Source organism: Nycticebus coucang, chromosome 2 (genome assembly GCF_027406575.1).
Source record: "Nycticebus coucang isolate mNycCou1 chromosome 2, mNycCou1.pri, whole genome shotgun sequence".
NCBI classification, from domain to species: domain Eukaryota; kingdom Metazoa; phylum Chordata; class Mammalia; order Primates; family Lorisidae; genus Nycticebus; species Nycticebus coucang.
This window is the reverse complement of record NC_069781.1, coordinates 153,441,506-153,513,594: the sequence shown is the minus strand read 5'-3', so window position 1 is coordinate 153,513,594 and position 72,089 is coordinate 153,441,506. Positions and strand designations below refer to the sequence as shown.

General features: G+C 42.2%; 1 long non-coding RNA gene across 1 annotated transcript; it reads left to right on the top strand.

The window, feature by feature from the left end:
* Nucleotides 1-37,132: 37,132 nt before the first annotated feature.
* On the top strand, nt 37,133-48,357 carry LOC128568735 (uncharacterized). The gene is made up of 3 exons (XR_008375211.1): nt 37,133-38,291; nt 45,462-45,587; nt 46,962-48,357. It is a non-coding gene; the product is annotated as an uncharacterized LOC128568735 (long non-coding RNA).
* Nucleotides 48,358-72,089: the final 23,732 nt, after the last annotated feature.

The following is a 72,089-nucleotide window of genomic DNA, read 5'->3' as shown; positions in this document are numbered from 1 at the left end:
TGGTATGTGTCTAACATCTAATACAAAGGAAGGGGCAGAGGATAGTTAGCTCTTAATTTATGTGACCTCTTCAGTCATTTATCTTGCCCACTACCCCAGATTTAGAATTTTCCCCACAATTTGAGGGGAAGAGGTCATTTAAAAGGTAAGGTGAATGATTTAACTCTGAAATAAAGGCAAAGGCTTTATACTTTACTAAAATATCCAGCCAACTCCTTTTTTATTCCCTGAATTCTTTTTGTTTTATATTCAATAACTTCCTTTTTATGATTATAAAAATAGTGACTTTGTACCTTCGTATGTGGAAATATATAAAAAATGTCTGCGACATAACCTTCAACAGAAATGATTCCTTTGGGAAGTGAATAGGGACATAGGAAAAGAGGGGCTCCATAGAGTCACCCATTATCGAAATATTTTACAATGGTAAGGCACTTATCATTGTTCATTATTCTTATTCTTTATTAGTTCATTATTCTTTATTCTTCTTTTACACAACATCTTTAATAATCTTGCAATTTGATTTTCAGATGAATTTTTAAATTTCCCTGTCATTTAATATTTACTGTCTTAAAAAATTTTAAGGAAAAAAATTTTTAAATATCCTTCTTTCTTGATTACATATGCCTTTTCAAAAGTGTATTCAAATGCCTGCTGGTGCTCCATCATGTACATATAGGCACATGCATTTAGGCATTTTAAAACCTGCTTATTGTTTTAAATTTGTGGCTATAAGTAAAGGAAAATTGTAATAAAGATATCTCTCCTTGTATGTACACAAATATGTATGTATCTCTCTATATATATATCTACACACACAGATTTATACATCTGAGATCATTTTCTTAAGCATGGAGAAAATTCCTAAAAGTGAGATTTGCTAGTTCAAAGCAGAAAGCATACTCCGGACTATTGATTGATACATTTGGCAAAATTAAACTACAAGAAGAGTACAATCTATTTAATTCACGACCCGCAGAATTTCAAAGTGTCCATTACAATTTTTTCCTTTTTTGCTGACTCTTTGAATTTAACATGAAGAAAATTAGTGGTTAATTGTTTTAATTTGTATTTTTAATTTTTAGTGATGCTAAACATTTATCATTAGTTTGTTGGTTGTTGGTATTTCTTCTCTTGTGAATCAGCTTGGATTTTTTTTTTTTTTTTTGCCATTTGTTTAAGAGAGTTTCAATTTTGCTTACTGCTTTGCAAACACTCTTTATAGTTTAAAGTTGCTAACCCTTTAAAGATACTATATAAGGCATTTTATATTTTACCTAATTTGACATTTACCTTTTGTTTTTAATTATTTTACAAAATATGGTTATGTTTCTTCCATTTTTATGGATTCACACCTACCACTCAAGTCCTTCCTGGTATTTTCATTTGAATTTAGGCTTAGAAGTTGTCTTTTCCACCCTGAAAATATTCTGCTCAAGTATTTACCCTTTCATTTTTTTGCACATAATTTGTATTTATTGAGAATTTATTTTTATATAAGATAAAAATAAAATTTTATTTTTCCAAATAGCTAACTGAGTGTTCGAAAACTGCCATATTTTTCCAAGGATTTGAAATATATGTGCCCTGTGCCCCATTCCACTGATCTCTGGCCATTTTTGTGTCAGTGACACAGTGGTTTAATAACTGCAGTTTTATGTTTTCATATTTGTCAGTTTATTATTCCTTATTCTTCTTTTACACAACATCTTTAATAATCTTGCAATGTGATTTTCAGATGAATTTTTAAATTACCCTGTCATTTACTATTTACCGATAAGCTCTTAGTACTCAACCAATAACTTTTTTGATTATGCAAATTAATAAATTAGTTCAATTGAATTAAACCTATAATTAGGAAGTATTAACATCTAGGCAATACTAACTTTCTCATCCATGGACATGGTATGTCACGTTATTCATTTTTTAAAAATTACGTTCCTCTATAATGTCTATTGTTTTTTGCCATATTGTTCTTAAAATTTTCTTATTAAGTTAATCTCTATACTTCAAATTTATATTTTTATGGTAATTAAATGGTAACTCACTTTTAAGACAATGTGTATCAAAATGTATTTAGAAAAATTGGTTTTAAAAAATGTAATATTACTAGACAAAAACACACTCTCATTGTTGCCATGAGGAGTATACTTTGGAATACATTTTATGGAAAATATCTATGTCTATATCTCCTATATTCATTGATTCACTTCAATCATTGAAGTTTTTAATCAAAAAGTGTTTACTGAGTATCTGCTATGTGCCAGGCTGACAGCATAATGGTGATCAAAAGCAGACATGACTCTTTTTCTAAAGGATTTTATCCACTCGTGGAGAGACTTCCATAAATAGAAGTGAAAATATAGCTATACTGAGTCAGTCCTATGGGAATTACCTTTGTCAGAGAGGTTAGGAAACCTTCCCTGGGAAATTAGGATGGGCTGAAGGAGAAATGGGTGTTAACCATGGGTCTGCAGGGATGAGATGAACAAGACGTTCCAGGCAGAAGGAACAGTAGACTTAAAGGCCCTGCGGCAGGAGGCAGCATTGTGCGTCTGAGTGGCAGAAAGACTGACAACGTGACAAAGTTCAGAGAGCAAAAGACGGTCTGGAGGGAAGGGGACCAGCAAAGAGGCTGGCCAAGCCATCAAGGCCTGGGAGGCCATACCAGTGACCGTGACCTTTATCCCAAGAACAATGGGATGAGTTTAAGAACTCCTTTAAGAATTCCAAAATGATTGTTCTGTTTGCAATTATGGAGAAGCATTTGAAGCAAAGCAAGAAGGGATGGAAATAGATGAAGAGAAGGAGAGTAGAAAGGAAGATAGCTTTGATGAGAGAAATGCTGGTGGAGAAAGAGAGAAGTGGATGGATTTCAGGGGTAGTTAAGATACACAATTCATAGGACTACCTGAGAGTCCAGTCATGGCAGGCTAAGAAGGATTGACTCCCAGGATGTGGCTTGAATAACAGAACTGGTGGTGTCATTCACTAAGGCAAGAGCATCAGAAGAGAGCCAGGTTTGGGGAAGAGATCGTACTTTTGTTTTGGATGTGGGAATTTGGGGATGCGTTTGTGACATCTACTAGGACACATGCAGGTTGGCAGCTGGATATTTGGGTTTGGAGCTCTGGGGAAAGAATTGAGCTAGAAATCTACATTTATGAGCCACCTAAAACTAGGTGGTAATGAAAGCTAGACATTGCCTAGAGAGCAAGGATGAAATGATAAAAAAATATGCACAAGACTGAGCTTTAATGGATGGGTGAAAGATGTCGAGCCTGTGTAGGGAATAGAGAAAGTGGTGAGAGTCACCAAAACCAAGGCAAAAATCTATCTCAATTATACCTTTGGCCAACTGATTTTTGGCAAGTGTGCCAAGATCATTCAACGGGGAAAGAATTGTTTCTCCAACTAACGATGCTGGGAAAATTGGATATCTATCTGCACAAGAGTTAAGTTGAACCCCTACTTCAAACCATATAGGCAAATTAACTCAAAACTAACCAACATACATATAAGAGCTAAAACCCCAAAAGTCTTAGAAGAAAACACAGAAGTAAAATTTCATGAGCTTAGATTTAGGAATGGATTCTTACATATAACCCCCAAGTTAGAGGAAACAATATAAATTAGACTTCTTCAGAGTTAGAAACTTTTGTACATCAAAGGACATAATCAAACAAGTGAAAAGACAACCTTCAGAATGGAGGGAAAGATTTGCAGACCATATATCTAATTAGGGTCTCATATCCAGAATATGTAAAGAACTCTTATAACAAAAGAAAGAAAAATGACTTGTTTTCTTAAACTAGGAGAAGAACTTGATAGGTATTTCTGTAGAGAAGATAGGAAAATGAACAATAAGAACATGAAAAGATGTTCAGCATCAAATTAGAAAAATGAGTAGTTATGGGTGGCGCCTGTGGCTCAAAGGAGTAGGGTGCCGGCCCCATATACCAGAGGTGGTAGGTTCAAACCCAGCCCTGGCAAAAAAAAAAAAAAATGAGTAGTCATTAGTGAAATGCAAATTAAAACCACAATGAGATATAACTTCACATCTACTGAAGTAGTCATAGTTAAAAAAAAAAAAATCAGAAATGTTGACAAAGATGTGGAGAAACTGGAACTCATTGTACATTGCTGGTTAAATGTAAAATTGTTCAGCCCCTATGAAGAAGAGGCAGTTTTTCTAAAAATTAAACAGAAAATGATTATTTGGCTCCCAAATTCCACTTCTAGGTATATACCCTAAATAATTGAAATTGGGTATTTAACAAGTCCATGTAACACACATGTTCCTAGAGCCCCTGTTCATAATAGCTCAAAAAAAAGAAACAGCCCAAATGCTCATCAACAGCTGAATGGATAAACAAAGTATACCGTAACTGTACGGTGGAATAGTATTCAGCCATGAAAAGGGATGGCATACTAACACATGCTATAACATCGATGAACCTCCAAAACATTAGGCTGAGTAAAAGAAGATGACACAAGAGGTTACATATATAATTCCGTTCATATGAAATATCCAGAATAGATAAATTTTTAAAGACAGCACGAATTGGTAGTTGCCAGGGCTAGAAAGAGTGGGAAATGGGAAGAACTCTTTAATGGATAAAAGGCTTTACTCTGGAGTGAGTGATGGAATCTTCTGGAAAAAAGTATACATGGTAGTTGTACGATAATGTTAATGTACTAAATGCCACTGAGTCACTTTAAAATGTTACTGTGTAATTTTATGTTGTGTGAATTTCATCTCAATAAATTTGTTTTTAAAAAATTTGAACAAAGAAAAGAAAGCTTCTTAAGAGGGAGGAGGTTGGACCTCAGCGTGAAACACTCCACAGAGACCAAGAAAGGCAAGTTCTAGAAAAAGTCCAGGGTTTGTACGAACACAGAGGTCATTGGTAAGGATGTTGACAGTTACTTTGGTGGAATGACGGATGCAGAAGTTAGTGGCAGCCTGTTAGTCAGGGGTTTGGAGATGAAGAAGTGAACACAGTTAAGTCCAGACAGATCTTTTAATAAGTTTGGCCAGGGAAGGGAGGTGAGATGGGGAAATAGACAACAAAGTGGTGTGGAGGAAGGTGTTAAGATAAGCTGAAGTCTGTCAGAAAAGAGATACATCCAAGGAAGGCTCAAAGCTTGCAAGCAGGCGTGTTTTGGGGATGGTGTTGGTGGGAACTACAGACCGTTGATAGAGCTGAAAGAGGAAAGCTCTCCTACTGGAGAGGAGAAATCATTTTACCCATACTTTTCATAGTAATTTTTCAAAACGGGGGTCCATATTAGAGGCATGTTATAGGTTATTTACAATACTGAGTGATGATTAGAATAATGGGTTTGGAAACTACATATGAATCACTGACTATTCTTCAAATTCTGAAAGATTACTTAGAGGTTTATGTGGTAAGTTTTGGTTGCAATTACAGAAATGGACTCTAACTAGTTAAATGAAAAAGAGAAAATTCTTAGAAGAAGCTTTGAGAATCTGGTAAAAGTCAAGAGCTGGCCCAGGCACTGAAACCATCCTGGGGCAAGGAACCAAAGAAGTTTGTTGTCTAATCAGTTGCCTTCTCCTTCTCCTCCTCCTCCTCTCTAACATTTTTTGTCTTTTTATTTCAATCTCCTTTTCCTCTTCATTCTGGATTTCTGTTTCTCATTCTGAGCAGTGAAACACGACCAACTAAAGCTCTCAAATTCGTACATGTTCAGTTTCCAGTGCCCTAAGAGACACATTGGTTCCATTTCTAAAATCCCAGGGAAGAGTTCTGATTGGCCCACAGGGGGGCAGCTGCTCCAGCTTGGACCAATCATCTGTCACATTTTACTAAGGCCATGGTACCCACTAACAATGAGGATGGAGGGTGTCAGAGAGGATCAGTTTCCATAAATACATGTGAAACTGGGGGCCATACAAGCAAGTTTGGTTTCCTCTAGAAAGGCATAATCCAGAACTTTTTAAGGTAGAAGAAAGTGGCTGATTTTCAAATATTCAGACCACATCAAGTCACTATTAGTGTGATTTGATTCAAGCACCCTTTGATCAGGCCCTGGGCCTTGGGAAACTTGGGCTACTTCAGAACATCATCAATGATTACAGGGTTCTGTCATTTTCAGCATAAGCCCAGTATGGGTAATGACTCTTGTTCTTGAAACTTGGGTGCATTTGCTATAGCTCCATTGCAGCAGGATGGCCATGAAGTACGTGTATTATAATAATCAGGCACTTGGTGGAAAATGCTTCACAATCAGGTTAGCACTGTAAGTTTCTTGAATCCTGCATGGTCCACATCAAGTGTCCCAGGATGACCACTGAGTGCTCTAAGAAAGCAAAACTAGTGCCTTGGCGGTGTCCAACATTTGAATTAGAAATAGCCTTCAACTCCTAGTCCTGGAGACCCCAAATAACAGTAGCTTAGACCATCCAGGGGTTCATTTTTCTTTCATAAAATGACGTCCCAAGGAAGGCAGCCCATTGGTGACACAGTAGTGACACTTCACCCATAGGTCCCTCTATGCCCCTCTAACATCTCTGACATGCTGTGTCCACCCCCAAGGTTGCCTCCGCTTCACAGGGTGGCCCTGGCTGCGCCAACCATCATGTCTACGTTTTAGAAAAGAAAGATGAGGAAGGGGAGGGGGCAAAAGGGACCCCACTAGCTGAGTCAGTAATCTTTTTTTAGGCACTTTCTCAGAAAACGCCATTCAATAATATCCTTTTGTTCTAGAACTCACTCATGAGACTGCTCCTATCGGCAAGGGAAGGGTTCTATGGAAAAGGAGAGGAGGCGAGGGGGTAACAACATGGCACCTGGGAACATCCGTCTCACCAGCTGTGCTACTTTCTTCGATGAGCCTCAGTTTCCACCCTGACATTAGTGATTCTCCCACAGGTACATGCTACTCGGTTCTCTTTGGGAATTATCTATGTTTGCAATTTCATTTGTTAATTCGTTTAACTAATGTCTATCGAGCACCAACTATATGCCACCCCTGGAGAGATGGCACTGAACAAAATAAAACAAAAATCACTCCCCTCCTACATCCTTGTTTTAGTGGGAGGAAAAGAGAATAAAACATAAGTGAGTTAAATGGTGTGCATGATGGTCACAAGTGTTCAGGCAAAGAAACTGAGGCAGGGAAGTGGAATGTGTAGAGGTGGTAGTAGTTGACATTTTAGGTAAGGGAGCCAAAGAATAGCTCAATTTTGGAATCCAGGCATAAAGGAGTGACGGAGCTAAGTTTGGGAAGAGCATTCCCAAGGGGAGGGAACGGCAAGTGCAAAGGTCCTGTGGTAGCAATGTGCGTGGTGCATCTGAAGAACAGCAAGAAGGCCAGCAGGCTTACAGTAGTGGGTAGGAGATGAGGCCCCAGGGACAGCCCGGGACTCTGATCGCACAGGCTGCACAAACCGCAGGAGGGATGTTTGCTTTCATTCACTTGCCTGGCTCCTCAGCTAGACCTTCTATCAGCTGACAAAGCTCTCAAATTCAGTTTTCTCTCACTCTGATGAAACAGTAGGTCTGTGGTCTGTCAGCATTGGGTGAATATTCATCACTTATCTCTCATCAGTGCTAGGCTTATATTAATAGCATTAGAGTCATGCCTGTGCTATTACAAACACACACACAATGTTTGCAAATGCTTTTCATTCTGTTGTTTAAAGAAAATAGCATCGTGACACACCAGCTGGCTGTGCTGGGGCACATTTTAAGATTCTCAATTCTTTGTAGAAATAGAGCAACATGGCTTGATGTGGTTGACATGAGTGGGTGAGATGCTGATGATGTGTTAGAAACATATTAAATATAAAGATATCTTCAGCAGAATCCTGAAGGTGATCCTTGTACAAAGGGATGTCTACCACTGGGTTTTGGAATGGAATTACTTAGAAGCAGGTAGGGAAAGAATTTAAAAGGCATGCTGAAACCTCACAAATGTGAAGGAAATTTAATTATAAAGTTTGTTTTTCTTTTATTTTCTCTCTCTCCAAATTCCAGCCCCAAATTATATGCCTCAGATGAAGAGAGAGTAAGCATAATTGACGAAATAGAGCAGGAGAGGAGGATTATGGGATATGGAATAGAGCAGGAGAGGAGGATTATGGGATATGGAGAGCATTTAAATGGGATCCACGGGTTTGGAGAGATGGCAGGCATGTGATAGACGCTCAGAGGAGCCTATCCGAGAGATTGCACTGAGAGGTCAGTTGCAAAATGACTAAAACATGCCCTCGAATCCTGGCAATTCATACAATTAAAAGAGTAAATATTTTATAAAGATAAAAGCAAGTAAGATTTCACCAGCACCACACTCTTGTGCCAGAAGTAATTAAACAAACAGAAAATTCACGCAGGCTTTCTCCCTGGGAGGTTGGGGCAATGTGCTTACCTCATCACGGAGCCGGTGATTAGCAGCAAGAACAAGAAAGCAAGTGGTAACCAGGTCTTTGGCTATGTGGTGGATGGAACCAGGACAAGAGCAGGCATTCTAAAGGGGAAAAAATAGACACCCAAACCTTCAAATCACTCACCCAGCATCTCCAGGATATCTGCGGGGCCATACCCACAATGGGAAAGTTGAAGCCATAAGGCTTTTGTTTTTTGTTTTTTTGAGACAGAGTTTCTCTCTGTGCCCTGGGTAGAGCGCGCTGGCATCACAGCTCACAGCAACCTCAAACTCCTGGGCTCAAGCGATCCTCTTGTCTCAGTCTCCCAAATAGCTGGGACTACAGACATGCACCACTACTCCCAGCTAGTTTTTCCACTTTTAGTAGACACAGAGCCTCACTCTTGCACAGGCTGGTCTCAACTCCTAAGCTCAAGCAATCCACTCACCTGGGCCTCCCACAGTGTTAGGATTATAGGCGTGAGCCACCACACCTGGCCATAAGTCTTCTTAAAGAAAACATAAGAGAGTTTCTTTTTTATCTTGAGGAAGGCCAGGATTTGTTAGACAGAACACAGACAGAACTAACCACAGAAGAGAATTTTACTGATAAATTGAATTTCATCAAGATTAAAAACTCTTCTCATTAAAAAAAAAAATTGCTATGAAAGTAAAAAAAAAAAAGCTAATCACAGACTGGGAGAAAATAATTACAAAATATATATTCACACCTATAATATATAAGAGTTACTATGAATCAACAACCGAATATATATTTAAACAATGCAATTTTTTTTTAAATAGACAAAAGAAAACAAAAATGGAGCAAAATGTGGCCAAAAGATTTGAACTGGAACTTCGTGAGAGGAGACACACAGATGACCAAAGAGAATACGAAAGGGCACTCAATATTATCATTCATCAGGGCGATACAAATTAAAACCCCCAAATTAGCTGGGTGCAGAGGCCCACGCTGGTAAACCTAGCATTCTGGGAAGCCAAGGCAGGAGGATCCTTTGAGCTCAGAAGTTTAAGATCAGCCTGAGCAAGAGTGAAGAGCAAGACCCCATTTCTACTAAAAATAGAAAAAAATTAGCCAGGTATTGTGGCAGGTATCTGTAGTTCCAGCTATTCTGGAGGCTGAGATAGGAGGATTGCTTGAGCCCAGGAGGCTGAGGTTGCTGTGAGGTAGGCTGATGCCATGACACTCTAAGCTGGGCAACAGAATGAAACTCTGTCTAAAAAAAAAAAAAAAGAAAGAAAGAAAAAAGCCACCTCATCAAATTAAATCAGAACGGCTAACCTTAAAAAACGTTGCCAAGGTACCACTGTTGTCAGCCTGAGCCTCCACTTCCAGCTGGTGGCCATGTCTTGGCTCTTGTCTCTTTTCCTTACGCCACACCCTGAACCTCCCTCCATTGCAATGGCTTCCTCACCTGACTCCAGCCCCCTCCCCGATTCTTCTTCACTCTTGCAAAGCTGACCGAATCCCTCCCTGTTTCACACAACTTAAAATTCCCCGTGTCCACAGCGCACGGAGGACCTTCTCCCTCAGCATCTGCGGCCATTCTGGCCTCTCTTCGGGAACTCACTCTTGCAGGCTTGACAAACTGCCTCTGCAGATTGCCAGACACATTGGTCCTGGGTTGGTTTTTTGGTTCGTTTGTTTGCTTTTCTAGGAGCTCCTTCCAGCCCATCCCCGTTACCCTCAGGATAAAAGCCAGGGCTTTCCTGATCTCCAGGGCTCTGTGTGGCCCACCTCTGCAGGTACAGCCACAGAGGGGTCCTGCCCCCGCCTGCCACAGGGACTTTGGACATGCTATTCCTGTAACCTGCGCTACTCTGCTCAGACTTCTGACCTCTGCCCAGCTGTCGAACAGGGAAGCTGTCCCTGCTCTCTTGACCCCTGCCCTCTTCTGGACTGATCAGCTTCCCCTGTTCTTATCCACAGAGCACCGTGGACATTTCCTTTGTGTGTTCATCATAGCTATAATTTTACAGCAGTTTATAAACCCTCCCTTCCTTGATCATAGGCAGGGACAGCATCCGTTTTCCCACCATCACCCCCAGAGCTCACTGGCTCCCAGCAGGTGCTGCCCAAGTGTTTGCAGAGGGGCAGGACAGCTGGGTCATGTGCTCAGACCCTGCAGCTAGACTGCCTTGCCCCCCAAACCCCAGCTCTGCCACTTACTGACTGTGTGACCTTCAGCAAGTTACATGACATCTCAGTGCAGGCCAGGATTAGAGTGTGGGAAGATGCCAAGGACGCAGAACGCAAGATGAACTTACTCAAGGGCCTCCCCCAGCCCAGGCATGGCTCTGTGCCTCCGTCTCCTCACCTGGGATAGCAGCTGTGCCTGCCTCATGAACTGGTAAAGATGAAATGGGTTTGTGGATGCAAAGTGCTTGGGCCAGCACCTGGCATAGGATCAGTGCTGGTGTCATCATTTGTTAAGGGACTCAGGCCAGCTCACCGGCAGTGTCCAAGCCCAACTCAGGAACCCCAGCTCACCAGCAAACAAATCTGCGGCCTGTGTAAGAGCAGAAACACTCAGAGACACATATGCCTCTAGAGGAAGGATATATTTTTTTTTGTGGTACTGATGGGAAGTTTACACACATACACGGTGTACAGGTTCACCTAGACAGCCCACCTGTTTTATTTTTTTTGTGGTGGCTTGAACTACAGAGAAAGCATTGTACTTGGCGGTCCCCTCCGTCTGACTGGTACACAGGCCTCTTTCCCTTTATATTTTCCCGTCTGTCACTCCCGGACTCTATCCCTGTCCCTGCCCTCCCTGCTGTGGGTGGGGAGCACGGATGGGTCCTGGTGTCTGCTCCATTTGACTGTCTTGAAGAGGACCAGGATTATCGTGGCTTCTGTCCCTCCCGGCGCCAGTTACCCTCATCCTCAAATTCCACATGCCCAGCCCTGGCCAGACTTCTCACAGACCCATGTGATCGGTCATGAGGAGGCCACCGTTAGGCAAAACAGATTTTCCAGCCTGGGGATACACACCCAGCCTCGTGCCCTGCAATCGGTCCATCACCTCCAGAACTGTCCAACAGACAGGTCTTTGTTTCATGGAGGATGAATCCATGAGAAGGGCCTAGTCTGGGGCTGCTGGTGTGGTGACTCATGCCCGAGTGCTGTTTATCTCAAATCTTGTGGGAAACTGGGAAACTTAAATGTGCTTTGTACAGTTGGACTCTAGTTTTCCTCTCACTCCCTTTCTTTCACCCCTTTTCTCCATTGTAAGAGAAATTGAAGATAAGAACCATTCTAGCTTTCTCCCTGAATACACGAAAGAAACTATTTCAGGCCAGGCCCGATGGCTCACCCTGTAATCCTAGCATTTCGGAGGTCAAGGCAGGTGGATTGCTTGAGCTCAGGAATTCTAGACCACTCTGAGCCAGAGTGAGACACCGTCTCTACTAAAAATAGAAAAATTATCCAGGTGTTACAACAGGTGCCGATAGTCCCAGCTACTCAGGGGGCTGAGGCAAGAGTATCTCTTGAGCCCAAGAGTTTGAAGTTGCTGTGAGCTATGACAACACGGTACTCTACCCAGTGAGACTCTGTCTCGAAAAAAAAGAAAGAAAAGAAAAGAAAGAGAAAGAGGAAGGAAGGGAGGGAGGGAGGGAGGGAGGGAGGGAGGGAGGGAGGGAGGGAGGGAGGAAGGAAGGAAGGAAGGAAGGAAGGAAGGAAGGAAGGAAGGAAGGAAGGAAGGAAGGAAGGAAGGAAGGAAGGAAGGAAGGAAGGAAGGAAGGAAGGAAGGAGTTTCAAAAGGATTATAATTCAACAAGCAAACCTGGGCCTGACTCCACATGCAGCATAACCATCTCTCCAGCTGTAAACTTGACTATTCCTGACCTCTTAATCTGCATCATCCCATCTGGCATCTGTGAGGGGAGAAAGCAAAGCAATCCAGAACATCATCCGTCACCTGGCAAGGAGTTAAGAATATTCTAGAAAGACATAAAAATGGCACATCAGATACTGTGGGGTGCATTGCTTCCAGTTAAGTTACAAAGGCTTCTGTCGCAATTATGATTTTATTCAAATCACTACTGACAACGCCTGGAAATAGAGATGGAGAGGCAGGAAGCCAGCACGCGCCTGCCATGCAGAGCACCTTTCCAATAAATATGCCGCAGCGTCCCCGCCATGGCATCTATTGCTCCCATGAAGTCGGCATAAATATGTGAGGGGCGCCACAGTGCCTGCTGCATGCATATTGGCAATTTGTCAGCATGCTAGCAATAGGAATTGACTTCCAAAGTGCCCAGTGTTTGGCTGGTGTCATTTTTTAGTATACTAATCCTGGAAATTGCTGAATCTGGTTAATGCTTTGGAATTAAAATTACACACGTTTTCCTGAATAGACCACAGGAGCCCTAGAGACTTCCTCCCCACCCCATCGCCTCAACCCTACCGCCCACCCGGGGCTTCCCTGCAGTCTCAGCTTTCTCTCCAAAGTCTGGACTATTTCGGTGGGTTTCTTTTGTTCCTTTTATCTCTTCACCCATCTGACAATCACCTCAGTTTTCCTCCGTGGTTAATTATCCCTCTCATATTCCGAGCCAAAGGAATTTGGTTGTTATAGTCTCCACTTCCAGCCTCTGTTTGGATCTGGTCGATCAGATAATCATATTCCTCTGGTCGCAAGTATTGATTCAGAGGTGACTGTGTGACTCAGTCTGGGCCAAAGAGAGTCGGGCATAGAAATTTTGTGAAGTCTCCTGGAGAAGAGAAGCTCTCTCTTTCTGTGGAACGTGGTCCTATGCAGAGGGACTCTGGAGCCCCCAGTTACCAAGAAAGCCTGCCTGAGAGCAAAGGCCACTCAGAGAGAAGCAGAATCATGAGGTGGTAAGAAACTGAGTTCTGATGATACAGTTTGAGCTTCTGGATCAAGCCATGCCTGAAGGCAGACATCTTCAATTTTTTTTTTTAATTATAAAAATACACTTTGAAATGATTATTTTTTTGTTAAGAAGTTTGAATTGTATTTTCTGTCAATCACAACAGATAAACTTCTAAATGATATGCCCTAAACTGCAAGAACCTATATATTCTGTTCCTTTTTAGTATCTACGAGGTCAGATAATTAAGTTCACAAACTCATTCTAGAAAAAGTGCTACTACATACCTCATTGCTAAATGTCCCTGTGGTCACTTTCGAGGTCTTCCCCTGAGGAAGCTATGCACCAATGCCAACACCTCATCTACCTGTCACAGCAGTTTGGGAACTCGGTCTGGAAGGGCCATCAGAGCTGTCATTGTATGAGGTCAGACAATACAGTTCATGAACTCGTCCTACAAAAGGTGCGACATAACCTCATTGCGGAAAGGTTACTCCAACCACCTTCAAAGTACTCCCCTTGGTCATCTGGTGACTGTAGTGATATTCAGCAATGAGTTAGGTGGCATTTTTTTCTAGGATAAGTTCCCAAACGTAGTTGTCTGGCCTCTTATGTTAGATAGATTAGAAAATCTAACTGGTTCCTTAAGTAAAAATAATAATTATTTTAAAAGGATAATAGAATTTTGGTGCAAGCCGAGGGCACCAGATCTGTCATCAGCATCCCTGGAGAGAGTGTTACTCCCCTGTGTCCTCCGATCACCTTCTCCATCGCCCCACTCCAGGCGGTAAAAAAGCATCCTGCTACTTCAGGGACCCTGGTCTCGGCCATCCCCGGGTTCCACTACTCAGGGCACTGCTGGGTACAGAGGAGACACTGGACCGGTGGCTTTGGGGAAAGCACATGGCTTTCCTGGGCCTCTCCCCACTCATCTGTATAAAGAGCCTTAGTGGAGATGCCTCCTAAGCCTCTCCCTGTGGCATGAGCTCTCTTGGGATTCTGCAGAGAAATTGACACCAGGGCAGCCTTGTGGCCAGTGGGGAAGAAACCAGCATGGCGCGACTAGCAGTAAAACTACCTTCTGTTTATGTAGCTTAGATGGAGCTAAAACCTGAACCCCAGTCCCATGTCCATTTCTGGTATTGTCAGTGAGGAGGGAAGACAGGCTCTTAACCAGCACCTTACTGAATTACTTTTGGTAAGGACACACTTTTTGGCTCCCTATTCTATTCTATGTGTTCCTGCATGGTGTTATTTCTGCAAGGATAGTTTGTGGGGTGCGAGGAAGGCTCATTCTGAATGCAGAAATATGTCTTAGTTCTCTCAGCTGCAAAGCAGCTCAGAAACTCCTATGCTGTGTACGTGCACCTCTGGGGCAAAATGGGTGTCTGAGTCTCGTGTCAGGGTTACGATCATAATCACAGCCAATAACTGCTTTGCTATTTTGCTGTCTGCACATCCTTGTGTTTCAGCTCTGAGCTATCAGATTTCCTGTTACCCCTCATGCCACCTCGCCGGCACGCCAGGTTCAAAACAGCCCGGCGCAATGAGCTTTAAGGTTGTGTCTCCCCTGTTGTAGCAGATGTAACACTTGTCAAATAACACACCTGCCCCCTCAGTATCTCCCAGTGACTTCAGCCTGAAAGGACAGGTTAAGGGATGATCACTCTTTGAAGGGAGATGTTTAGTCTGCTAAATGGTTTTCACGGAAACAATCAAAGCTGTGTGTGCTGCTCCCAAGTGCAGGCGGGGATGAAGTGGGAAAAGTGCCAGGGTTTCTATTCAATCTAACTTAGGTTATAGCTCCATGTAGGCAAAAATGTGGTTCTAAAAATGACTATCAAGGTTCCAATTTTAATGCATCAGGGAACAGTGGGCTGTGCAGCTGGCAGAGCCAGGCCACGCTGCGCTCAGCACCAGGTGACATCAATCAGCCCTTTCCATTCAGCACCTGCCTCGAGTCCTACTGTCCCAGATGTGGTCATATTACCTTCCCTATTAAGAGCTAAGTTCTATGAAGGCAGGGAATTGGGGCCTTTTTGTTGACTGTCATTTCCCAGTGCCCAGAGAAGTGCCCAGCATGCTGTTTTCACTGAATGAAAAAATGACTGACCGACAGGCACCAAGACTCCATCGGGTGCTTACAGTATTGGGAAGGAAAATGTGATGCGTGAAATTAATGGACACTTCCAGGGAAAAGTACAATCCTTCTTCAATTATTGCCTCAGTTCTACATGTAGATTTCAAAACTTTAAGCTCTGCTGTCATGGATATGTGACAAGTTCATGTCCTTGAACAACGTGACGGTGAGATGTTCGCCCTGGCTCTGCTGAACACACGTCATGATCTGGTGGCCCAAGGCTGGGTCTCTGCTGCTCACACACCTTTGAATGTGGCCAGTGTTACATTAAAAATATAATGAGATTTTAGCTGCCAATGTTAAAAAAACTGGCAGATCTTATATTAAAACATGAATTTCTGACTTTCTTTCAAGAATGAAAAGGCACCCACTTTCCTGCAGGGTGACAGTTGGATGGGGCTAAGGAGCAGATGGCCCCAGGAGATGAGCCCTGTGACTGCAAATTTTTTCTAGTCCTCTCCTCACTTACTTTGCTTTCCCCTCAAAACCCACCTTCCCCTGAAGATGTTCCAGTGTACTAATGGGACACCTACCATGTTGCCCAAGGAGAAAAGCTCTGTTCAATTCTGTCCATGGATGTTCAGAATATGAGACAGTCCCCCAAACCGTATATTCTTAAGGACCTGCATCATTTGTGAAAAAGAGAAAACAAACATTTTGTTGAGGATAAGGAAAATAAAGAAACGTAGTATCAGATACAAAAAGCGTTAAATTTTCAAATCCGTGAGGCCAAGTCTGAAAACCTTCATATGGATCTATGGTACAGAGTTTGAGGACAAACATTCCTCAGAACATCTTGAGGTCACAGACAATGTTAACTTCCAGGACAACTTCTTAATGGCAATTAAGTTGATTTAAATCAGAAACAGAGGCCTTTTAAAAACTTTGACTTGAACGTATTTTTTAAAAATACGTGGGATTTTTTTTTTTTTTTTTTAGAGCAGGTTTGAGACAGAATCTGACTCTGTCCACCAGGCTAGAGTGCCGTGGTGTCAGCCTAGCTCACAGCAACCTCAGACTCCTGGGTTCCAGTGATCCTTTTGCCTCAGCCTCCCAAGGAGCCCACCATAGCTCCCAGCTAATTTTTCTATTGCTATTTTTCTTATTTTTGTGTGAGAATTTGATCTGCCCAGCTATGGTTTTACCTGCCATGTTTGCTGAGGGTCTCAGCCCTCAGTACTGTGACCTCTGTCAATGACAGATGACCAATCATGCAGAGTTCAGTGTCAGGTGGCAGAGTTCAGACCAAAGTTGCTGCAGAAATTCAGCAGAAGTTTGAGTCTGGAGTGGGCCAGCATCTAAGGGGAGGCTCGAAGGTCCACAGAAGTGTGGTTCTCAATAATCAAGATCATTCAGGACTCCACAAACACAGAGGGAAAACAACAGTGATGAGGGGAGAGCCAGGCGTTGGCACTGCATCTGGAAGGCCCTTGGAAATAGTTCTGTCTATGGCCGTGTTTTTCAACCGTTTTTAATCTCATGGCACACTTGAAGCTATAGTTAAACTTCCATGGCACACTTAAATTATGTTGATGAAAAAAAGAGTATACTTACTGTGCTTTGAACTTCTTTCAAAAATAATTTCATTAAATTAATGATCTTCAAAATTTTTCATGGCTTACCTAAGATCTTCCTCAGGGCACACCAGCTGAAAAATCACTGGTCTGTGGTTAAGGATCCAAGCCTTAGAATCAGACTGTTGAATCTGGAATTTGCCTCTGACTGTGTTACCTTGTGCAAATCACTTCACTTTGCTCAGCATCAATTGTAAGAATTGTAGGTGGTTGCAAGACTTCAATGAGTTTAAACGCATATGCACTATACTTAAAAGAGGGTGGACCGCCATCAGTGCTTGCAGCCCTCACCAGGTGGTGCAGAGTGGGGATAGATCTGCATGGAGGGCAGATTTGGCCTGTGAACAGGTGGAGAATCTAAGCTTCCTAGTCCTCCGGGACTCCAGGAGTTGGTCCTACCTCTTACTACAGATGAGATCTTGGTACAGCTTTGCTACAGGGAAAGGTCAGGCACTTCCCAGAAGCTAAGGACCTAGCCTTAGGGTCTTTTGTGCCTACATTGGGGTAAATACTTAGTAGATGTAATTTATTCACCAAATACATATTTGCCTAAAGACTCCAATTCTACTCCAGACTGAGGAGAAGGTTGTTGTTTTTTTGAGAGAGAGAGAGAGAATGCAGAAATCTCAATTCTTAAGTAAAACATTCCAATGTTTTTGTTTTTTTAAATAAGCTTTCTATGGGTCAAATAAAACACACCTGCAGGCTGCATTCAGGCCACGGACTAGTATTTTGCAACCTCCAGGCTAGAGTCTTGTGACAGTCTCTGTGGATGTCCCTGGACCTCATCACTTTGGGGCCCTCAGGGGAGCTCGGCACCTGCATCCCTTTGCCTGGGGTCTTTCTCAGGCTGCAGCCCTGCCTAGGCTCACACACAGGGAACCAGCCCTGGTTAGAAGCAGCCGCATGCACTAATGACAGATGTGAGGTGGTGGCTAAATACTCCAGCTCCCTCACCCTGGGCTGGGCTAACTCCAAGGAGTGTGGGCATCTGCGCTGACCCCCAGTGTTTCCCTGAAAGATGGAGCCCTGGACTGATTTGATTGATAACTTTCTCTTTCCTGGCTGCTCTCTTCCCCCCACTTCACTCCCCCATTCTAACACTCTCCCTCTGGGACCACTTCCCTCTACCTTGTACAAGAATCCTTATACGGAATCTACTTTTTGGCAAACCTAACCTAAAGTAATTCTCTTGGGCACCTGTCACTTGGGAACACTGGGTCTTCTAGAGTACCTTGCATTGTGCTTTTCGACCTTTTACATTTCATGGTGCACTTGAACCTATAGTTCAACTCCCATGCACACTTGAATTATGTTGATAAAAAAAAAGAGTAAAAAAAGAATATACTTACTGTGCTTTGAACTTCTTTCGAAAATAATTTAATGAATGATATTTAAAAAGTGTCACAGTACATCTAAGATCCTCTCATGCACATACACTGTTTGCAAATGACCTAGCAGGTGGCATTGGCCAGGCATTGCAAAATGGAATGGATTTAGGTCCTGATGACCTCTTTGATGTCAAAATGAGGCTTCTCCATCAGTTCAAGCTTTTCGACACTCCCTCATAATTTTGGAGAATGAGGGTGGAGGGTGGAGAACCTTTTGATTCCGGTGCATTCATTTGCATTTAAATTTGAAGTTAAGCCTTTTAGAAACTTTTAATTTCTATTTAATTATAAGAATTTCACTGCAGGGTATCTATCTGATTTAAAAGAATACTTAAAATTAAGTATAGCTGCAGTGATTCGCTACAGTGTATGGCTGGCCCTCAGGATGTTAAGCAATAGCAAATTATTTGTGGCTGGAGGTGTTCTATATGCAAATTCCCACAAGAATAGAATTTGGTGATGGAGAAATGTAGATTATGAAAATCACATCGCAAGTTTGAACATCAGCACCTCATAAATAAATGCTTTAGTTGTTACCATTACTTCTCTTAATATCCTCAATTAAATGATTTCAAATAGAACAATAGATAAGCAAGATCAATTAATTTTATAAGATGATCAAAGGAATGTGGTTCAGCATTGTAAAAGCTGTAAACGTGATAATGGTTTTATCAGACAGGAAAAAGAACTCGGAGTGGTTCAAACTTTATTCGTGTATGCTCAGAGGGGGGTTATTTGTGATTAATCAAGTTGTCTTTTGTAACAGGGAGAGTTTTAGAATGTTGCCCATTAATTTTAGAAAAAATAATTCACACATTAAAATAGATGCTATTCTCGGATGGTTATATGTCAATTGTAATAAGTGATAACAACTGTTAAAATATCTCCATCCTGTAACCTGTTGGAAGGAGGCTTGTGGAGAGGTTAGGGAGCTGCCAGGGGCAATAACAGAGATCCTCCAGAGCACTTAAGGAGGGGCCCTAACTTGGCTTCTGTGTCTGAGTTCTAGGCTGGAGGCCAAATGGAAGGTACAGAATCAGCCGATGATTCTCTGCTCAGATGAAGGATGTGCTGTCGGGAATTTGAGAGTGGCAGAGTGAAGGGAAGGATCATTTTTGAAAGGCTATGTTTATCTGCAGTGTGTATTGGGGTTAAGAATGATCAATTATTTATGCTGCTCTGTCTTTCAAACAGGAATTAAGGTAGCTTTCAAAAATAAAAATAAAAAAAAGACAGACACAGTGAAAGGACAGAAAAAGTAAAACGGAGTAATAATGAGTGGTGATTAGATTACGGTGGCTCAAGGTAAGCCAAGGGAAAAATGATCGTAAAAGACCAAGTTCGATTCTGAGCTTCCTAGCAATCAAAGCAAAAAGGGACCCAGGATGAGTTATTATCTCTTATTGTCTTACTCAGAATGAAAAAGAGATGATCTTTCATTTCTAAAAAATTTATTTTTTTATTTTTGCAAGAGTGAGAAGTGAGTACAACCATAGAGATCAAAGAAGTAAATAAAAAGGCAAGATAATAGAGTTTGAGACACACAAGTAGTGACTCTGTAAGTTACATTTGGCCCAGAAGCTCCTTACGTCTGATAGGAGCAAGTCAGCAAATTGGGAGAAGTGTTCTCTCCTTCTGACATCAGTCTCAAAGGAGAGAAATATTTTCATACATCTGGTTTTGCACAGGCAATGTTAAGTTGGTGTTGTGGCTCACGATGATTAAGCATGCTCTTGGCAGGGATGGAGTTAAATGAGCAAATACTGCCTTCACAACTCTCAGCGGGAATTCAGTGATCCCTGAGAAGACAGAGTGAGACCTGCTGGCAGGAAGGGGGCATTGCTGTAACCAACCAGCAATGTCTGCATGAGCCAGGGGTGGGTTTCTCTACACTAACAGGCTAAGGCTTGATTTGCTAAGTGGCTCGTGGGCTGTGGCCTTTCCTGCCTTAGCACAGCTCTGTGTGGCCACTATCTATCCAGGCTGCCACATTCTCTTCCACCTCCACTGAAATTCCTGAGGCTAATGCCTGGCTCTCAGGTCCGATGGCAGAGAGGTGGGGCTACAGATTAACAATGATGGGAAAATCAGTGGGGAGAAAGCTCCTGGACTCAGCTGTCTTTGAGATGCCTGGAGGGTAGATAAGCCCAGGCCTTTTCCTGGCCAGTGTGATCCCTTCCTCAAGTCTCATGATTCTTCAAGTATGATTCCTGCAGGAACTTGCCATTTTCCACCTCCCTTTCCATTATTTCTACATTATGATACAAAAAGCTTGGATCTGAGATTTTGAACAGATGCTCTAACTTTGTTGAATCTCTATTTTCTCATCTGAGAAACATGTCTCCAGCTAATCACCATAAGGCCTCAAGATCCCTGATGCCTTTGTACATATGGAGCCAGTACTCAGGTCAGAGTTCCATTTATGTGTATAAATATGGGCTGGTTGCTAGACCCTGTTCTGGGTGCTGAGGATGTGGAGAGAATAAAACACAATCCCTTGAAGAATTCCAAGGCTCCTGGGACAGCTGCCATGAGGGAAGCTTGTGTTGACTGTGCCCTAGAAGGAGGGTGCCCAGCTTGGTAGACTCCACTGGCAGAGTGTTGACGCAATGGTGAGGGCTGCAATCAGAAAAGAAAAGCCAGGCTCCCTTCTAGCTACCAAGTACCTGACCCATGGTTACAGACACTTATCTATGTTTTTAGTTGCTTTATTTATAAAAGGAAGACTAATCTAAAGGTCCTTCCTTCCCTTTGCAGATGATTAGCAATGGGGAGGCTGCAGGGTAGAGATGACAGCATTCTAGAGCTCCTGTGCATTCGAATTTAGGACAGTTCTCTAGTCTGAACCCACCCAGTATTCAACATAGAGCAATTCTTCAAGAGCCAGCATGTTGGCCAACATCCCTACCACCCAAAAAATATAAAGCAGAGTAACGGAAGACATCATGTATTTCTGTAAAACTAACTTTACATGTGGTCATGTTTACAAGGTGACTGAAATGCCATCAGGAGGAAGCCACTGTGATTCAAGGAAGGTGAGCTTCAAGGAAGGAGAAGTGTCCTGGGCTGCTCTGATGGTCAGAGTGAGTCTCCATCAAGCCACCGGCACGGTGGGCGTGTGCTAGAGCTGAAGCAGTAAACTTCATCAGCAGTGTAATTCCATTTATGCTGTTACATAATTAAATCGAGACTTGGACTGTGCTTTTTAAAAGATTATGTGACCATATGTAGCTTGAATAAGAGCCAACTTTGGAAAAAGGGGTCTTTTCACAATTACTTTCTATTAGGTTAGGGCTCCCCTCTTTGTCCTCCCCCAAATTGGAATCAAACCCAGCCAGTAGTTAATAAATTGATATTATTACAGCTTAAATATTTTTATTTTAAAATATGCTTTCAATAAACTTTAAAACAAAAATAAAATCTTCTGGAATTATGTATCAAATATGAAGTATCAGCGTTCCCACACTTGGAGAGAACAACGTGAACTAATGTTTCAAACTGCTTTTTATCAAAGCAGGTTTTAAACAGAGAGTTCTAGAATCAGTATTGAGTAATTTAATTAGCAAATGGTATACTTGATTCTTAAAATAAGTCAAGTAAAGAAAATAAAATCTTATGCCTGGCATAAAGCTATGACTTTCTGAGAAATTGTTTAACATTTGGGAGAATGCATCTTGAATACTCAGACATAGCAGGGAACTCAGTGCAGATCTATAAACTAAACCAGTAGAGAATTTTTATAGCAATTAATTTAATAAACAAAAAAGTACTAATAGCTTTCAATGAAAACCAGACATTAAAGTACAATCGTATTTGGAAAAAGTAATACAAAAAATAAGTGTACTTGAAGCCTTAGGAGAATGGTGGGCAGTTTTTATTTTTTTTTTTTAATCAACGTAAACTGTTCCTTATAAAATCTAGGCTAGTCTATGCATATTCATCAGCTCTTATTAAGATGCATTAGAAAACCCAAAGGCCATTAGGTAATGAAACTGACCGGAGGTATTCTTTTAGTGCTTCAATTAATACCCTGGTGGTTCAACTGTAATGACCAAACTCAACTGGAGTCAAATCCAGATGTGGAATGTACTTAAGGAGCTGGGAGTCACTTCTTAGTGGATTGGTTCTGTAACACTAAACACTAAATTATAATAATCGTTGTGTCTGAAAGTTTTTTTTCTTTTTCATTGATAACCAAAGCAGGTATTCCCCTAAACTCAAGCATTAGCACAGAGCACAGCAGGGCAGCAACACCTTCCAGCCTTGCCTTGTGCCTGGCACACAGTAAGTGCTCAGTAAATATGTGTTGAGGGAACTCACGAAGAATATGTTCAGAAAATGAATCTGTTCTGACTCAAAACTCTTTCTTTTGCGATCTTAAAGTCATCTGGCTTCCCTTAACGGGAGTCTGTTGTAAATTGATGTTGGTTTCAATTAAAGAATCTTGAGGCAGGGCAGGCATACAATAATACTTTTCATTTGTGAATTTCCAAAAACCATATATTCAGTTATTTAATCCTTATAACAACCCTATAATATATGATCCCAATTTTACATACTGAAATAAAATAACTTCCTGAAGTTTGCACATCTACCACGTGGTAGAACAGTTGAATCCAATCAGCCTAGATCCTGAAACTCCCCATTGCTTTTAGCCTAGATATCAGCCATCCACAAATGATGCCTCAAAGACCAAGTCCAACCCATTTTTGTAATTAAAGTTTTATTGGAACACAACCCCACTTATTTGTTTTCATATTATCCAAGGCTACTTTTGTTCTATAAGACCTGAGTTCAGCAGTTGCAACAGACACGAAGGCTAAGTGTTTACCCTCTGACCCTTTAAGAAAAGGTTTGTCAACCCTGGCTGTAAACCACTTGCTTAAAAGTAAAAACAAGTCAGGTTTATAGCTCAGATAAGGTTCATGTCCAAGACCTTCCCATGGAAGTCAGGCAGACAGTGTTTGTCAACTAATTCAAGGCAGCTTTGGATGGTAGAAAAAGCCATAGGTGTTAAGGCCAGGCTAGGTATAAATATCAACCCCACCAATTACTAGTTGTACAAACTTGAGGAAGTTGTATCTTATCCCTGAGTTTCAATTTTCCATCTGCAAAATTAGGCTATTTATACCTCCCATGTTGAGTTAGGAGATTGAATAAGATAACTTATGTTAAAAGTCTTAATGCAGTATCTGGCACATAGTAGAAGATCATTAAATAAATAGCAATGAATAAACAAGGATTTATCATTGCATATCTTTTGTGTATATCTATGTACATCATAGATTTATTAGCAAATGTACAAAGCCAGGGTCACTAAACTGCAGTTGTTCCAGTGTGTCAGTGGAAACTGGGAACTTTGGGAGGAGCCGTCAGCCACAGCACAAGACTCTTCTCACCAATAGCTCTGCAGGGCATTCCTGGCCTGGTCCTCTAGTGCTTGCACTGGGGAGGGGTCTCCTAGGGGTCATGTCCTGGGCCAAGGTCATGCTAACAGAATTTATTCCACACCCCTGGATGTGGCTTCCTCATGTGAATGCTGTCCCCATATGCTGCTAACAAAGGTGACTCTGAAATCATGTGTCTTTCCCCCAAGACAGCCTTGGGGCCGCAGAGGGCATCTGAGAGGCTCCAACCTCTAGGATTCTTTCTTTTCTTTTTCTTTTGAGACACAGTCTCAAGCTATAAACCCTGGGTAGAGAGCGGTGGCTTCATTGCTCACAGCAACCTCAAATTCTTGGGTTTAAGCGATTCTCTTGCCTCAGCCTCCCAAGTAGCTAGGACCAGAGGCGCCTGCCACAACACCTGGCTATTTTTGTTGTTATTGCAGTTTTCGTTGTTGTTTTAGCTGGCCTGGGCTGGGTTCGAACCTGCCAGCCTCGGTGTATGTGGCTGGCGCCCTACCCACGGAGCTATGGGCATCGCCACCTCTGGGATTCTTGATAAGACAACACCTTGGAAGCTTTGAGTTGTTCTCCTCTGCTGCCTCCGTGGTCCAAGCACCACCACCTGTGGGCAGGTCTCCCTGTAGTTTGCACCACGTCTGTGCACGACTCAGCAGCCAGAGAGAGCCTTTAACAATGTGTGCCAGGACTTGTTACTCTTCAGCTCCAAACCCTTCTGAAGCTCCGCATTGCTTTCCCAGCAAAAACCAATTCCCTGCAAGGGTGTATAAGGCCCAACATCAGTTGGGCTCCACCTCATTACTTCTCAAACCTCTTCTCTAACTGTGCCTGTGTGTTCACTTTGTTCTGGCCATAACAGCCTCTTTACCTCTCTTGAATGAACCAAGCACACTCTTACTTCAGACATTTTGTACATGCTGTTCCCTCTTTGCAGAACATCGTTCCCCTAGCTATTGATATGAGTCACTCCTTCATCTTTTTCAGGCCTTTACTCAAGTGTTACCTCGGCAAGGACCCCTGACCCCTGTCTTCCAGCAGCCCTCCTCTACCCGAAACCACTACCACCCACTTAATTTTTTTCCTAAGCATTAACTGCCGGGTAACATATTGTGTATTTTTGCTTAACCCTCTTGTTTATATTTGCTTTTCCTCACAAGAGTGTAAGCCCCTTGAGGGTAAGGGCTTTCTATCACTTTTGTTTGTTGCTCTATCTGTACTTTTTAGAACTTTGGCACATAGTAAATGCTCAATAAATAATTGTGAAGCAAGTGCACGTAGCAAAAATGATATACCTAAGTGGAGTGAAATACTACAGCCTTAGAAAGTCGATTCCAGAAAGACATGTGGAGTGCCAGATGTCACAACCAGAGAAATGGCGCTACGGTCTCTAAATTCCCCCAAAAATGTTAAGGTCATGTTTGATCTACATACATTGCTTCATTCTAAAGAGGCCTCTGTTCTCAATTTTTATTCCAAGGATGTTTTGTTGTTGTTGGGTTTTTTTGTTTGTTTTTTGTCTCCTGGCCTTGCCCTGTCAGGTGAGGGCAAGAATAAGAAATTGTCATTGGTCATAGTCTCATAGAGACTTAGAAGTTAACTAACACTTGGCATTTCCAGTACGTAAGTGCCTTTGTGCTGTAAAAGAAATGTCGTGAAATGTCATGAAACGTCGTGAAACTCGTCTTTCCAGTAGTTGGGGAAATGACCGCTGTGTTCTCTAAGTTCCTTTTCCTCCCCCAAAAAATCACAGTAGAAATTGGGTGTCACTAGAGACAGGTCACATTCTTGCTTTGTCAAACAAAGATGATGATGGTGGTGATGGCGATGATGATGGTTGTACCTAAGAGTTATTGAGTGCTCCCTTGAATATCTTAACCCATATTATACCATGTGAATTTTAGCATCAGCTTGTCACGTTCTGAGAAGGATCTGTTAGAATTTTGTGTTAAATTTGTAGATTTATCTAAGAGTGATTGCCTCATTTATATTAGTGAGAGTTCCTTCCACAAATATTTTGAATGTATTTAGCCACTGTTTTTTGACGTTCCAAAAAGTTTTATGACTTTCATTGTAAAGGCCTTACACATTTTTTAATATATTTAATCCTAAGTACTCCAAAATTTTTTTGGTATTATGAATAAGGGTTTTCGACTACATTTTTGATGATTTGTCACTGGTGTGTATGTATGTGTATGTACATCTACAGACATAGGGTAGACATAAAGTTCTTGTGCAACTTACCGTTATAAGTATTTTAAACTGCATATGAACTTTATGTCCACCCTGTGTATATAACTGCTTTTGGTATATTGATCTCATTTCTAGATGTCTTTGCATTTTCTTATAATTGATCGATTCTTTTGAATTTTCTTTTTTTTAATTAATTAATTATTTTATTTTATTTTATTTTAGAGACAGAGTCTCACTTTGTCACCCTTGGTAGAGTGCTGTGGCATCACAGCTCGCAGCAACCTCCAGCTCTGGGCTTAGGCAATTCTCTTGCCTCAGCCTCCTGAGCAGCTGGGACTACAGGAGCCTGCCAAAACGCCCAACTATTTTTTGATGCAGTTTGGCTGGGGCCAGGTTCGAACCCGCCACCCTCAGTATATGGGGCTGGCGCCCTACTCACTGAGCCACAGGCGCTTCCCTTTTTTATTTTTTTGAGACAGAGTCTCACTATGTCTCCCTTAGTAGAGTGCTATGGCATCACTGCTTACAGCAACCCCCAACTCTTGGGCTCAAGTGATTCTCTTGCCTCAGCCTCCCAAGTAGCTGGGACTACAGGCGCCCACCACATCGCCCGGCTTTTTTTGTTGTTGTTGCCATTGTTGTTTAGCTGGCCTGGGTTAGATTCGAACCTGCCAGCCTCAGTGTATGTGGCTGGCTCCATAACCACTGCACTATGGGCACTTCTACTATCTCTAATAGTTATACAGTATTCCTTTTTTTAGAGACAGAGTCTCACTTTATTGCCCTTGGTAGATTTCTGTGGCATCACAGTTCACAGCAACCTCCAACTCCTGGGCTTAGATAATTCTCTTGCCTCAGCCTCCCAAGTAGCTGGGACTACAGGCGCCCACCACAATGCTCTGCTATTTTTTGTTGCAGTTCGGCTGGGGCCAGTTTTGATTTTTTGTTTTTTGTTTTTTTTTTGTTTGTTTGTTTTGTTTTGTTTTGTAGAGACAGAGTCTCACTTTTTCACCCTCAATAGAGTGCAATGGCGTCACACAGCTCACAGCAACCTCCAACTCCTGGGCTTAGGCGATTCTCTTGCCTCCTCTTTTGTATTTTCTATGTGGGCAATTGTATTAAGAAACTAGTACAACCTTTCTGGAAGGAAGTATGGAGAAACCTCAAAGCACTCAAGCTAGACCTCCCATTTGATCCTGCAATCCCATTACTGGGCATCTACCCAGAAGGAAAAAAATCCTTTTATCATAAGGACACTTGTACTAGACTGTTTATTGCAGCTCAATTTACAATCGCCAAAATGTGGAAACACCTAAATGCCCACCAACCCAGGAATGGATTAACAAGCTGTGGTATATGTACACCATGGAATACTATTCAGCTATTAAAAAAATGGAGACTTTACATCCTTCGTATTAACCTGGATGGAAGTGGAAGACATTATTCTTAGTAAAACATCACAAGAACGGAGAAGCATGAATCCTATGTACTCAATTTTGATATGAGGACAATTAATGACAATTAAGGTTATGGGGGGGAGGAAAAGCAGAAAGAGGGATAGAGGGAGGGGAGTGGGGCCTTGGTGTGTGTCACACTTTATGGGGGCAAGACATGATTGCAAGAGGGACTTTGCCTAACAATTGCAATCAGTATAACCTGGCTTATTGTGCCCTCAATGAATCCCCAACAATAAAAAAAAAAGAAAAGAGAAAAAAAAGAATGCATATAAGTAATGTATTCTATTTCTGCCTTTAAAATTCTTTTGCTTTCTTTCTTTTCTTATTTTATTGTGCTTTCTAGGACTTCCAGAACAGTGCTAATTATCAGTGAGAATAGAGGTAATTTGCATCATTACTTACTTACATTTAATGCATGATGGATAGGTACTGTTTATCAAAGTAAGAAAGTTCTCTTCTATTTCCAGTTTATAATGGATTTTGCCAGGAAAAAGAATTTGGTTGATTGCAACTTTCTCATCACTTATTGTTATGATTATGCTTTTTTCTTCAATCTATTAATATGGTGAATTACATTAATGCCTTTTCTAATCTTCACCAGTTTCTGATGGTCTCCAACCTCTGGCCTCTACTGGTCCTCCTATTCCAACCTCCCAAAGTGTTGGGGGTGTGGATGTGAGCCACCTCACCCAGCCCTTTGATGGAATTAATACATGTACTACCTGTTTACAAATTTTTCCTTGCTATATTTTTTAAAAAGGATTTTTTTAAATCTATATTCACAAGTAATAGCTTCCCAAAGTTCTACTTTTCTACAGTGTTCTTGTCTTATTTTGATGTCAGTTGGAAAATTGTATGTCTTTCCATTCTAGAATATAGATTATATAAAAACTGAGGTTATCAGTTCTTTGGTGATGATAACACTTAAAAAAGCCCTCTGGACCTCCTGCTTCTGAAAATGGTTTCATGCTACTGATTACATTTATTGAATGTACTACTTAGGTTTTCTATTTCTTCTTGAGTCAATTTTGATTACTACACATTTCTAGAAATATTTCATTTCCTGTAAGTTTTTACATTTATTTGCATAAAACCATTCATGGTATTCTCATGATTTTCTCCTTTTTGTTCACATTGCTCACTGGACTTGCTCTCATTTTCTTGGATCTTGTCACAATTTTGCCTGTTTGTTCAGAGAGACAGCTTTTAATTTTGCTGATCAAACTATTTTACTTTCCACTTTATGAATTTCTGTTCTTTATTACATATTTTTCCTACTCTCTTTTAGACTTGCTCATTTCCTAGCTTCTCAAGTTGGATACTTAGCTCAAAAATTCTTCTATAATATGTGACTTCGGGGCCAGAATTATCTCACTTACTGTAGTTTTGTCTTTGAAGCACTTGAAAACTAATCTTTTTCACCCAGTTTTAAATATCCCGCTATTTTGATTATAATTTCTTTTCTGACCCACACCTATGTGGAAGATTTGATAGTTTTCATTGTTATTGTTTAATCTCCAAGTACATGCAACAGTTGGCTCCTTATAACTTAACTGTACTATGGGCATGGAATGCAGTCTGTATAAAGTTCGCCAATTTTGCACCCCTTCTTCTTGAATTCTACTTTCTCCTTTTAGATTCCTCCCCATTATCCCTTAGTACCAAGGTTCCTTAACTCTCTGGGTCTTTGAAAACATTTATTTGATCCTCTCTTTCAAATAATTAACTGTGTATACTTTGAATAATATTTTCCTTCAAAAATTGAACGTATTATTCCATTGTTTACTATTCTTGATTGCTTCTGGCACACTTATCATTTTAAGTGCAGGTCTTTTCCCTGGGTTTGCTATTTGGATTTTTCCTTCATCTTTTGGTATTCTACATTTTTTTAACCATATGTAGGAGCACAGATTTCTTTAATTTGTTTTTCCCACTATTTAATGTGCTTGTTTTATTTCAGAACTCATTACTCTTTAATTCTAGAAAATTTCAGCTTCACTTTACACAGGATATTCTCTCCCTCCCTTCCTATGCTCATCTCTGGAAATCCTGTTATAAATGGATTTGGCCTTTCTGATTTTGTCCTCTGTGTCTATTAATCCCTTTTCCTATGATCCATTTCTTTATGCTTCCCCACTCTGAGAAACTTTCTCAGATCTATTTTATGTTTCACTAGTTCCCTCCTCAGTTGTATTTAATTTGTTATTTAACTAGTCCTTTGAATTTTACATATTAATGGGTAAATTTGAATTATTCATCACAGGGTGATTGATAATAAGAAAATGTGGAAGCTACCTAATGTCAAACAATTATAAATTAAATGCATGATAAACTAAATTATAGTGTACCCATTAGATAATTTTGTAGCCATAAAATTAAAATTACAATAAGTATGAAGCAAACGGTAAATAAAATATATCAAAATAAAAATATACAAAATTATATATGTACTCAGGAACATATGTAAAAGTTAATACGTTTAAAAAAATAGCTCTAAGAGGACAATTTCATTGCATAAATTTTTCCTTTCCTAATCTTTCTATACGGATGTTGCATTATTTTTTACTATTAAACATAGTTCCTTAAAACATATTCATGTTCCGAATAAAGCATCTGGGTACAAACACTGAATATCAGGTCAGAATTAGCACTTGCTTAAATACATCCCTATTGTTGAGTATTTCTTATAAGCATAAATTCATTTCTAGATAATGGCTGATACCGAAAATCTTGTTAGTCAGTCTGAACCATAGGTGTTCTTTCTGTCCCAGAGTTGATTTGGAAAATTGAAATCCACATGCCTGCACGTTTCATGACTAAGATGCCATTGAACTTGTTTCTTGCTTTTCTTTTACACATAATTAATAGCTGGATTTGGCTATCTCATCAATTTAGGAAGTGAAAAATACTATTTCATTCTACAAACTGTACTTTAAAAAAAAAGAAAAAAGAAGTTCCAGGCTACACGGCATAGGCCACACTTACGTTAATGAAGAAATTTTTTAAAAGCACCAGCTGTTGCCAATTAAAAGATAATTTTACATTCCTAAGACCAGACTTCATGGCTATGCTTTTGTTAACCATAGTCTTTTTTGCCCTGGCAAAGTAAGGGTTTTCCTTACCTTATTTGGGGCTAGAGCTTTGTGTTCAGAAGAGCTACGTGGGGGCGACTCTGAGAATACCTGTGGCATGGTCATGTCCTTTGCTTTGGTGATTTCATTCCTTCCCTTCTCCTAGGGTTTCAGTGATGTTTTCTCTACAGATTCAAAGATGCCCCTTCCTGGCATTCCCTTGTCTTATTAAACAACAGGATACTGGGGACGGTCAAAATGAATGAAGAGAGAACCTCTTCAAAATTTCAGGACTTTTGACTCTCAGTTACTGGGTCTAGGTCCTTGTTTCCAACGTGTTCCTTTGGTTTTGTATAATTCTCTGGTGAGACTGTAATCCTTAAGCACAGTGATCATCATAAATGCTCTTCTGTTTCCATTTACTCTGCAGAGGTCAAAAGATGCAGCTGGTTTATGAGTTTATTCTGCCATGTATCACTATAGGCAGGTCAGCGGGCCAGCCGGATGGATGGGCAGCACTAACCTCCCCATTTATTACTCTTGTCAACTCAGGAGGCTCTTTTTTTATTTTTTTACCTTGTGAAAGGCCCATCAGCAATGAATCAGTGAAGTGAAGACGACAGTTGATTTGTGAATTTAGATTCTATAAAGTGACTCCGCTTTGGTGGGCTGTGTAGATAAAGCAACCGTCATGATAAGGTGGCAAGTGCAATTCCGCAAAACCAAATTTATTGCACATTTGAGGAAATCATCCTATTTTCAAATGCCATAAATTCTAAATTGAATATTACTTATTCCCATGAATTTTGATTTATATTTTGAATATTTTTAATGGGATGCTAAATAGCCTCGGCTAGAAGTTATGAGTTTATGCATTACTTTTCTCGGGCTATTGTGACTTTCCACAGAATATATTGGCCATTCTCAGATTTTATTTGTGTGGACTGCAGTGGGGGTGGGGGGGTGGATTCATGCACCTGCTAAGGGTGCTCCATGGGGAATGATATGGATGCTGGTTATAAAGAAAGGGGAATGGCTGGCTGCAACCTTCCTTCCTCCAGCAAGTGATCTTACAAAGCTGCCCCAAAGCTCAGAGGAGTCTTTTGCACCCACTCAGACAAGTTTGAAATAGCAGTGCAAGGGAACATGGAACCCTGACTTCCATCACACACCCTCCAAGTGCCCTGTAACACTTATTGCCTCAGTAATTAACAATTTCAGTGATTACTTATTTACAGCCTGTCTCCCCCACCACACATCTCATTCCCTGTTCACAGCCTGGAAGCAGGATGCCCTCCCATAATAAAGACAAAAACAAGAAACGAAAATAACAAACAAAACCCTCCATGTCCCAGAATGTTTTAAGCCACCCCCCTTTTCCAGTAATTCAATTTTCTCTTTAACAGATACTTGAAAAGAAAGTCCATTTAATTTCGATCCTAGCTGTAGAAGTACTGAAGAAAAAGGGATACCTAATTACCTTTTACCAGCAAGAAAGATCAGGAAAGATTCTTCCAACTTGTAATTGAAAATTGACAGCTTTGCAGTGTCCCTACCAGGCGGAGGCCTCCAGAGGCATTTACCCCAAAGGTGGTAGAAATATAGCTGGTGGAAAGACAGCCAGGTGGGAAGACCACCCAGGTTGGACGTTTATGAAGTGCAGAGCAAATGGGTCCCCCATCCCGGGTCTAAACCTCTACTAGCACCTGGCTTTGAGTATGCAGTGGGTTCTGAGACTGGAGGGTGGAATCTTAAGGGTTTCTCCAGCACAGACCAGACCCATCTTATCTTTAGTCCTTGAGAGAAGCAGCTGGTTTTTGAGTCCAGGAAAATTCTTGCCCATTTAGAAAGTTCAGCAGAGCAGGTTTTACGTGCAGGTGGGTGCCTGGTGCGTCCATGGAGGACTCCAGCCTTCTTTTGATTACTTATAATCTCATGGTATTTTGAGCACCAGTGCTTTTTAGACAGTGGAGTTGACATGGTACCTACTAGAAAGGGTTTAGAAATTTCCAGAAAGTGGAACTGCATAATTTCTAAGACCTGACCCGTCTTAAGCCCTAAAGCCCCCCAGTAAATTGTGCTGTTCTCTGCATTTTTACGATGCAGGTTAAATGTACAAATAACATGACTTCACACGCGACTTTATTGGCTAAGACCTTAGCTGAGCCATCTGCTGAAACCTTCTAAGTGGCCATTCCAGGTAGCCTGGGCTTCCCACAGCAGGTGGGTTCCAAAAGTGAATGTTGGGGGCTGGGAATGGAGGTAAGAGAGGGTAAGAAGAAGTGAGAAAGAGATAGAAAAAGAGAAGACAGGGAAGGACGGAGGGACAGAAAGAAAGAAAAAAAACACAAGAAAGAGAGGAACAGGGAGAGAGAGAAAACACTGTAGGCAGAAGTTATGTTCTTTATAAGACCTAGAAGTCAGAAAGTCACGGCTGTCACCTCTTTCATTAAAAGCAAGTCACTGAGTCTGACCTATATTCAAGAGGAGAGAGGTTAGACTCTATCTTTCGAATGGAGGGAGGTCAAAGAATTAGTAGACCTTTTAAATCCACCACACAGGGTCATTGTGGGGAGCAATTTTGCCTGTTGGCAATGAGATCTGCTCCTGAGTGCTGCCCACGACCCTGCCAGACTTCACTGGCAGTTTGTGGAAGCAGCCTAGTCTCTGTGCACCTGTCCCACGGAGACAGGGACTCACAGCATCTCCTGTAATGCCATTTGCTTGTTCTAGAGGCTTTGGGAGGAAACTTCACAAGCAAATCCAAGGCTGCCTGTGGATGGCACTTGGCATACCAAGTGCCATTTAATTATTTCTGGAATAAATGATGGCAGGGGAAGTAAAAGGGACTCTTAACCCTCCTGCTCGCAGGACCCTGACCTTTTGTTTTGTGCTTTAAGGCCCACATTTCAAACCCATCTCCTCTTTAAAATATTCCAGGGTGCCCCCAAGTGGAGTTGGTTTGCCCATAGTCTATTATTTTTATGCCCATCACAGCACCAAAAGAATCTACCATCTCGTCTTCTAGATAGTAAATTCGTAAATTCCCCTGGGGCATGGATCCAGCCCTATCCATTGCCTCAAACACAACATCTAAAATGTGCCGAGTATTTTTATATTCCATAAATTTTGGCTCAGAGGAACTTTAAAAAGTGAACAGTTGTTTTAAGCTGGCATTTTCCAACATGGGACATATGCAAGCTTATCTCCATGAGATGCTATAAAAGAAGGGTTTTGTGTCAAATAGGTTTGAAAGAAGCCCACCTTTTCTCCTTTCAGTCTTGGAGATGCACGATGCTTACTAACACCGGGTCAATGGTGACTCGAATTATGGCCACACCCTTGTGCAAATCACTAAACATGTGTGTCTTATTTTCTTTGATAATAACATAGCAATGGCATTCTGACTTCTTATCTCATAGATGTTAATGTGAGAGGATAAACTAATGCATGACAGGCCTTTAGAAGTGTTAGGAATTCCGTAACTATTGAGTAAAAAGATTATCATTAAAGGCTCTGAGAAGTCCTGCAACAATGACACAGCATTTTCTCCACTTATTTGATGGTGAAATTACTTTTTTTTTTTTTTTAAAGATCACACTTAGTAACTTATACTCACATTGGGGGAAATAGGGCTGAAGAAGACTTGATAGTACTGGAAATTATTCTGTGCCAATTAGATGATGCTTTAAATCTAGAAATATATAAAGCTAATATAATTCTTCAGTTGTTCAAGGGCGGAAGCTAGAATTAATGGCTAATGAATGAGTAGATGGCACACTTTTTCATTGCAGTCTCATTAACTGATGACTGCTGGCTTTCTGAGGAATTCTTAACCTTAATGAAAGTATTTCAGATGTATTTAACTGAATTTTTTCAGTAGGCAGCAGTGAGAAAGAGGAAACACAAGCATGGCAGGTGATCCTGCTGAGTTCAGCAGATACCTTCCTCAATCCTTATGTGTGTGTCTGGAAAGAGATGCAATGTTCCTTACAGAAAGGGCCCTTTTGTTTGCCATGGGGAGAAGAGGCTTCTGTTTACAGAAACTTGGCTATCTGTTGATAGCTCGCCAGGCTGGTTATGAGTTTGCTCAGCTCCTCCTGGAGACTTGAGGGTGTCAGGGGTAATCCCTGTGTAGGTCTGAGCCCAAGTAAGTGGCTGCTTACACAACTGTGGCTGTCTGCGGCCTGAGTGGAGTCAAGTGATGTGGTTTGAATTACCTCACAACCTTTCTCCTTTTTCATAATACACCATCTTGATCTTTCCTTGAGAAATCTCTCCTTCTCCATGCCCGGGCCAGGTAGGTAGGTTTAAGGGGGCCAACTCTACACCTGGCAACAGAGGGCAGCCCCATGACCCAGGTCTGGCCAATCAAAACATCCCATTCCCCTACGTCAGAAATGGACAAGCGACCTAAGCAGGGTCAGGGAGGGCCTGAGGTTGAATGGTAGAAGAAAGCCTCAGCAGACAGAGTGTAGGGCCCTTTGTCCAGGGAAACTCAGATGTCAAAACTTATTAAACTCCCATTCGATGAAAGTAGGGAAAGAGAAATTTGCAATGATGCACATTACAATCCCTCTCAGGAATGACAATTAGTACGGTAACAACTATCTATCTTTTACTGAGTATTGATCATGTGCCAAATTTCAGTGTTTCTTTAGTTCTAACACATACCTTTCCCCATTTGAACATTTCTGGAGTCAGAATGCATCTTTCAGGGGAGGTATTCTTAAAATTGCTTCCAGCAAATCAGGGATTATGACCAGGCTGTCATTGCCTTAACCAATATGTCTTGCTTTTATTGTCTATGACTCTGAGGGTGATGTATGGTTAAAATCTGTGTCTAAATAAATCTTTAAAAGATATTTTCAACAAAAATTCCAAATGACAACCCAAGGGTAATACACATATAACTAAAATCTATGTTTCAATATTAAAACATACATATTCTTTTACCCAAAATGGTAAGAAATCTTAGGAATGTGGTTTAATCATAAATGTTTTCTCCTTTCTTGATGGGACACAAAATAATCTTGCATCCTGCAAAGATGGCATGTCAATTTCTACAAAATATGGGATGAGTTTATTCAGTGTTGAGGTCACTACTGTGTGAAATGTGAAATTACAGGACACCACAGTTTGGGAAGTTAGCTAATTTCTCAGATTTACCACCAAGCACCAAGCACTTAGCCAAATAAATCAGTTCAAGACCCACATCAGAAACGACTTTTACAAGGGTCTCCCAAAAGTCTCCCATAAAGCCATCATACGTAGGAGAAAATGGGAAATTGTAACTAGATGTACCTTCATTTACAAAATATTAGTTATAAAATTTTAAACAGAGGTGGCCAAGGAGTAGAGAATATTTTGTAAATATTTTGTAGAATTATTTACAGTTTTTGGCCAGGGCTGGGTTTGAACCCGCCACCTCCGGTATATGGGGCAGTGCCGTACTCCTTTGAGCCACAGGCGCCGCCCATGTAAAATTATTTACAATGATAGACAGCGATCATCTTATTTCTTGATCGAAATAAACAAAATCATCAACTTTTCCTCCGTTTTCCAAATGAAAACCTCCCCTAGCGTCACCAACTTAGGTTAGGTTACGCCATCACAGTGAAGCAGCTTTATGAAAAAGTTACTTGTAATCTGCAGGATTAGAGGAAAGCCGAGTTCCCAAGTCTGCTGTTTCTCTACCAGAAAATTGATACCAGGACCTTCAGAGCTGAAAGAGAGCAGCAAGCTTGCTGGAAATAACCAAGGACCCAGTTGCAATGATGTGGCAACAATTAGGATATGATTTCCTTTGGGAAAACGTCACTCAGCTTATTTCAGCCAAGTGTCCTAGACGTTATGGACAATTTTTCTGCACAATGCCCTCCCTGCAATTTTTGTAAATTAGAACCATTCAATTTAGCTTCAGCGTTTGCTTTGGGGGCACAAATTTGACTCTGGAATAAATTTTACAGCAAAAAGAAGGGTCGTGGTGCAGACGCGGCTTCACTGGGGGCATGTAGGCAGAGGGGAACGGGGATGCTTTTCTTCAGAAGCTGCTTTGAAAACTAGCTTTCATGAGAATATCAGATGGCTTTATTGCCTTGACTCAGGTGACCTCATCTACTGGAATGAAGTCATCCATCCCGCCGGGGAAGACAAACCTTCGTTCCAGAGAATCAATCAGGCCCATCCAGGGTCCTCCTTACCCCCTTATCTCCAGCCAGTGAGCAAGGGAGCCGTTAAAAACCTGACAGGCCCCAGAGAGCTCCTGTAACTTTACGTGCCACTAAATGAAAGAAGAACTGGAGGCTGGGGAAGCACCAGCTCGCTTCTGGGTAAGCACAGCTGACATCATTTCTGATTGGAGGATTGCTTCATTTCCAATCAAGGGATTGCTTGAGAACGAAAAAAGAAAACGGTGGCATTCCAGTGAACTTCGGGGGTTTCTCCTTCTTGTTGTAAAACTATTAACTCCTGCCAGATAGGAATGCCAGGTACACAATTGCTCGCCCAGCCTTTTTATTCCAAGCTATTGCACAACCCATGAACAGTCCAGTTAGGAAACCAATTAAAATGAGAAAGGGCTTCCCTGAATTATCCAGCAGTTGGAGGCAGCGCTGCCTTTCCCTTGTCAGCTAGTGAAAGGTTTTGATTGCATCTGCTGCAGAAGTGAAGGGACTAAGGGCAGGGGGTGCTGCCAGGCCCCCACCAGGTAGAGCCTCTCCCCAGCCCGTGGCAAGCTCTGGGGTGCTCGGGACGTCACAAGGTGGGAGCTCTGGCTTGCTTACCGCAACCAAGAAAAGAAGAACAGATACAAGTTCAAAGTTTATTCTATGATGGCCGCGCTCTGGTGAATGACTCTGTAACTTTTTTGGAAAGCTGGGGCTTTGGGCCTAGCGGCGGGCCGCGGCACCTCGCGTTCTCTGAGGCCTGGTCTTGCGCATGCGTTCTAGGAAGCTCCTTCGGCAAAGCTCTCAGTGGTGTCGGATCCTTCCATGGCAGGAGGAAGCTGACCTTGGGCAAGGTTACATCTCCTTTCTTTCTGTCTAATCGAGACTCTTCCTGTTGGCCGACTGTGTGCAGTGGACCCAGCTGGCCCAGGGATCTGCAAGGCTCCCGCGTCTGAAAGTTTCCCGCTTTCCCTGAACTTGCGGAGCAGACATACATCATTTCCGCCTGGGCTCTTGCACCGCCACCTCAGACGTGCCTGGAGCTTTAAACCTAATCCCTGTGTGGCTCACCACAGGTGCTCAGACATGGAGATGGTGGAGGTGTCCAGATTGATCCAAACTAATCATCAGGACGCCTTCCACAGTCCTTGAAGGAGAGGGAGTGCCGCTGATTCCTCTTCCCAAGTGGGCATGTGCGTGCGTGTGTGTGTGTGTGTGTGTGTGTGTGTGTGCGCGCGCGCGTGTATCTGTGCCTGTGTGCATGTATGCATGTATACTTGGGAGTGAGATATAGTTAATAAGCTGAGTAGTCCTTGCTCTCCAGGGTTTCATGGCTTCCACGCATTACTGTGGCCACTCAGAGCTCCACTGGTAGCTTTGACTGACTTTGTTCTTTGCTACTTTCAAAGTTAGAAGGAAAGCAAATCGGGCTGGCTGTGAACCTCTGAAACACCAAATGGCTTTGCCCTAGGAAAGCCCCACTGAACTCCATGATGGCATCGAAGACATTCTCCCTTCTCTTGGGGAGATTTTGCCAAGTCTTTCTTCTCTCTGGATGCTTACTCCTTTATAAAGCAAGCACAGAACCTCTTTGCTGCTGGAGCCCCCAGAATGCTGATACACACAGGACCTGGCCCAGGTGAGCACTCACTCCACCACTGACAGGTAAACGCACTTTTCTTGAAGTCTCTGATGCTCTCCACCAGAAAGAGTTGCTCTTTTGAACCTTCTGGCCCATATGATTTAAATTGTAAACTAGAACTGAAGTCGTGTTGCAGGACCAAGAGTCAAGTCTGTAGAGAGTTACTGTACAACCGTCTGGGTCTCAGGTCCAGATGAGTAACTTGGGAAGCAAGTTGCTTCATCTTCATAGAATCCATTTCTTCATCTGTGCACCATATATAATAATAGTACTTGAGCCACAGGTTGCTGGAGGATTTAATGGGCTAATGTATGCGACAGGCTCAGGTCAAGGCCTGGCTCATACCAAGTACTCTCACTGCTATGCTGTGGTCTCCTTCATATTGTTTTTCCTGGTGATCTAGACCTTGAGTGTGAGCCGGTACACGCCCTTTCTTGGGATGCTAATACCAATACCAGTTGGAAGGGATGTTGGGAGACTCTGGATGCCCCCTGTCTGTCCATACTGGACTCCCCTGAGAGTTGGTGGCTGTTGATTGAGCCTCTGGTATACAGTAAGTTCTGTCCTTTATGTTTTTACGTGTCCTAAAATGGCCAGCATTGACCTAAAGTGCCATTGGCTGGAAGTTCACTACATCACAAAGTAGGCTCTTTCTACTAAGAGCTGGCACAGTAGAGTGATTAAGAGTATGAACTAATCGCATTTGAATCCCAGCTCTGCAGCTTACAAGCTATATGATCTTAGATGAATTACTTTGATTCTATCTATCTCATTTTTCATCTGTAAAATGGAAATAATAATAGTCCCTACCATACACAGTTTTATGAGGAGTATGTGAGTGAATATTTATAATATTCCTTGAAGAATATCTCCTAGGTGTAAACCTCTGTAAGAGTTTGATTTTAAAATATTCCACTTTTGTGATGACTTAGTGTTAGAAAGTTGTTTGTCCTGTTGATTTAGAATCCATATTTTCCACTCGCAGGAGGCAAGCAAGGGCCCTGAGTTTGGAAAGCCCCACATTTTGTGCCCATTATCCCAAAGACCATTTCCCAGCCATGCTGTGCTCAGAAGGCATTTTGTTCTCGAAGTCTTTATTTCCTCATCTGTAAAATGGGTGCATGTGTCACAGTCCTCCTTAGTACCGAGAAACTTGTCTCAAAGCCAATAATAATGGATCTTCTCTGGGCCAGACTTATGCCAACTCATGCTAACTAGGATTTACGAGTCAGGCAGAATCCCGGCGGGTCAGGTCCTGAGGATCAAGGCCTTTGTCAAGAGGCCTGGAAACTTTAGAATGAGTCTCACACAGCCAGGATGATCTTCCCAAAGCCCAAATGTGACAGTATCTGTGCCGGGTCTAAACTGCTCATCCTGAGTTTCTCCCTCCACCTCCTGCCTCCTCTCTCTTCATTCCCTGCTCTCCACCCTCTGTCCTGACCCACTCACATTTGCTCCATTTTCCCTGTTCTGTCCAGAGCAAAGCTTCTCAGCTGGAGGGGGAGCCCCTCTTTCCCCAAGAGACATTTGGCAATGTCTAGAGACATTTTTTGGTTGTCATGACTTGGGAAGGTGGTGCCACTGATCTAATGGATACAGGCTAGGGTCGCTACTGAGAGCCCGACAATGCACAGGACAGCCCCCCACGACAAAGAATTATGAGGCCCCAAATGTCAATGAGCCTGTGAATCTGCTCCCTGGTGTTACTTTGCTCGTATTTTATTGACCAATAAATAATGAGGGGCAAGTCACACAGCCACAGCTAACCTCAAAGAGGATGAAAAAGTGTGATCTTACTATGGACCTGGAAGGAGAGAAACAGGTGTTAGTAAACAGCCCTGATGAACACCCACACCCAACTCAGTCTCATCCTAGAAGACTCACTTTGGATGCCAGGGAAACCCACCCGGATCATCCGCTCCCTGGCTCTGGGTGCCCACCTGGGCTTACCCCATCATACATGTGACACTTCAGCTGCCACGTCCCTGTGTTGGTGGGATTCTTGTCCCCTACTGTGACCCAGGAGGTACAGCCCAGGACTGACTTTCTGAATTCATGAGCAGTTGATCAATTAATTCCCATCCGGGAAGAGAACCCAAGGAAAAGGACAGTGAGCAAATGTTGCTGTGTGTCTGGCCCAAAGAGCTGTCATCAGCCCCCTGTCCCCACCTTGACCTGCAAGGGCATCAGAATCTGGGGCCTGAGATGGTCTATTATCTCCTCCCCTCGACCTGCCTTCTCATCTCAGCGTTGCCTGAGCTCCCAGCTGAGTTCCCCTCCCTGCTTTGGTGACGTGCCTCGGACTGGTCTGCACCTTGCCCCTCCCCGACCCTGCACACCTGCTTTCTAAGGCAACATTACCAAACTTCAGTCACTTACCTCAGATTGCCCCAGTTTGGGCTGTATCTTAGACCCACTTCTCCTATCATTTAATTAATACTTCCTTTTATCTCAACTCATATATATATATATACATACATGCATATATATGTATTTGGAGACAGAGTCTCACTCTGTGCCCTAGGTAGAGTGCTGTGATGTCATAGTTCACAGCAACCTTAAATTCTTGGGGCCAAACGATCCTCTTGCCTCAGCCTCCCAAGAAGCTGGGACTACAGGCACCTGCCACAACGCTCAGCTAGTTTTTCTATTTTTAGTAGAGATGGGTCTTGCTCTCACTCAGGCTGGTCTCGAACTCCTGAGCTCAAGCAATCCACTGCCTTGGCCTCCTAAAGTACAAGGATTGCCCGCGTAAGCACCACACTCAGTGTTGTTAGTTCCTTTAGTTTTAAAAATGCTTGAAATTTCCTATAATAAAAAATTGTTTAAAAGAAAAACAGGACGATGTAGCAGAAAGATGAGCATGGTTAGGGATAAAGAGAGAAGTCGGGGAAAACACACTGGGGATGTGACATTCAAATGTGAATGACAAAAAAAGAAACCTCCTGTGAGGCCATGGGGGGACGAATGTCCCAGGCAGAGGGAACAACAAGGGCAAAGTCACTGGGATTGCTCACCACTATCTAAGAAATTACCTGGAAAAGCCTGGAAAATGATGGGCTGAGCGATGACATTACATTAGCAACTGAAAATATTGCAGATTTGAAAATGATGCCATTTTGCAGTAAGATTGCTTCCCTCGAAACGGAGGTGTGTGTACAAACCTGATGCTTAGGATTAAAATTTCCAGTGTTTTTAAGATTTTGATTAAAATTAGCTTAATTAAAAAATGGTAATTGCCTTATTGTTTTCACTGCTTGCCTTCCGATTCCACCACTGGGATCAATCCCAGCCTCTGCCGGAGTTCCACAAGCTGCCAGTCCCAACAGCCACATGTCAGGAAATAAAAGGGAAATAAAGGGTATTTTTTTTATATTTGTGAAATACTGCACCCATGCATGTAGTGTCAAATAGCCCAGTGTGGTCCCAGCTGAATAGTAAGAGGGTGATTTATTCCCAAGGTTCTGTTTCCATTTTTGCTGTTTATGACAGCATGTCAACCGAGCTTTTTGATTGAATTACCACCTTGTATCCAGGCTGGGACCGTGCATCATTACAGATGTAAGTATAAATGTTGATGCAAATGAGTTTTCCTAATGAAAGGAGAGGCGGTTTATTTTCCCTTTCGTAATGGGTGGTTCTGAGGACCAGATTTATTTTCTCAAAGTGAGTACATGCTTATTTTTCAATTTGTCATCCTTTCTTAGCGTGAGTACCCCAATAATTCAGGTCTGCAAATCTCTTAGCTTTCATATTTTAATGTAGATTTTTTTGTTTCATTTTAAAACTGAAATCAGTTTCAGTGTGATTTATCATCAGAGAATTACCTGATGTGAAATGCTTAAGTAAATGAAGCAATAACTTTAGTCCAATCCGTGAGAGAGAGCAACTTTCAGTTTTTTAGTTATAAATAAAACGGTGAGATCCTGGTCACACTTTCATTTTATTCATTACACTGGGTGCATTAGTTATTACTGAGTTTTGGAAGGTCTAGAAGCTTCAGATGAGTCGAATTCTTTTCAAATATTACTGAATTTCATTTTTCTACAATTTGAGCGACTCTGCTTGGTGTCACTTGGTATTCCATGATCGCCTTACCAGCTGACCAAGTCTGGAGTTTATTTCACTCTTCATAAATTAGGATACTAATGTTGAGCCCTAGGCTCTCTCTTTGCATATGAAATTAACTGCAGCTTCCTCGCTTTGAAAGGATTTACCTCATAAATACTTGGCCAGTGATAGGACGACCAGGCTGAAGGGAGAGGAGCAGTGTGGGAACATTTCTATCCTACCTTTGAGGAGAGGAAGATTCTAGTGAGCTGAGCTCCTTGACAAAGCTGGCCCTCAAAACCTTCTGCACCAATTGTCAGTTTGAGGATTAACTGGGCAGGGGTCCTCCAAGGACATGATGTGAGTTTAGCCTTCTCTCCATGTGCCAGAAATCTCCCAGTGATAATAATAATGGTAATATAATAGTAATAATAATCCCAATTATTTATTATATTCATATGTATAATATATAATTAATAAATACACTAAGATATAGGTTAGAGATGTTAATAATAATAATGATACTCAAACATTTATTGAGCACTTACTATATCTAAATACTACGCTAAGTAGCTCATTAATTGTCTATATAATTAATATCTATATACCGATAGACTTATCTATATGATTAGCTACATGAGTATTATCTCATTTAATCTCCACCATCTACCTCCAAGGTAAAAACCACTATAATTTCCACTGTCCAGATAAAGAAAGATAGGCTCAGAGACGTTACATGATTTGTCCAGGATCACCCATGACTTCCCTGGAGAAGCCAAGATGAGAAACCAGACAGTTTGGCCTCGAAGCATTCTTGACCTCGCTGGCATTTTAATTAAGCAAGATTTCCACTTACAGAGGGATTTGGTCAAGTCCCTCCAATCTTCTATTTGCAGGAGGGAGAAGAAATTGTGTAGCCCTGTGATAGTTTATAGTCTGGACTTTTAAAAGTCAGATAGATGTGGCTGAGTTGCAGTTCTGGGCGTGTCCCTGAGGGAGCTGAGTGGCCTCGCCTACTCTGCTTCCCCTCTTCATACTTCAGTCCCCATTTGCAATGTGGAGATGATGATGATAATACTGTCATTGTGAAGAATGAATGAACCAATGCAGGCCCTGGATGGGTCAGAATCCGCTGAGCCCATCTAGCTATCCTTAAACTAAAATCTTACACCAGATTTACTCAGGTGGAAGCCACCTCTGGGAGCTGTTTAAAAGGGGCTTATTAATTTGCATTTCTAATTACCCTCTAACTACCTGCCTGGCCAGTCCTCTGAGGACTTGCTTGGTGATTGATGTGATACCACTTTAGAAATTTCTTTGAGTTCCTCAGAAGAAAGGTTTTCTGTGCAATCCAGCTGGTGTTACCGTTTAGAGAAATCTGAAAACCTAACGGTGCTGCCGATACGCTCATAGGGAGTTGAAAGGGGGATTATCTTTTAAGACTTGAGAATGTTGATGTTTGCAAATATTTTCTTGCTGCCTCTTCTAATACTGCAAATTGACTGCAGAGATAATGGGCAGAGGATGACATCATACCAACAGCAGCCTTTTAAGTGCAAAGGCTGGAGGAACCACTTAGAGTAATTAGGAAATCCTTAAACAAGTGTTTGCAAAGTATTGGCTAACTCATAATGTTGGCTTGCTTTTTTTTTTTTTTTTCCTGGCATCCAATGCTACAAGCCTGACCTTGAATAATTATCTACCCACTAGCTTTTAGCACCAGGAACAGAAAGGCTCCCTGCTGCCCCACCACCATCAACACCCTGCCCCCAGGACTGTCTGGCTGTGTGTGGACGGTACCACTGAACGTGAGCGCCCTTCACAAGTGAGCAGCCATTTAGAGGAAGTGCTCTCACTTGAACTGTGCAAAGTGGAGCAGCATGAGGCCCCTGCTAAGGCTTCAGGATAAAGTGCTGAGTTTCTGTCCTTTTGCTTTGGAAAGCTACCCTGTGCCCTGACCTGGGGCGTAACCGGTTATCTGGAACTTCTCCTGTCTGCCTGCTCTTCCCTCCTCTCTTCTCTTTTCTTTGCCTCCCCTTCTTCTGCCTGAGTTTTAGGCCTGAAAGCTTCATGGCCAGAAGCAATTGGAGCACTGTGGATGTTACTCCCTGAAGAACAGGGAGCAGACTCGGAAACTCAGTCTTGAACTTGGCCAGGCCCAGGAGCTACCTAAAAACAGGGGTCCCTAATCCTTCACAGCGGGTTTTAGCACCCCTGCACTCTGGCCTGGGTAACAGAGTGAGACCCTGCCTCTTAAAAAATAAATAATTGAAAATAAAGTTTAAAAAAATAAAAAAACAATAATAGTGTTTAACAGAGTTGAACAGCCACCATCATATATTACTGTTTCAAATTTAAAACTATTTAAATTCCAAAGGAAATCAAATACATACAATGAGTCAGAGACCAAGTTTCTAAATAGTTCAGAGCCTGGGGATTCACATTTGTCCACTATGTTACATTTTTTAATTATTCTCAAATTTAACATGGCCATTTTGAGGTACTAAGTTGTATGCATGTATCTATTTCCTAAACGCTTAGGAAAATGACCTGTGCCGATTAAGCTGCTGCTTCTGTTGACAATTTACTGAGCAACTTCTATGTGCCAAGTACTGTTCTGGGTAGTGAGGGCCAAGTAAGGAGAAAGATCAATTTGATCTGTGCCCTTCGGGGGGTAGGTGGCCTAAGGGAAGGTAGATATTAGGCAAATAATCACCTGTGCATAAATTTCTCTAACTCACGGTAAATACTGTGAAGGGAACATGAAGGATGTATCTGGAGACGTGATTTAAATTTGGGACGAGGTAGATTGGTGCAAGGAGGCATGGTCAGGGAAGTTTCCTTGAGAGAGGATGTTCCAGCTGATGTCTGAAGAAAATGTAGAGAACTTAATCAAGCAAAGAGCAAGAGCAGAAAGGCAAACAAAGGCTTATGCACGATCTGTTGGCAGGAAAGACATTGAGAGGCGGAGGAGCTGAAGTTCATCTTCATCTGTTCATCAGAGTGATGGGGGGCTGGGGAGGGCAGAGGAATAGTCAGGGCCAGATTAGAGAGGTTATTGTGAAGACAGTGGGAAAACATTGATTTTTTAAAACTTTTCCTTTTTTTTTAAATCAGGAAAGCAACTTGATCAAATGTGAATTTCAAGGTCCCTTGGGCTGTGTGGTGAAGAGAGGAGCAGAGAGTGAAGGGAGACCAGCTTCGCTGATGACCCCAGGAGAGATGGTGGTGTCTCAGACTCAGGTTAGTGGTGTCTAGGGAAATGACAAATATGGAAGATAGTTTGCAGGAAGAATTGACAAGTCTTGACAAGACTGGGTGTGGGTGGGAGTTGATGGGGAAGAAGTAGATCTCAAGGATGATTCCTGAATGTCTAGCTTCAGGTAGACGTTTACACAGAAGGCTTACACTGAAGACCACCAACCTGGGAGGTCTGCGGTCCCCAGGCCCCAGCTGAGGCCTGGTACTGGTCCCAGCTTCACAGCATTACAGCCTCAGCTCTGCCTCCTCTCCCCACCCCACCCTATCCATGGCAAAACCGTCTTCCACGAAATCGGTCTCTGGTGCCAAAAAGGTTGGGGACCACTGTTGTAGGCGGTGGATAAATATAAGTGAACAAAGCATCCAAGTGATTCCTTTGCTAGCTGTTAAGACCTGTGACTAGCTAGGAAGAACACCCTACATAGATGGTCAGTTCCTGTCCTTGGGAGTTAGCGGTAATGTGAAAATGGAGGCATTATCAAATATCACTGGTGTTAATAGCAATTACAGCCTGTTTCTGAACACCTACTTTACTACTATACCTGGCATCTCTTATTATGGGGGACCTAAGTATATGCACCCCTCAAGTTGATATCACTCAAGACTTTTTTTTTTTTCTTTTTTGCATTTTTTGGCCAGGGCTGGGTTTGAACCCACCACCTCCGGCATATGGGGCCAGCGCCCTACCCCTTTGAGCCACAGGTGCTGCTCCTCACTCAAAGACTTTTAATAATAAACATAAATGGTCAGCCTACTCACAACCTCCAAATGGAGATATTTATCTGTTTCTCATACCAAGTTGAGTTCTATTATCCACATTGTTCTCCTGGTAACCACAAGGTAGGCAATTGTTAAGAGAGATTTTAACAAGGTTTCCTGTGATTCATTTCAATAAGTTCTCTAAAAGAAACAGTGTATATTTTATTTTTTTCAGGAAGTAAATGATGGCATTCGTGCTATTATAAATCATGATGATTTCCATATTCTCTACCATAAAGAATCTTTTTTTCCCCCCTCTTAGAAAGGAAAATTAAGGTTGCTGTACCATGGGATCACTTTCATTATCTTTAGCATACAAATGATCTCTTAAAAAGATTTTTTTCCCTCTACATATGTACTATATCAATGATATAATTTACATTGCGTCCTTCATATTAACACTCTGATCCATCATCGCTAACAATGCAGGGTCTTTGTGTGAGGGGCTGTCGGACAAATGTTTTAGCTTGTGAGAAGACAATTGTTAGCATTTGAATAGAGAATGGTACAGGAAGGATTAATAGCCTACTTTGATGGATTAGAATGTAGAGAAATTGCTCAATATTAATATGAAAATGTTTGTGAATTGCTTGCAAGGTACCGTCAATGGGAAATGACTACGTCTGCAAGGCCTATCAGGTGAGACTTGACTCTTAGCAAAGACTTACCCACAAAAGCTAGAGGAGAGGGCTGGGATGAGAACCCAGCAGTCAACCCTTAGAGTCCCGGTGCCACTTTGGGTGCCCTTTCTGTCCTATTTTATATTCTTGATGTTAACATATCTACACTTGGGTTTATAATAAAAGAGAAAAGAATCATGGACCACAAGTTATTATTGCAAAAATTCAGCCTTTCTATCTTTTGCACAATGGTTTCCAAAATGATCATTTTCAAGGATGGGCCACAGTTTACAAACCATGATAGACAAATAGTTGCTTAATGCTGCTGCCCACAGACTCAGTCAGTGTGAGCATAATTTTAGAATGAAGCCTGAAAGACATTTTTGGATATTAGAAAGTTACACCTGGACTTTTTCATCTGCACTGGAGGCCCAGTTGTTATCTGTGCTGAGTTGCTGCTGATTCTCTTGATTAGAGCTTGAAGAATAAATCTGCATTTTTGTTTCAACAAAACTTAGAAACAAAATGGAAGAGAAGGATATACCGTGTAATAACGGAAGTCCCAGTGCACTGGTAATTCAGTTTAAACCTTCCTTATACAGACAGCGGTGCCCGTTCATTAAAGATTTAGCGGATCTACATTAACCCGAGAAGGTTGCAGACCTGGGATGTGGTGATACTTCACTCATAAGGCAGTTAAAAGTGTTTCCACGCATTGAACTGCTTGCTGGAGTAGACATGGATGGGGATAAATTACGATGGAAAGGAGAACTGTGGGCTCCTGTCCTGGGGCATTTTCTGCAACCCCAGGAGTTGGATCCGACTATTCCATTGTCTTGTGGCTCTGTTGTGGAGAGAGACTCCCATTGGCTTGGATTTGACTTGATGATGTGTATTGAATTAATAGCACATTTGGATTCAGACAATCTGTATTTCCTGAAGTAGCATTTGGCTACTCATTGCCATCCACAGTACTGGTCAGCACACCAAACTCTGAATTCAATCCCTTGTTTCCAACAGTGACCTTAAGAGATTCAGATCATAAATTTGAGTGGACTAGAGTGGAATTTCAGAACGGAGCTTTCCATGCAGCAAATCTCTATAATGACTCTGTGGCATTTACTGGTGTGGGAGCACCACCAGCTGGTGCTGAGAGTGTTGGATTCTGTATTTTACAGATAGGACTCTTCCGGGAAAATGGCGGAAAGGCGGCTGAACTGTGTGTTTCAGAGCAGCTTGCCCAGCATACTTATAAAGCTGTTCTTACAGCCTCATACCAAGTTTACAGCAGGAAAGATTCCTCAGACTCATATTGGTCAATGAAGTATCCCGACAACTGGAAAGCTTGAGAAAGCTTGAGAGTGAGGTATCTGCGGAGGGTGAAAGAACAGAGGGTCAGGGAACTGGGTAATGAGTCAACAGATGCTGGCCGAGAGACCCTCATGCTATGCTTTAGACCAGCCTTCACAGAGGTTGAAAGAGAAAGGATAAAGAAGTCTCCTACACTCTCTGGGTTGCAGAAAAGTTCTTTGTGCCTCTAAAAAGACTCCTTGCTTATCCCAAGTTGAACTGCTTATGTGTTAGAGAAGAAAAGATGAGATCAGTCAATTGCTAGCTCGCTGATTTTGATCATCTGTTTGATTTTTAAACCATCCTTATTTCCTGACATTCAGGATCTGTGATATAGTTGGGCTCACTTACAATTTCATTTAAACTTTTTATGTAGCCATAATTTACGTAAGGTTTTTAAGTTTGGACACCAATGTCTATGTTTCAAGCTGGTGGACAAATCTGCATGGCCGTGTGTCCAGACTGCTGAAAACCCTGAGGAAGACATTAGGGTCAAACAGTGGTGTGTTTTCTTTTGAAACTGGACATTTCCCTTTATGTTTTCTTAAGAATAAAGTAATTGGCTGTGTGTTGATTTTGAAAAAAAAAAAAAAGAGTTACACCTGCAAAATTTCCCTCTTGTGCTCTAAATAAACCTTAAGAATTGCATTCAACTGCGTAGCTAATGTCAGAACTCAGGCTTAATTTTTTTCTGGACCCCATTTTTTCCTTCCACTAAAAGCTCAAACAGTAAAGTACTCTCCTGAAGACTTAATATATATCGGAATATTGTGTATATAAAGGAAGCTGAATATTTAATTTGTCTCCTAAATAACAGACTTGTTCAATATAATAAAACACATTAAAAAGTACAACGAAACAATTGCCCTGAATTCCCTTCAGTAGAACCTATTCCAGATGACTTCTGGAGCTCCCATTCTCTCTCTCTCTCTCTACACACCCTCACATACCCACAAACATACACACAAGGTTGGACAATAAAGTTCACAAATTCATCCTAGAAAAAGAGCGGTCTACCTCATTGCTGAATGTTATTACAGCCACCTTCAAAGTACTCCCTTTGGGAAGTTATGCACCAACTAGTCCACTCTTCAATTTTGGAACTCTTCCTCTGGAATAGTCATCAGTGCTAACATCCTATGAGTTCTGACAATAAAATTCATGAACTCTTCCTAGAAAAAATGCTACATACCTCCTTTATGAATATCACTACGGTCACCTTTGCAGTACTACCCTAGGCTACCTGGTGACTGTAGTGATAGCCACCAATGAGGTATGGCATTTTTGTATTCAAGTTTCCTACTTCCCGGCTTGATCAAGCTTTCTCTACCTTGGAGCTACTGAGGTTGGGCCGGGATGGTTCTTTGCTGCAGGGATTTCCTGAGCACAGCAGGGTGCTGGCAGCTTGTCTGGCCTCTGTTCTCTACATGACAGGACACTCCCTTCCAGCTGTGATAACCAAGAATGTCTCCAGACATTGCCAAATGCCCCCTTGAGAAAGAAACACTCACCACCCCAGGGTGAATATTGAAAATGAATATTAATGTTGGAGTAAAACATACGTAAATGTAATGTTAAATTTCTGTCTCCTTAATATAAAAAATAAGATCTCATCACATTGGTTTACACATTTTTAAAAAGTAAGAACACTAGCTACCAACCATGGAATAACCATTTACCCAGAATCAAATGTTTTAACATCATTCTATAGTCCTCAGAGATAGCTGGGTATCTGAATTGGGTAAAGTGATTCCCATTTAACAGATGAGGAAAGTGAGGCTTAGAGATATTAAATCACTTGCCCAAAGTCAACCTGTTAATATGGAACAAAGAGGACCCGCCTCCTGACAGCAGAGTTCTTCATGGCCAGCGTGTGGACTTGGCAGTGAAGGCTTCACTACAAATACCTGCATTGTGCTCCTGATGGTCTGTGATTCATGAATCTCAGCCTCCCTTCATAACCCCTACAAAAGAGCTCTGAGACTCTGCTCCTTCCCAGCTCAATGACACCTTGAACCTTTCCTGCTATGCTGAGCTGACATCCCTGCCCCCACAGGGCCCTGCTTCATGGGCCCCCTCCTGGAAGGTCAGTAACCTAGAGTGACAATGCAGGACTCATCTAGAAGCCTGTGGGACCCCTGGGATGCCTCCCTTTTTCCCCACGATTTCTACTGATGAGATGCCCTAAAATGGTGACATCACTTTCTCCTGGCCTAGTTGCCTGTGGTCTTCCCTTTAGTGCTTCGAGTTGCAGACACCACCCCTTTGCATGGCCGAATACTGAGCCTCCACGAAATAAATGCTAGTGTGCATGCAGATGCAACATTGCAGAGATTTTCGGGGGATTCACAGAATCCACCAGCTCTCCCTCTCTAGACCCCTGATTAAGAAGCTATTTCCAGGGCGGCGCCTGTGGCTCAGTTGGTAGGGCGCCGGCCCCATATGCCGAGGGTGGCGGGTTCAAGCCCGGCCCCGGCCAAACTGCAACCAAAAAATAGCCGGGCGTTGTGGCGGGCGCCTGTAGTCCCAGCTGCTCGGGAGGCTGAGGCAAGAGAATCGTTTAAGCCCAGGAGTTGGAGGTTGCTGTGAGCTGTGTGAGGCCACGGCACTCTACCGAGGGCCATAAAGTGAGACTCTGTCTCTACAAAAAAAAAAAAAAAAAGAAGCTATTTCCAGATTAGGGAGGGGGGTTTTCTGGAATCTCGGCATAACTCCAAGCAGCACCTTCTTCCTAAAAAGAAAGGAACCCATATGTTGTGAAAAGAAGCACAATAACACTAGGAAAGCAAGTGACATCTTCCTGGGGCCCTGCAATCTGCAGCGTGTCTGCTGCGGCCCCTGGGATTGGCAGCCCCATTATTGTTATTGTCAGTGTTTGTGGAATACCAGCCCTGGCTGGGTAGAGATGTTCATTGTAACCTATTAATTCCCAGGCGAAGACAGAGTCAAGATAGAGTGCTGGCGGCTCTTAATTCCACAGCTCAGCTCTCTGCTTTAATTCCCCCCTCTGTGGCTGAAGTCTGCCCACCTCTGTCCTAGTTGCTCATTCTACAAGAATCCAACAAGACTCCGGTCTGTCTTGCCAGTTCCTGATCTACCCACCTCAATCCCGCTCTCTAGAAGTGACTCCTATTTGTTTGGGGGCACTTATTTCCTTGTCTCTGAGCATATCTGTATAGCCTTTTCTAGGTTTTTAAATCTAGTTACTTCCAGGCCCAGGCGCAGTGGCTCACACCTGTAATCCTAGCACTCTGGGAGGCTGAGGCGGGTGGATCCAGCTCAGGAGTTTGAGACCAGCCTGAGCAAAAGTGAGACCCCTGTCTCTACTAACGATAGAAAAGACTAGTGGATGACATGGTGGACAAGAGGCAAGAAGATGGCTTGAGTCCAAGAGTTTGAGGTTGCTGTGAGCTACGATGACACCATCAAACTCTACCCAGGGCAATAGAGTAAGTCTCTGCCTTAAAGGAAGGAAGGAAAGGAGGGAAGGGGGGAGGGAAGAAGGAAGGAAGGAAGGAAGGAAGGAAGGAAGGAAGGAAGGAAGGAAGGGAGGGAGGGAGGGAGGGAGGGAGGGAGGGAGGGAGGGAGGGAAGTTACTGAATGTTAACTTACTCCTACAGACTATGAGGCTCTGGCCCTTAAAGCATTTTCCCCACTATGACTTTCAACCCACAGACTTGCAACCTGCCACCTTTCCCCCAGTAGAATTATGTATTTAGTTCAATATTGAGCATTTAGATCATGTAACACTGATCAATATTCAGAGTTTAGATTATTACCCAGAGCTGAGCAATTGATTATACTACAATCACATTTCCTTCTTATAACTTTTCGTTTTCCCTGGAGTTGCTAATAGCCTGGTTTTCTGTGTAGCTCTCAGTAATTCACCTGCAGGCTCTCCATAAAAACTGTGAATCTCCTCTTAGGATTTTTAAATGCATCTGTTATTTGATCAGTTTTGGAGTCTCTCAGGAGCTAGGCCCCAGCACCACCCCCATTCTCCTCTCAATCTGGACTAGTGGTCCTCCCGGCTGGCTTCCTAGTACCTTTCTTCCCCATCATCTTAGGGATCCCCCTCATCTCTTTATTAAGTTGTACCCCTATTTCCTGGAGCTACGGCTTTCCCTGACTTTTGGTGGATGACATCTACCAACCTCTGACTACAAATTCGTGGTATATGTGGGGTTTTGATACTGAAAATGTCTTTTTCTAAACTTATCCACAAATGTCAAGATCGCAAGTGACCCTTCTTCAAAACATCATTTAAAAAAGTCCCTTGTAATTTCCTCTACCTTATTGTTAGGTAGGGAAGAGGACAAACAGGTGGAAAGGCAGGTAGAGGAAGTGTCTGAGGGTGGAGAGAAGGAATCGATCAGAATGCAGGAAAGAAACCACAGTATGAGATATTTGTGGCTAGAAACTTTTCCCTGCTCAGAGCATGTGCAGTGAGGAGGAGGAGCTCCTGGTGACCTTAATTAATAGTCATGGGGCTCATTACCATCTATTAACATTATGGTTTTGACCCCTCAGTCCATTTTTCATGAAGGATTCTGGGAAGACACAAGCATAGAAAAGAAATGGTTATATAACTCCAACTCATTACATAACCTGTTATATAACCCCAACCTGTCAATCACCCAAAAGCGGGAAATGGCAACCAATCCTGCCCAGGAGAAGCAGAACAAACAAGTGAGTATACAAAAGGCTGTGTGTGCTAAGACCTCGGGGTCCTCTACTCACGGACAGTGAGTGCCCCGCCTCTCCCTCTGAGTCACACTTTCATTTTGCAATAAATGCTGTATGTGTGAGGTTGCTTGGAATTTGTGATTATTCTGTCTTTGGCCTGATGTGGTGCCAGTTGCTGGGAACCAAGGACCAGGGAACATTGAAACAGACCTAACGTTATTGCTTCATGAGCTCAACATGTTTTTGGATTCATTAACCTTTTCAGGCTCTCAGGAGCACTAAGTATACCCCTGTGATCTATTTCTCACCAATGTCTCAGAATTAATAATAACCTACATTGTACAGTCCTTAACCATCTGGCATGCACTACCATAGTCACATCTTATCATGGAAGTGGTGTAGACATGATAAATCCTGTATTCAAAAAAGCCAAGTCCAACTCAGGACCACATTATTTTAATAAGTGTAGTCTAGAATGCAGGGTTGTGAGTCCTGGTGAGTGCCAGAGAGCTCAAAAAACAAACCAACCTGTGGCTATGGCACCCAAAAAACAGAGATACCATAACATTTTCAGTTTTGATGAGCTTAGTCAGAATTTGCATGAAGAAATTCTTCCAATAAACTATTTTGATATCAGCATCATGTAAGCTTTGTGTTTTATGATTTTATAATTATCTGACCTCAAGGGAGCATCATAATATACCCAGGACTTGAAATCTCTAAAGGTCTTAATCTGGTTTGTTTCAAGTTGAGTGATTTGTTTCCCTTTTTGCCCCCCTCCCCCATTCTACCATGTGTAGATAAAGTTAATTTTTATAACTATGCTTAACTCTGGTTCACCCAAGGAAACTATCTTTTAAAATGGCCAAAAACTCCTGCAAGAATGTCCTACTGACTGAACAGTTTATCAGTTGGAAACGAAGGAAAGGGTTTCATATCCATACCTTCAGGGGAGACTTTTCAAATCATGTCTTCTCTGATTTTTTTCCTGATCCTTAATCCACACCCTCCCACTGTGTTAGGGAGCCAGATTACTGATGATAGCAGATGGGGAAAGAAAATCAAAACAATAGAGTTCTACTGACCTGTACCAGAGTTTGTGAATCATTTTTGGTTTCTAGGCCAAGGGATAGTAAGTGCAAAGGCCCAAGTAGCTCTTTTGAAGCCTTCATTACCTCAATGTTCTGCTTTCTCAGGTAAAAGCTAGCTAATTTTTGCAAGAATTCCAGATTAATGTTGTTTAGAATAGTTTGTGGAAGACAGTTTTTCCATGGACTTGGGTGTGGGGATCGTTTTTACATGAGTCTGCAAACAATTGGTTTATTATGGTCTCTGTGCAGTCAAACCTCTCTGCTAATGATAGTCTGTATTTACAGCTGCTCCCCAGCACTAGCATCACTGCCTGGGCTCCACTTTGGCTCATCAGGCATTAGATTTTCATAAGGAGTGCAGAACCTAGATCCCTCACATGCACAGTTTACGGTAGGATTTGTGCACCTATGGGAATCTAATGCTGCCACTGATCTGACAGGAGGCTGAGCTCAGGCAGTAACGTGAGTGATGGGTGGGGAGAGGCTGTAAAACAGATGAAGCTTCAATCACTTGCCCATTGTTCACCTCCTGTTCTGTGATCCAGTTCCTACTATGGACTCAGGACTGGTCCACAGTCTGGACATTGGGAACTGGGAGGTTAAATAGACATTGAAAAACAAGGAATCCAAAGAAGAAAGAGAAATGGTGAAATTTTTGATCTTGGCGGCAGGAAACTTCTGTATTTTTTAATTGTAAAAAAATAGGCTACTTGGAAAAGGAACACAGCACAGAAGAAACAGAGAAAACATTGAGATGGGAAGACTCAGCTGGTAACCCCTTCTCTGTCCCATTCTGGCTGTGTGATCAGCATCCCTCAGCATTGCTGAACTTACCTCTTCACTGTAAATTGAGATAATACAAAACATGTCCTACATTAGCCTATAACTCACACATAGGGGATATAGGAAAGTGTGTTGTAATGGAAGACTATGTAACAGACCTGAAGCATTAAATACATGTTAATCTGCCCAACGTTAATTTCATTTTAAACATTTTAATGTCAACATACTGTACTCTGACCTAACTCCCTCACAGAGGTGTCTTTTTGTAACTCATTTTTCTGTACCTGTCAAAGAAAAAAAGATTTTCTTTCCTTAAACTCAACCTGCATAAGATTAGATATGTGTAAGTGGATGTACCCATCAGGATTTGGGTTTCAAACGTAGACATGGACGCTATTACCTTAAATAGAAAAGGAGATTCATTCAAAGTGCATCAGAGTGAATAGAATTGATATTCAAAGTGGTTAGTAACTCCTCTTACCTGGGGGCTAAGGCAGGTTCCTGGTGGCCTCATAAAAGATGGTGCTGCCTCTCCCATCTTTTATGAGACCTTCTATGGAGGACAGTGGCACAGATTCTGAACACCATTGTTGTGAATAAATTCTCACCTGTGCCTTCATCCTTGGGGCACTCATTCGGGACACAAAGTTCTGGGTGGGAACACCAGGATGGTCGGATGGTCTAGGCAACCTGCTGGCACCTGGCTTGCCATGGAGTCGGAAGCAGGTGGTGTGAGACCAGCCCTATTTCCATCATTACAGAGCCAGTGGAATTTTCTTTCCAGGAGAAAAGGGATTTGGATCCCGGGTATCCAATGTCCACTAGACTGAGAGTTCAATGTTGAGAACAGGAGCTTTCTGTAAGGTGCTCTCTAAATCTGTTCCTTCTCCTCTCTCCCGCAGGTAGTGAGTAACTCTGTAAAGAAATCCTCCTCACTGCCATCACAAAAAACCTTTAACAACTGTAAGGTGATCTGCAGTATGTTGCCCAGCTAAAGGTCACCTTGGATTTTTATCTTGACTGCCATGCTTTTCTTCTCATTAAAATATTTGACAAGAATTCTTCGCATGGATGAATGACTCCAAGCACCCATGCCCCACCCTGCTCTCACAAAGATGCTGCACTGTCATGGTAAATAATTGTGCCACCATTTGCAAATCAATATCTGTGATATACGCACATTAACACAGAAATCTGGTGTTCTTACAGCTGTGATGCTTCCCGAAAAATATTCTATGATTTCCTGATGAAAAAACAGCATACAGTTTCTTCCTGTTACATTGCTTTGAGTGCCCTGAAAAGTAGGGTTTACATCTTTATTCATTCCTGTAGCCCTCTTGCACCTGTCATAGAGCTCTGATCATTGTTGATGGTTGAAAAAATGCTTATTGAACCAGGCAGTGAGGTTAGAGTTGTAAGTATATGAATGTTCTAAGTCTAAGGAGCTGTATACAGGAGGAGGTCAAGTATAGCAGTTGGTGTTACAGGTAGGATGCCCAACTGTCCTGATCTGCCTGGGACTGAAGGGGGTACTCAGGACATGGACCCCCTAAGGCTAAAACCAAGCAAAGTCACAAGTTTGGGCACCAGACATTTGAATCCTGGTTCTACAACTTATCCTCTTTACGACTCTGTTGTCTATTTGTAAAAGGTGAATAATAACACATGTATTATTAGGATTTGGCAATAATAAGCTAATATGTATGAAGTACCTAGGATACTCTAATATCATAACATATGCTTGGCAAATGTCAACAAACAGTAAATTCCTATAATAATGCCTGAATCTAATGTCTCCTACCAGAACCCAGAAAATACTTCTGTGAATATCCTTCTCAACCCTTGTAAGTCTTTTCAAAATACTGTATGTTGTAAAGTTTAAACAGCTGAGAGTTTGTTCCAAAACAATATTATTTTGAAATAGAACAAACCAGCCTTTGTAGACATTGGCAAAAAACAAGTCAAATTGGAAATCTCTTTGTATGATCACAAAACACATCCCAATGTGAGATGGAGGGTGAACATTTGTAGGTGTGAGGAAGTGTCATGCGAGGAGAGGTGAGATTCGACATTTTAGGTGGCTGTGGAACTGTGACTCTGTTCTGCCACACACACTCAGATACTCACTTCCCATCACCATGATGGTTGTTTTTGACTGGGAATTTGAGATTTTCTGAAATTATCCTGGGGAAAAGAAGAGGGGGTGGGGTAATGAGCAGGAAAAGCCTCTTCTACTTAAATAAATACTGCTGAAAAGTCGTAGCTCTGATCTCTTTCATTTTCCCCGCTCTTAGATGGAAATGTTCCTGATCCCCAATTTCATGGACAGACTTAAATCAATGTGTAAATATTTTGCCATCTCTGGGACCTGATTTCTTCATCTAAGTATTCAGAAGTCTTTAGCCCACATGGGAAAGAACATAGAGGCCTTATCATCTTACATGGAAACCAGGGCATGTGCTGAAAAGCTGAACCATGGCGGAATAATTGTGGTCTGCAAAGCAAAGAGTTGCTGGCTTTCTGAGCTAATGTTCCCCTGAGTCAGTGCGGCCCACTCGCTGTTAGCCTGGACTTGCTTTTAACTGGGTTACTGCTATGTGAGTTTAGATCATAGGGATGAAAAGAGGAAATGGTCAATAATCGGGGTGTTTTGTCTGAGCTGTCAAATATCTGGGTGCTGAGGAACGCCTGGATGGCCGAGTTCTGACTTTTTTGTTACATAGGCTCAAACGGTTTCCTTTCTCCTTAGACTGAAAGATGTGATTCGAGTGAGGAAAACGCTTAGAACTGTATGGTAGCTGCTGTGTTTTCTTTTTTCTCCTGCTTTTGTGAATGAGGGCTCAATGCAACATGAAACAAGTAAATATAAAACTTTAATTAAAAAGAGGTTTAAAAAGACACGCTATGACCGGGGTCAGTAAAAATTACCTGTGTTGGTGTTTCTAAGTATAGAATGCATGCCCCTGGGGGGTAGGTAAAATGATTTGAGGTGGGGCATTAAATAAGAGAGACAGCTGCAGTAATTGAGAACATGACTTTCCTAGTTTCTGGAATCTTTCTGCTTAGTCTGGGAGAAACTCTCACTGGGGTGATGCTCTGCCCTTAACACCTCCCAATGCTTGCAAATTTGCCTGGCTAGCAAGAATTGGTGGCCTACATTCAGAGTCTTCAGTAGGCAACAGAATCTAGCTTGAATTTCATAACTTTTTTTTTTTTTTTTTTTTTGAGACAGAGTCTCATTCTGCTGTCCTGGCATTGAGTGCCGTGGTGTCATCATAGCTCACAGTAACCTCAGACTCCTGGGCTCAAGTGATCCTCTTGCCTTAGCCTCTAAAGCAGCTGCAACTACAGGTGCCTACCACTATACCCAGCTAATTTTTTTATTTTTAGTGGAAACGGGGTCTCAATCTTCCCCAAACTGGTCTCAAACTCTTGTGCTCAAGCAATCCACACACTGCAGCCTCCTGGAGTGTTAGGATTACAGGCGTGAGCCACTGCACCTGGCCCTTTTCCCTTTTAAAAAATGTATTTTTAATGATAGCCTTCCATTTCATTTATTGTAGTACATAAGATTGTTAATTTTCTAAATAAAAGTGTGTCTACTTATATAATGTGATTAAGTCACTGTAGCTCAGGGGAGTATAAGGATATGTCAAAAATCATGAAGGTAGCACATTAACAGCCCGATTTCCAGGGCCACTGTGAAGGGACCGTGCAATCTATCCATTCAACAAATATTTATTGAGCTACATCGTGGGGAACCTTGTGGGCCTGGGGCAAAGTCTCCAGGAGTGATAGATAACAAACAAATAAATACATATAAGTATATAAAATGTGTCAGAAGTAAGATGAACACAGATGAAACAAGAGAAGGAATCAGAGAGTGACAGGCAACAGTTCTATTTTTGACAGGGTGGCCAGGGTAGGACCCTCTGAGAAGATGCCGTCTGAGCAAAGGCTGGGATGAATAGAAGTGTGAACTACAGTCTACCTGGAGGAAAAGCATTTTGAGAAGTCAGAACAGCCAGTGGGAAGTCCTGAGGCAGGAGTCTGACTGGGTTGGTTAGGGAATAGGAAGGAGGCCCCTGGGGGCTGCAGGTGAGGATTCCAGGGACACAACACAGGACTGGAGAGCTGAGCAGGAAATAGGTCATATAGGGCGTTGTTGGCCAAGGTAATAATTCTGCCTACAGTGACACGGAGCCTCTGGAATGTTCTCAGCAGAGAAGTACGTGATCTGATTTATGTCCTTAAAGGTCACTCTGGACACTACGTGGAGAAGAGATTGGGGAAGGGTACGACACAGTGAAAGGGGGTCACCTGAGGAAGTTCCTACAGGTGGCCCTGACTGTGACTTGTGCCTGGGAAGTGATGTTGAGAACCTTAAACTCCAGGAAGCATTAGGGACCTTTACTGATGATTTCTATTATTTCTGTATAAAACCAGCCCTGGTTGGGAAGAACTTGTATATTAGCAACAGATAAGATGATAATTCCTTACCATGTGGAAGGTTCTAGAATATGACCTTGTGTTTATGTAAGACCCTTTCTGTAGGAGATTCTGTGAGTGTATTATCTCAGGAAAGATGGGATAGCCTCAGAGAAGGTTCATTTTAGAAGGCAAGTGTGTGAGGGGACACCTGTGCCCTTAGGATGGGGAGAGTATTGTCTAAAGAGACCATCATCTAAATCTTCAAACTATGCAAATAAAGGTGAACACAAACCGGCTGGTAAAATCCTAAGACACCATCTGAAGTTGCGTGACATTGACAAGCGTGCTGGTTCTTAACATGCTGCATGTTAGAATAACCCAGGAAGCTTTAAAAAGTTGTTGCTGGGCCATTACCTGGACCATACCCTAGACCAATTAAATCAGACTCTCTGGAGATGAAGTTGAGGCAACAGAACAGTGAAGTTGCCCACCTGACCACTATATGCAGCCAAGTTTGAGAATCGTTCACATAGAGGGGTACGTTGTGGATTTTCGTGGTCACGCACGCAGCACCTGGGGGTCTTGCTGATTCTGATTCAGCAAGTTGGCTGTGGGGCCTCAGCTGCCAACCAAGTGAGGATGATGCTGCCGCCCTGAGTATCTCACTTTGAGTAGCAAGAGGATAAAAGAGGAGGCTAGGACTGGAAAGTGAGGAGACCTCTGTTTGAGCACCTGCCTAGCTGTAAGTTGATTAGCCATCCTGGCTTTCTGGGACTGTCCTGAAGTGTGCCATTAAAGTTTCCATCCGGGTAAAACCTGGATAGTTGGTCACCCTGTGTGTGATCATTGGAGGTCAGATAAAGTCTGGAGCCTGGTCAAATTGTCACGTGAATGAAATGACGTATGTTCAGATGTCTAGTCGAGTAGCCTAGCACAGAGCAGGAGTCCAAAAAATGCCTAAGAGTTGAATGTCAAGACAAGATTCTGCAAATAAAGCACAGCAAGCTTCCACTTCCACGTACCAGATGGGCTAATGTCAAAAGACTGCAAGTATGATGCTGCCAAGGACGTGAAGTAGGTGGAACTTCCATGCAAAGTTAGTCAACCACTTAGAAAAGCCATTTGACAGTAGCTACTCCCCCCAGGCATCCTCTGGGGCCTAACAATTTCCACCTGAGATATATACCCAAGAGAAACACACACATGTTCACCAAAGACATGTACAGCAGCTTTATTTATAATAGTATGAAATTAGAAATGACTCAAAACTCCATCAGTTAACTGGACATAAAAATTGTAGCATATTCATAACATGGAATACAGCAATAAACTATTGCTTCATGCAACAATATGGATGAATCTCACAAACATAATCATAGGTGAAAGAAATCAAATATAAAAGATTCGCTATAGAAAACAACCCAACCTATCCTATGCTATTAGAAGTGTGGATAGTGGTTTCCATCGGAGGGGATCTGACTTCTGCAGTGTTCTTTTTGTTCCAGGATGTTACACAAGGGTGTTCACTCTGTGAAAATTCATGTAACTGTACCATGCTATTTGTGTACATTTCTATATAAATGGCATATGTTAATAAAACGTTTCTTTAAAGACCAAAATGTAGAAAAACAAACATAGGAAATGTATTAAGCTTAACAAATGACATTATAGTAGCTAAAAGCTTCAATGGATCCCAAAAGGTTTTAGAAAATTTGCAAATGAGGTCTTTTAATGGCTTCTAAGAGACTAGAGACAGTAAGCATTTAAATAGGCCTCTTTCTCCTTTGAATACTCTCCAGGAACTTCTTGTCCCAAATATAGAGTGCATAGCATATCTGCAGGCCTAACTAGGGTTACAGTCACTGGGTCCTATGCGCCTATCTAGGTCTTCAATAGAGGGAAACTTCTCATCTCTGCAAAGACCGCCCACATCTTAGAGAAAAGTTCCTAGGAGATTGCAGGGCGGCGCCTGTAGCTCAGTGAGTAGGGCGCCGGCCCCATATGCCGAGGGTGGCGGGTTCAAACCCAGTCCCGGCCAAACTGCAACAACAAAAAAAATAGCCAGGCGTTGTGGCGGGCGCCTGTAGTCCCAGCTGCCCTGGAGGCTGAGGCAAGAGAATCGCCTAAGCCCAAGAGTTAGAGGTTGCTGTGAGCCGTGTGACACCACGGCACTCTACCCGAGGGCGGTACAGTGAGACTCTGTCTCTACAAAAAAAAAAAAAAAAAGATTCTCTAAAAGCACCTGTCAAATGTTTACCTTCCATCTGGTCGCTTTTCCTTGAGAACTTCAATTCATTCACTGCTGAGAATCACCATAGATGATCTTAATCTACTTCCTTAAATTTATCTTTTAGGCTCCATCTGCCAGATATTATGATTTCTGATAACATAAGATATCCTAAGCAAGCAGAGCTCCAGAATGGAATTGCTAAAATGGTATTATCAGGTTGAAAGTAGAAAGAATTTAAATCTTCAAGCAGAGGGCTTGCCTACAATTCTAGCACTTTGGGAGGCCAAGGCAGGTGGATTGCTTGAACTCATGAGCTCAAAGATCAGTGTGAGCCAGAGTGAGATCCCCTTCTCTAGTAAAAATAAAAAAACTAGCTGGACGTCATGGGTGGGCACCTGTCGTCTCAGCTATTTGGGAGGCTGAGGCAAGAGAATCTCTTAAGCCCAAGAGTTTGAGGTTGCTGTGAGCTATGATGATGCCAGGGCACTCTACCCAGAGTGACAGAGTGAGACACTGTCTCAAAAATAAATATATAACTAAAATAAAATAAATCTTCAACAAGCTGTCACTATGGCTGTTGATTCAGCAAACCAAGCCTTCCCTGAGACCAGTGGTGTTCCCGACAGATGTTTTGCTTGAATGAAGGAAGCCTCTGTAGAGGAGTCAAATGCAGGATGAAACACAACTGACATGTCACAAATCTGCAAATCTCTTTGTTTGATCACTTTGGTAGAAAAGACGATGAGCCAAGACAGCCCACTAGGTGTGTTTGCCCTGGGAGGAGTTCACGGGATGCTTTAGAATGCACTCGTTTCTTCAGCTGGTGGACTCATACATGATCATCACCATCATCATCATTACCAGAACTTTAGCCATTTTATTTTTGACACAGCAGCCACCATCATCCTTCCATAAAATAAGTCATATAAGGCCACCCCTGCTCCCATGTCCCTCAGAGTGAAATCCAAAGTCTTCAGGAGGCTCTCAGGTCCTTCCTGGTCTGGCCCTGTCTTATCTCACTGACAGCATCTCTTGTCCTCTTGTGTATGTGGCTCTAGCTACACTGGTCCCTTGCTGCTCCTGGGACACTGCAGGTGTGCTCCCACCTTAGGACTGGGTACTGCCTGCCCTCTCTGCTTGGAATGCACACCCTCCTCTATCCTGTCGGCTCACTTACTCCACCCTTCCAAATCCTTGCTTAAATGTCACATTTTAAGGAGTCGTCCCCTGACTACTCCATGTCCTACGGACACTCTTCTAATCCCCTCTATCCTAACTTACTTTCTTTTTTTCCACACTGTTCAGCTAACACATGGTATAATTTGCTTATTGTTTATTATTTTTGTTTATTGTTTATTATTTTCCTTCCTACACTAGAACATCAGCTCCACAAAGTCAAGGGATCTTGTTATTATTACTCTGTTTTGTTCAGATGTATCCCAAGACCCTAATACAGAGTTGGCACACAGAAGGTGCTCAAGAAATATTTATTGAATGTTGAATGGCTGAAATTCGGGCAAGGGGTGGCCAATATGTGCTGTTATTATGCCAGGTGCTTTACAAATATATGTATAATACTTAGCAACCCATGAGAAAATGTAATATGATTAAACACATTTGCAAATTAAGAAACTGAGGCAGAGAGAGGCAGATTAACCTGCTGAGGGTCACACAGCTAGTGAATGATGAAGCCAGGGTTCAAACCCAAGCAGTGAGAGCTTACAACACAAGTTCTTGACCCCATCAACTAAACTGAAACAAGCAACGCCAAGAGGAAGTTACATACTCAACAAGCGAGTTTTACTCACGATGGACATCAACTTCTTGTTTCCACATTCATTCTTTTGCTGGTAATTGCACCCCAGTTTCCCTCTAGAGCATTATTCCTTCCTCCATTTTCCATCTTTAGGCTTCCTGTACATTGGACTCCGTTCCTGAGCCCAGGGTGAACCGTGTGATCAGAGAAAGCCAATCGACACCTGGCATTGGCCTTGGTGATTGGCTCAGAAGTGGGCATGTGGCCTTTGGGGAAGGAGCCATTTTCCTGTAATTCACCAAAATGATGGCCACAAAGGGAAAGAGGAGAGGTACATGATACGTGTTCTCTAGGCCTTTCAGAAAACATGGAATTATCCCTTTGGCTACATATATGCAAATCTACAAGAAAGGTGATATTGTAGACATCAAGGAAATGGGTACTGTTCACAAAGGCATGCCACATAGATGTCACCATGGCAAAACTGAAAGAGTCTACAGTGTGACCAGCATTCTGTTGGCATTGCTGTGAACAAACAAGTTAAGGGCAAGATTCTTGCCAAGAGGATTAATGTTCGGATTGGGCATGTTAAGCACTCTCAGAGCGCTTCCTGAAAGCAGTGAAAGACAATGATTAGAGAAAGAGAGTCTGGGTTCAACTGAAGTGCCAGCATGCTCCACCCAGTGAAGCACACTTTGTGAGAATCCACAGAAAGGAGCCTGAGCTTCTGGAACCCATTCCCTATGAATTCATGGCATAATAGGTATATAGCACAGCACACAGGAGAACCAGGAAAACCAATGGAACAGGAGCAGAAAGTGCTGGAACCTATTCCCCATGAATTTATGGGATAATGGATATTAAATTAAAAGGCTTCTGCAAAGAAAGAAGAAAGGGAGGGAGGGTGAGAGATCCATGATGGTGTATAATTTGTTTGACGTGTTGCTGGATTCTTTTTGCTAGAATCTTGTTGAATATTTTTGCACCTATATTCCTTAAAGATATTGGTCTATAATTTCCTTTTCTTGTTGGGTCTTTTCCTGGTTTGGGGATAAGGGTGATTATTTGCTTCATAGAATGTGTTGGGAACTATTCCTTCTTTTTCTATGTTTTGGAAAAGGTTAAGTAAAATAAGTACTAGTTCTTCTTTAAAGATTCGGTAGAATTCTGATGTGAAGCCATCTGGTCCCAGATTCTTCTTTTTTGGGAGATTTCAGATAGCTTGATGCTATTCCAGTACTTGATATAGGTCTTTTCAACATTTCTATTTCTTTCTGGCTAAGTCTAGGAAGGTGGTGTGCTTCCAAGTATTGGTCAATTTCCTTCATATTTTCATGTTTCTGAGAATAGAATTTTTTGCAGTATTCATTAAGGATTTTTTTAATTTCTGAGGTGTCTGTTGTTATTTCACCTTTGTCATTTCTGATTGATGGTATTAGGGATTTTAATTTTCTATTTCTGGTTAGGTTAGTCAAAGGTTTATCAATTTTGTTAAACTTTTCAAAAAACCAACTTTTTGATTCTTTGAGCTTTTGAATAATTCTTTTGTTTTCATTTAATTCTGCTCTAATTTTGGTTATTTCTTTTCTTCTGCTGGGTTTGGGGTTGGAATGTTCTTCCTTTTCCAGTTGCTTGAGATGTCCCATTAAGTTACTGACTTCCTCTCTTTCTATTCTCTTGATGAAGACTTGGAAGGAGGGTGAATGGTGGGACCATTCCTATGTCATATTGCAAGGGTACATGTCAAATCTGTTAAATATAGAGTATAAATGTCTTAACACAATAATTAAGTAAATGAGGTGAAGAGTATATTAACTAGTTTGATGTAAGCATTCCTAATTGTATATAAAATCAGCAAATTGTACCCCATAAAGGCATCAATGTATACATTATATGTTTATGATGAGAGAGAGAGAGAGAGAGAGAAAGGAAGGAAAGAAGGAAGGAAGGAAGGAAGGAAGGAAGGAAGGAAGGAAGGAAGGAAGGAAGGAAGGAAGGAAGGAAGGAAGGAAGGAAGGAAGGAGCATGTGACTTAGTCGGAGCTGAGGATGCTGAGACCAAATGGCTTCAGTTCTCCCGCAGAACGTGGAGGCAGGTTAAGCTGATAAGCTGTATGCCTTATCTTGGGAGCCTGCTGCAGTGAGTCTGACTGAGAATAGAGCCAATGTTGAGGAAGCAGACCCAATAAATGGTGTGAAAGGCTGTGTGTCCCGTTCACCAGGCCTGTCTGAAGCCTCAGATACTCTCCTCTGTATTCCAGTGGTTGGCTGCCCTGTGTGCCCTAAGGACATGTCACTTTCCTTTGGTTTTCTCCCTTTTTTTCTGCCCACTTTTTCTTCCTTCCATTATTCATCTCTTCCTTCTTTATCTCTTTCTCTTTCTCTCTCTCTTTTTTCCTTCCTTCCTTCCTTCCTTTCGTTCTTTCTTAGACAGATCTCACTCTGTCACCCTGGGTAGAGTGCTGTGCCGTCATAGTTCACAGGAACCGGCAAACTCTTGGGCTCAAGAGATCCTCTTGCTTCAGCCTCCCAAACAGCTGAGACTACAGGCTTGAGTCACCAACATTAACTGTGCCAAACACTCCAGAAACTATACTACATTTAAAAATATTAGTTCAGCTCTCATAACTCAGTGAGTAGGGCTCCAGGCACATGCACAGAAGCTGACATGTTTGAGCCCGGCCCGGGCCTGCTAAAACGACTATGACAACTGCAACCAAAAAATAGCCGGGTGTTGTGGCAGGCACCTGTAGTCCCAGCTACTTGGGAGACTGAGGCAAGAGAATCACTTAAGCCCAAGAGTTGGAGGTTGCTGTGAGCTGTGACAGCACAGCACTCTACCCAGGGTGACATAGTGAGACTCTGTCTCCAAATAAATAAGTAAATAAATAAAAATAAAAATATTACTCTATTTTATTTTTATAACAATATCAGGTAGGAATGTTTAATACTCCCATTTTATGGGAGAAGATACAACCTGGGAAATTTGCACAAGTTCATCCAAGTGGTAGGTGACAGAGCCTAGCCATCTGACTCCAGCCCACGTACTTAGTCACTAGACCACACTGCCTCCCTTGTGACCCATGGGGTCATATGGTGGGTGGACCAAAGTTCAAAGGAGAAGAAAGAGTGGCTACAAAGTCGGCCAATTATAGATCAGGCAGCAGCTTAAAGGGCAGCCTAGCATAGCAACTAAGAACAAAGCTTTGGATTCAGACCAAATTCCTGGTTTGAATTCTGCCTTTACCATATGTTAGCTGTGTGAGCATGGCATATTAACTAACCTTTCTGGGCTCTTGAATTCTCATCTCTGCAGTAAAGGTAGCAACCCCTGTCTCAAAATGATGTTGTCTGGTTTAACCAGGAAATGGATACAAAATATTACCCCATTATCGGTGTATACATAAATAAAAGTTCATATGATACTAACATGTGTAATTACTATTAATATTTTCTATTAGTTGCCCTTAGAATTCTGAGTCCTAACAGCAGAAGTTCATAAGACAAAGAGCAAAATGTATTTTCCCCTTTGTGACTTTGGTCAACAGTCCACAGCTAGCAACATCCTTAGAATTAAAGACTGTTTATATGTTACTAAGAAAAAAAGCCATTTAAACCAATGGTTTTCCACTGGTGTGCCACACAAAGTTTTAAAAATCATTAATTAAATTACTTTTAAAACAAGTTCAAAGCACAGTAAGTATATTCTTTTTTTACTCTTTTTTTGAATCAACATAATTTAAGTGTGCTATGAAACTTTAACTATAGGTTAAGGGGGCCATGAGATTTTTAAAAAAGTTGAAAAGCACTGATTTAAACTATGCTGAATTTTGTCAACCTTAAGCTAGAAAAGCAGCCTTCAGGAGGTGACTGTGTTTAAAGAGATGTTCTCAGCACTAGGCATCCGCCCCACTGAGGGCGGAATTATCCAAGTTCCTCCCCAAGTGATGTCAAGCAGACGGTTGTTTCAGAATGAGGCAATCTTGCTACTAAACCACTGGCATTGTACCATGGGGCATGCAGCCTCCCAAGCAGGGGAGTATTGTACAAATAGGAAACATCCCCCAGCTCTCAGATTAATGCAGCTGTAGAAAATAGCATCTTAATATAGGCCTTCTCCAAATGGAGGCATTTTTGTTGCAAAGCCCTTCCTTTCTATCTTGAGAGAAATGGAATGTTTTGGCTAAGTATAAACAACAGTGAGAGAATCTTCTAAAACACACACGCTTTGTTCGCATCGGATTAGATGCGTATTGTAGAGAGTTTTTAAGACTCCTTGGGGATAATAGCTCCTAAATAAATGGTTCTCCCTGTCTTGAGAGGTCCAGCTCCCCTCCCTTCTTTCCCACTTCCCATCACTGTTCAGTTGTATTTACATTTACCAAACAGCATTGCGCTTGGGCAGCAGGGCTGACCAGAGGACTATTTGAAGTTCAAACACTTTGCCGGTTTCCATTTTCTTCTCAGCATTCCTTTCTGCTTCTGCTTTTTCTTTTAAAAAGAAAAAATTCTGACTTAAGAAAACTTGATCTGTTTGGAACAGGCGGGTCACAACTGTCCCTTCCTGTGCTCCCAGACAGAAGGAGTGGAGGCGAGAGGGGCCCAGAAGATTCCAGAGAGGAAAGGGTAAGAGAGGGCAAAGGCTCATAGGCCTTCTCCACAGGGGACGTCCAATAACTCTCCTAGTCTTTAGACGGTAGGACAGGGCCTCATTTGCTCGATTTGGGGTGACAGCAGCCAGTTTTGTTACAGCATAGCTGGAGTTTTAAACAAATGTAGCTCTCAGAGGCCTAAAGCAGCATTGGTTATCTTAGCCATGGGAGGGCATGGAAATCGGAGGCGTTTTGGCAAAGGCAGCATAAATCTGATGTTTGCAAGAGCGGCCGACCCAGCCAGGGAGGAAGGAATGCACAGTTTCCCTTTGACGGTGAGATTTCCTGCTTCTTGTTGGAGAGGTTGTCTGGACTCAAAGCACAAGCAAAGTCTGCATCAATTACTTGAAAGGAAACCAACCCTATTCCTGAAGGTTTGGCAGCAGAAACATTCATTGTTGAGAAAGGGGAAGGGGGAAAAAAAAAAGACTAATGAACTCCCCTCTCTTCGGTATTTTCAAAGGCCTCGTGTGTTGGTGGCTGCTTTTTTTTTTTTAAACAGAGTTCTTAGGAACTCTCATTAGCCCCTCAATAAATGCTACTTTAAGGGCTTGTAACTTTGTCATTAAATCTTCGCTCCAAGATGAATGAAGGTTGCAGCCAAGAAAAGGCCCTTCCCACCCCCAGTAAGCTTCTTTACAATTACCAAAAAGGCAGGAAAATAGATTTGTGGGGGATTTTTAGTACTCCTTTACGTGCCTTCCTGTCAAACAGTGATTAATTCAGGGCCACTTAAGTTTTTCTAACTTTCATCCATAATGGGCACGTTGACATTTTTATTTGAATCTCTTTACGCCATCCAAAATAATCTTCAGCAACAGAAACTGCTGGTTAATTGCCACCGAGCAGCTGTTAGCTCTTCTCAGTCGACAGCCTCTTTCAGGAGGGTTTTGAGTCTGGTGCCTGTGGAACACACAGCCCAGGGACGGCGTGTCAGGTGGATTGATTGAATGCTCCCTTATTCCTGCCTAGCTGTGTCTACACTGGTATCAGGGCCAAACAAAGCCCTTCACATCTAAATCTAGCGTTTTCTTTGGCCCCAGCCTCTCACTGTCTTGTTTTTCCATTCTTCCACACGCTGAAACAAATACAAGAGGACCCCATTTAACATGACTTATTTTACCCAGATTTGCATATTCCATGGCTCAGACAGGTCCTAGGAATAGAAGTTCATGCACAATTAATCTGATTTTCTGGTTAATTGAAGGCTCCCCAGAAAAACTGCTTTGAATATTTCACTTTTGTTGCAAAGTCTTCTGAAAATGTGTTCACACGCTTCCAGAAGAGCAGAATCACGGAACTGAAAAGGAATTTGAGGTCTAAGGGTCTAGTTGTGTTACCAGGACTTTCTGTCCTCTGCTCGACCCATTCCGTTTTTGAACAATTTTTGTGCTTGAGTATTCCCTTCTTGTACTCCATGCTTTGATTATTAATAGAATAAAATTTTTTTTAAAGAACTTGTGGATTTGGAGAGAGTAGGGCTTCAGGGTACTGCATTAGCCACCGTCCGGTAGGAGTCCTGGAGACAGCAAGGCAAGAGCCTTGAAATACGTGTGGCCATCACAGACTTTCCAAATTTGTTTTCTTATAATCTGCTCCTTTCCAAGGATGGACTGCATGAGACCATTGAAGGTAATTGGAATCCAGTTTCAATAATTTCCTACTAATGAAATTATTGCTTTCTTACACTCGGAGAATAGCCTTTACAGAATATTGGCATCATTCGTGGCAAAAAAAAAAAAAAAGAAAAAGAAAAGAAAAGGAGGGGAAAGAAAAACAGCTAATTTAAAACGTGTATACCCTTTTCTGATTATAAAAATATGTGTTATACGTTCAAATAATACAGAAAGATGAAAATACAGAAAGTGGATGTCCCTAAAGTCTATCCTATAGGAATATTTTACAATTACAAAAAAAAAAAGTGTCTGGCTTGTGGCTGTGGAGGTGCTGTGGCCCTGAATCTGGTGAGATTGCAGGTCAGGCTGGCAGTTTAGGCCATTGCCACCACCACTTGTGTACTTGATAGAAGGTCCAATCAGCCCTCCAGTTCCTCTCAAAGTCATAGATGAGAAAAGTGTTATTCAGGGACATCTAAAGATCATGATGGTTATCCATTCTACAAGGCCTCCTAGAGTTCTATCTTTGGATCAAATTGGACACCGAAAATCTGCTCGCTTGTGCTTTCTTTATTTAGGCCAAGGTCAAGAGTTACCCGGTACACATGTAGCTGATGGCCCTCTGACTCTGGCAGGCTTCTCTAAGCTACCCTGTTTCCCCAAAAATAAGACATCCTCTGAAAAGACCTACTTATAGGAAAGATAAGACGTCCCCTGAAAATAAGACCTAGCGCATCTCTGGGAGCACACCTTAAAATAAGACACTGTCTTATTTTCGGGAAAACAGGGTAGTGCAGCCTCTTCTCCTGCTCAGCCTAGATGTGGCCTTGAATCTTCTCATGTCGGCGCTCCGTGAATCCACCAGCAGGCAAGCAGAGTGGCCACGAGGCAGGTGCCCGTTTACCTTGTTCTCACTCCAGCCCTCGCACTTCTACAATTGTGTTTGCTCTCAGAGTTGACCTTGAATTTCTGCTCTCGTATCCCCCTTATGAAGAGCCCTGTGTGTAAATTTTATTTTAAAATGAAGCATCTGGAAAATTGTTCTCCCTTCTGCAGCACTGTACGCTCCAGTACAGCGAGGCTTTGCCGTTAGTCATGAACCCCATGTTGCACTTGCTGCCAGGAAGCTCTGAGTCAGATTTCAAAGCTCAGTGCTAACAAACGCAATGAACCTCAATGATTGTCCTATATGCAGCCTCCTTTTTTCTTGTCCAGAGTTTTTGTTTTTATCGTTTGTGGTTTGGGTTGCCAACTGTCTTACACCCAAGAGGTGACAGTGTAATGACCCAGATGAACACATTAAAACCTCATGCATCCAGTCTGGTGTCTCTCCATTGCAGGCCTCGGTCTGAGAGCAATTTTTCATTTTCCTTCATGTTTAAAAACATGCTATGCCTTTGCACACTATCTTAGAAGAATGATTGGCGGCCAGAACAATGTCATTAGAGCTGGAAAAGGGAAATAAATAAAACTGGGTTGATTGGACTGAATGTATGAGATCTTTAGGATGTTGGTGTGGCCCCATGTTACAGTCCAGGTAGGGCAGACTCGGCTTCCTGGCTCTACCAGAGTGTGTTTGAGTGACATGACACTCCCAAGACCTGCTTTCAGTCCACTTTGCCTGTCATCTTGTGCAACCTTTTCTATTCCCTGATCATTCCAAACACTAGTAGTGAGCACACTTAATTTCTACTTTGTCTAGAGATCAGAATCTCTAGGACTTGCGGAGAAAAGCATGAAATCTCCCAATGAAAGAAGGAAGTAAAGTACTTGGCTTCCAACCCCCCTATATGGAGAAACAATCGGAATACACAAAATTAGAAAAACATACACAGAATGGTTGTTTAAAATTCACAGCTGTCAACATCAAGTATTTTGTGTGAGAGAAAGAATGTAAGAAACATCGGGTTAACAAAATAGCTGCAGATGGATCGGTTCTCCGAGAGGACTAGGCTGGCATTGTCTGCGCTCTGTTTTGCAAAGGCTCATTTGCATTCCAGGACAAAGGTTCGCTGTTGGAGACCCTTTCTCTCCATCCTCCTCCTCCAAAAGGCGCCTCGCCTTCCACAGTGGAGATAGCCGGCCTCCCTCCTCCCAACAGAAACCTACAGGAACGAACACAAATCTGTTATTTTAACACAACGTGGGCACAAAGTGGTGTTTTCATTCCGAATAAAGCTGGGGGAAGCTGAAGAATAAGGCCTTTTATTGCAGGAGATACTCAAAGGAAGCAGGATTGAACCGTAGGCCAGTGTATATGAATAAAGTTGTTAGAGAATTTGCAGCCTGTGGCCTGGGAGCCCCACTGGAAGTTCCCTGTCAGCTAGGAGCACTTTGCAGCAGAATGCATAATTGCATCTGTTAATTACATTTTTAGCCTAGTCCTCCAACATAGAATAAATTCATTTTCCTCCCACTTTTCACAGTGCCTGGGAGAGGTCCCCCCCCCCGTTTTTTTGCAATTTAATAAATATGATTGACAACAGAAAATGTAGATTTACTTTCCCTCTC